Here is a 69,055-nt window from a genome sequence, read left to right on the forward strand (position 1 = left end):
ACACACACACACACACACACATACACACACACAAACGCACACACAAACAAACAAAACATAACATGTACACACACCGAAAAAATAAACATTTTATTATAACTGTACTCTGGAGAGTATAGACACAGTTTTGCAGATTATAAAATTCACGTAATTAACAAATCATCTCTACTTTCCCATCAACAGCAATACATGTAGGAAGGAGCATGAACAAAGGAGCAGCTTTCCTATTTCAAGTATGTTCTGTTTGGGTTCTTCTGGCGATATTCGTCTCGAGCTTTCTCCTGATCCGCCCATTCAAACTCGATCGGTTTATGCCGCGGCAGAATCCCTCAAGACCTCGTAGCCTGATCGCCAAACACAAGACTCATTTTAACAACAGAACGAACAACGAACCTGTCGGAAGATCGAGCACTAGCAACAATCTATCGCCTCAAGAACTGGAACAAATAATCACTCGGGCATTAATTTCCCAGAACGATGCAGGCAGTTCCGACTTCAGTGCAGTCTCACCACCAGCAGATTCCGTCTCCGTCATCAACAACGGAAATGAGGTTAATGAGAAGCATCACGTGGTTTTTTCCAAAGTGCACAAGGCGGCAAGCACAACTGTCCAAAACGTTTTCCTTCGGTTCGCAATATCCCACGACCTGAACGTGATGTTGGACCGTAGTGGGGAGCACATTAATGAGGGTGGATCTCTCATTACCGAGAGCAACTTGTACCCTCTTCCTCTAGGCCACACCCACGATATCTTATGTAACCACCTCATATTCAACAGCACGGAAATATCGCGTTTCTTCCCAAATGATACGGTTTATATTGGGATTTTGAGAAAACCTTTCGAGCAATTCCTGTCTACTTTCGTTTACTACGCTGGTGTTTTTAAGAAGCCACCCCTCTCAAAACTTATTAAAAAGTTCCCCGAAAATCCAGTTGAATCTTTTCTGATAGATTCTGAGAGCTATGTTAATAAGGTAAATCCAGCCAAAGACTTTTTAAACAATCGAATGAGTATGGACTTAGGTTTCCCGCTCAACAACTTTGAACTTGCCAAAGTGAACCAGTCTCTGATCCAACAATTTCTCGGTGACGTTCAGTCGACATTTGACTTGATCCTCATAGCCGAACAGTTTGAGGAGTCGATGGTCTTGCTACGCCGCTTCCTTGGCTGGAGCACAAAGGACATCCTATATGTAAAAAGAAATGTGTTCACCTCGGAAGACGAAAGTCTCTCCCGAATTAAAAAAAGAAATTATTCCTCAGAGGTGATGCAACTCTTCTCATCATGGGCCGCAATTGACATCGCTCTTTATGATCACTTTGTGGAATTTTTTAACGAGCGGATAAAAAAACAGCCGGGAAATTTTCATGAAGAAGTGATTCAATTCAAAGAGGTAAGGGAGCAAGTGGATACGTTTTGTTCGTTCGTCCGGTCAAGCCATCTTGTCTCTTCCTCTAAGTCTAAGTACTTCCCCTCCACAAACTTCACCACTGCCTTCACCGTCACCTCTTACGACTGTATTTTGATGACTCTGGAAGAGATGGATTTTATGGCTGTAGCAAAATTTCTTCGCCAGATAAAACTCAACAAAGCAAGACGCCGTCAACATGGGGGAAAAAGAAAGATCCCACAATCCAACAAAGCAAAGACTTGATGATCCCGACGTTCCATTCTCTAGGTACTTTGGTGTTTCGGGCCAGCAGTATTAGATCTACTGGTGCTCCGTTTTAATCTTATGCTGTGGTATGTCGGGTCAAATTGCAGACGACAGCTTATGACGAATGTAAGAAAGCGACAGGCAAATTTCATTGGACACACAATGCGGAAAGAAGCATTGCAGAATATTGTAACTACGGGCAAGTTTGAGTTTGATGGAAAGAGAGGCAGAGACAGACAGAGGGAAAAGATACTGGACAAATTGACAACATGACTGGGAGCAGCAAGAACAACAGACACCATTGCCGCAACGCAAGACAGATCAGCTGGAAGTGGAGATCCATGATCGCCCACGCCAGTCGGCAAGGCACCGGATGGTGATGATGAAGTCTGGTCAGCAATATTAGTGGTGCACCGTTTTGACTTTTATGCATTGATTTTTTCCAGCCTGCAGTATTACTGGGGCACCGTTTTGTAATTTTGTATTAATTCTTCCATCAATTCATATGACCTTGGAGCATGCATCAGAATAACATTGAATATGTACATGTATCTAGCTTACGATTATTATTATTGTTTATATGGCTGCTAATGTATATAAATGCATGCGATTGTAAGCCTACGTGTGTGCATGTTTGTGTGTGTGCGTGAGTGTGTGTGTGTGTGTGTGTGAGAGTGTGTGTGTGTGTGTGTGTGTGTGTGTGTGTGTGTGTGTGTGTGTGTGTGTGTGTGTGTGTGTGTGTATCTGTGCGGATCAATCCGACAGATGTGCAACTAGATTATGATTGAGACTGTAAGCAGACAGACTCTGGGATGAATCCTAAAAAAGGGGAGGGTGGGAGAGCTGAGATGGACATGTTCCGACTGAAGTGACCCCAACACTGTGGACAATGTGTGACAATGTGTGACAAGGTGTGACAAGGTGTGACAAGGTGTGACAAGGTGTGACAAGGTTTGACAAGGTGTGACAAGGTGAGACACGAGGTGAAACACCAAAACAATGTGCAAGGATCTGGACTGAATTAAGATGTATCTTATCTTATCTCTTATCTTATTTCTGGAGATCAATACAATGCATTACTAGTGCACCGTTCTAATTCTATGCAAGTGTCTCCTTGATGAGTTTGTCTTCTTCGTCAAAATAAACCAGGCAAATAAGTACAATGGATTCCTGTTATAACGAGAGGGAGGGGACCGGAGCAAAATGTCCGTTATAGCAGGATTCTCGCTATAAGGGATCCAGTAATAAATTCAAGAGAAACTGGAAAGTAGGCCTAATCTATGAGTTTAGTGTCCTGTTTATTTCCTTTTGCTATCTCCCCTGATGATGATTTTGTTTCAACATGACCTCTAGGTCTTACTTTGTCAAAAAATCGAATCAGGTTTCTTTCTCTAACGCTAGATCTAGCTATGTGGACTGACAGCTCGTGTTGGCGATCAGAAAGAAAGGGTCCTGGGCTAACTCGCCTGTTGTGTTGTCCCCCACCCCACCACACCCTTTGGTGCATTCTGTCTGCTTGCGCACGTCACACATTCGCTCCATCCACCCCATTGCTGTGACCTCCCCATCCCCACATTGGAGAAGTGAGAAGCATGGTAGGCCTTGATAATCTAAACTTGGCTTACGCTATCATCACGCGAATCCCGCGATGCGTTCTGTTTGTCTGCGCATGCCTCACCCTCCCTACTCAGTCGCTCCGGCCTTCATTGTTGACACACACAGGCTCTCATATTCCTTGTTTCGCAAGGTCACCAACAACTTTCTCAACTGGCGAGGTTTTACATTATGTATAATTGGCCTCCTATGCACTGGGCACAACAACAGCAATTTTCCTCTATAACCAACTCGCATGTTTGTCTGATAGTGCTATAGCAGTATTTTATTTACAAAGGTAAAGAGGAGAACAAAATGGGGGTTTTGAATAGTGCCTTTATAACAGACTTTTCGTTTTTTCCGGACTCGTTATAAGTGGACTCCACTGTATTGTAACAGAAACAAAGTTGTTTGTAACTTATGGGAGCAGGTTTGTACAAGAAGAGTCACAGAAATTGATGTACAGAAAAGTGGGAAAAAATGGAATAACATCAAGTCAAAGAGGCTGGCCAAGCACAGGGAAAAGTGGAAAGTGTTTGTTCGTGGCCTATACCCTGAACGAGGGTGAGAAAGGCAATGACGATGATGAGGTTTGTACTAGGGATTGTGAAATGAGCATTTTTATTGATTATTGTTATGAAATCATGTCTTCAAATTATAGGTATTCAATTTGGTTTGCTTACAGTTACAGGGCTCTCCTCCAATGATAATGATCATCACCCTTGCCTTTCTCACCATGACTCAGGGTACAGGCCACGAACAAACACCTTTCACCTTTTACTTTTGTGGGCTTGCCTCTTGATGTTATTCCATGTCTTTCTTCCCACTTTCCTGTTCATTAATTTCTGTGAATCTTAACCAGGTTCCACATGGTCATCCCCCAAAGATAGATCTAAGTCATTTGTAATACAATACTACAAATAAACATAATTATTTAATCATACTAATATACTAATAATAACGGCATCTATAAAGAGCATTTCAATGCTCTACTTTACATTTACAGAGAATGCTCTTTGTGCTTTACAACACTTTACAGCTATTTTTACCGCCCTATCCGTACGTCGTGTTTTACTATTGTATTTGTATCCATTCGACGAGGGGAACTCTGTGCCACCACTTTCAAATAGGAAAATTGTTTGTTAATCCGATCCGTACACTTTGCACAGCAGTATGTCAAAATGATTTTTTGGGAAAAACTGAAAGTTTTAGGGAGATCTTTGTTCTAGAAGTATTCTAAAATGAGAAGAATACAACCCCGGGGGTACAAAATGACCCCAGGGCGTACGGATAGGGACTCGGAAGGATTCTCTGCAACCCGAGAAGCATATGGCACAAGCAGCCAATTTTACACTCAACCACTAACAACCTGACAAAATCCTTTGCTGTCTATGGCCAGAAACCAATTCAAACATGGGTGTACTGAAGAAAATTAGTGTAAAATACCTTTCCCATGGACACAATGTCAGGACTCTGATAGGTTTCGAACCAACAACCTTTGTTGCGAGCCCAACAGACAACCACTCGACCAAAGAGGCCATATCATAATACTGCACAGGATGAAGGCCTTCAGAGTGCAAAGACAAAGAATTTAACCATTATACGGGGGTGCCCATTGGGGAATCGGGGCAGGTCAGTTCGCTAGCCAGATTGAGCGCGCAAAGCGGCTATCATGGCACAAGCCGATCGCGTCCAATTTGTCGCCTCAAAAAACAAACACATTTGTTTTCGGGCGACGAGTCAGCGATCAATCCGACCTGACCCGGCCCAATCCCATCCGCAATGGGCATCCGGTATTACTATTACACAACGGACGCCATCTCCATTTCTCATCATCTTTCTTATAGGGTTAAGGGACACATAAAGTATTATTATTATTACATATCATGTACAAGTTAAACCAAAAGATCTAAAATATTTTCTCTAAGTTTTAAGTTCTTGAATTTTTAACTCGTAATTAATCAAACGTTTTAAAACACACACAAAAAAAGAGTGGAATAATAAGGAATCGCATCTTTATTGGCACCTGAAAAACCAACTGACAAGCCTTTATGATCACACAACACACAATATAGCAGACAGTCAGATGCAAAAACTATGTTTTCCACTTCACTTACTTCTGTCGGTGTCAATTGTCCAGAACTTATGGGCTTAAATACAGGTGAAATTGTCCAAGATGGTCACCCGTTATCGACGAGAAATGTAGTTATCTTAGACAGGTGGATGTCTTGAACAGTGACATTATAATATACAGTATAAAAAACGTGTTTTTTTAGAATGGACATAGAAGGTGTTGAGCCGAATAATAAAAATTTGATAAAAGTAGCCAAAACAGCTGAAAAATGTTAGTTTCTTCGATTTCTTTATTTTGACAAGCACCTGATTTCACCATGATGCCTCACATGTATCAACAGTATTTTTTTTTAATCCTCACTGTTGTACAAACTCTGAAATGAGACAGCCAGTTAAAAAAGAAAAATTCTTAATAGGTCTTGAAGAAGAATGGCAGGAACAACAGGGCAACCGAGATGACAGGAGGAGCTGTATAGGCCTATATCGCATGTATCAAACTCAAGGCTGGCGGGCCTCATCCCGCCCAGAAAACAATTACGTCCGACCCATGAGAGAATTTTAGGTAGTCTAAGGTAGCCATCCCTGAGAGTCTTCATACATAACACAGAACATTGCCCCAAACATAAACGAACTTGCCATGCTGCCAAGAAACAACACCAACCATCCACCTCTGACAAACTGGCATAAGAATAGCAACATTGAGCATGCCTTAATTATTATCATTTTAACTCTTGTCTGTTGTAATTCATTTCACGGTTTTAAAGTACTTTAAGTTTTCCACTGCTCAATGTGTGATAATCCCGTTCAGCCTGCAACCTGAAGTATTTGGCTCCGCAAGTGACTCCACTGGCTTGTACAAATCAACAAGACAAGATTAACTCCATGGACAACAACAGGGGGGGGAACTGTAACCCTATAAGATAGTATAAGTCAAGTTCAGCATTTTATCAAAATACAAGTAACCCCCCCAACACGAAGCCTCCTTCCCACTGAGAAACTTTCATCAAATCGTCTGAGTAAATCACTTGAGGTGAAGCACTGGAGTAGAAATTAATGAAAACGAAGAATCTTCACGATCACCTTTTGAATAAGTCGAGTCAGCTTGCTGTCGAGACGAGCTAGGACGATAATGGTCACCTGACACCTGTCTTCTCCACCTGTCTTGCTCACCTCCACCATAAACAGTTGGATAGGGATAACTGTTCATAGCAACAGACCCAGCAGCTTTATTCTGGGATCTACGCTTTCGTACATAAGGCTTTACACCTACAAAGTCCATGAAGCTTTCCTCCGAAGAAGCCAAATTTCCAGTTGGTTCAGCTGGACTGGCGTGAAAATCCGACATAGACCGACCACTCCCGACACAGCCACCTTGCTTTCTCACATACGGTCTCACATTTACAGATCGTGCACCATCCCCTCCTGAATCTGAAACAAAACTTGACGGTACGGCTCCATTCACCCGAGACTCAGTTTGTGAGCCGGAAGAGGGGGCAGTGGGTAAACAGTTCGGAATGAGCCATGGATTTCCCGTAGGAGTGCTGTTCGACGACTTTGACAAGCCAGATCGGACAACCAGACTGCCAGATGAGGCTGAAGGTCTGCTGGGGTCTTTCAGGTCTTGTCTCTTCTGAAAATGTTTCCTGCACAAAACAAAGAGAAGAGGGGAAACAGAGAGGATAAATCATTTATGAAATGTGCTGACAAAAAAAGTTACTTCTCTCAGTCCACAAATGGAGCAATCAGCCAAAAATTAACACTAGGATAGATTTTCAATTGATGTCATTTTCTTCAAGATTCACATGTCTTTTATTTTTTCATACTTATAAATTGAACAAACTCCATGTGTAAATTTGATGTATCTGTTTCCATAAGGTAAAAATCCGAGAAATAACTCATGTTGTCAGCAAGCGCAACATTCCTCATTGCAAGGTTAGTACAGCATTGCTTAGTAAGATAGAAAATGCCATGATGGCAGCCTTTAAATAGAAGAATCCATTGTAATATCTCCCAGAAAGACAACTTTGTTAAATTTTTTTTTCATCTATTAGCCTCTACTTGAAAGCACGACAAGTCAGAAAGCAGGTACCGGAACTTTCTCAGTACCGACTTGAGGTCTGGTGCAATTACTGTTGTGGAGCGTGGACATAATATTTATTAATATGCATTTATTATTATCACTATAATTATTGTTATTATTATAATTAATAATTATAAGTGGTAGTACAGTGAGTTTCGGTACCAGTACCTGCCCTGCCCTGGTGTGTGTAGGAAAGAATGTGTGAGAGAGAGTGTGTTTATGGGTGTGCATGTGTGTATTTGTATGTGGGTCTGCGAGTCTGTATGTATGTGTATACTTGGTGAAACACCAAATCAATGTGCCAGAATCTAGACTATAAAGATTTATCTAATCTACTGCATACTAAATAGAGCAGACCAGGTCACAATCTTTAGACTCCGTTGTGGCCACAACAGACTTAAACACCATATGCACACCAAATTAAAAGTGGGAGAGTCAGCGATCTGTGAATGTCAACACGACCAAGAGGATGCCAACCATATCCTTCAGCACTGCCTGCGCTACACCACCCTTCGAACACAGACGTGGCAGAATGTGGCTGCCCTTGAGAGAAAGCTCATGGTTGTCTCTCAGAGTTGAAGCAAACTGCACAGTTTGTGCGCGACATTGGACTGACTGTCTAGCTGCTGTCATCGAGAACGAGGAAGAAGGAAGAAGAAAAAATCTAATCTTTTATACATAGCATGTAAAAGCAGCTGGTATGACAGGAACCATGGAAGTAGAAACAATTTCTTATACCATTCAAAAGTTAATTTCAAGGCTGAATTGGTCCTTTACAAAAAAGCATATTTCAAACAGACATGGCAAAAATCCACAGGATTGTTGAGTTGTCATAGTTTTGAATAAGTCAATTCCACAGGGATCACATTCCAGTAGAAACAGAAACAGATAGTAATTGTCGATCTTTTTATAACCAACACTCACTTTTGCCACATTTAGGCGACTAAAATTCTCAAACTGCCCACTTACATGTATTTTCAAGCAGGGCATTTATATAACACAGGTTACCATCCGGGTGATCACCTCTGCTGCCCATCAAAATCACCTAATGGTCCACTAGTGGGTGATATTATCCAGCTTGGCAAGTTTTAACTTAAGATTGAGTTTTAGGCACTTGCAACACAACAAGGTCATATAAGAGCCGGAGAATAGAGGTGTTTCAAGAGAGTATCAAACACAACATAGAATGAGGAGAGTTATGGATGATAGATGTTTGATATGAAAGAAGGAGCAAACCGCATCAGAGCACCCGCCAACCCTTCACTCACCACTAGGGTGATAGCAATTGCCCATCAAAATTACCAAATCGCCCACAAGTGACCAATACCACCCAGCTCATCAAGCACTGGACTAAGATAACAAAGGTGACAATGCAAAGAAGCAGACGGAGCAGACCACACCAAGGCGTCCACCAGCCACCAATCTTACACTGAGTGTGTACGTGCGCTGTGCCTCCAGACTCCGCCAAAGGAGGGTAGCCAGTTGTCAGACTGTTCCTTCTGCCGATCAAATTTGGCACCAGTTCTATCCGCTCGGAGAAGAGATTTTTTCTTTAGCTTTTCTGAAAAAAACCCAAACAAACAGAGATAAGAGTTACTTCAGCTGTGTAGAATTTTGTCCCAGCTCAAAATATAAGAACACACACGTCCTTCTGAACCTTTCACACAGACACACCCAGACAGACATACACACACAAACATACACACACACACACACAAGTTGTAATAGTTGTAAAGAGCATAGAACATGCTATAGAGCAGTACAAATACCATTAAAAGAGTGCTGAAAGAATTTTTTTTAAAGACGTTAGCAACTGGTTGAAGGCAATCAGTTTCCTTTTTTTTTTTGTACTTTCAGCTTCAAGACATACGACCTGTCCCTGCAGTTTTATGCCAAAAAAATTCTGAAATTATGCGAACTGAGCCCAAAAATGAAATTATGCGATTCTGTTAATTTTAACATAGAACGATTAAGAAAAATAATCCGAAATTATCCCAAAAATGACAAAATTTTGCTAAATTATGCGGGGTGCATAAGACCACGCGGACAGTATGACAGGAAAAACAGAACAACTCTCAAGACGTCACAAGAAAGTTTCCAAAAACTGACTATGCTTGTCCCAGTCTCCGATGTCGGGTCCTATTTTCCGGCTGGCTGTGGCTGCTCCATCGGCGTCAGGGTCAGCCCTCAGCCAAGGTGGGAGAGCGTTGGTGTAGATATTCCCAACGCTGTCGTCTTCCTGTGGGGCATGGAACAAGTTGGTGTTACTCCACGATTGACAACTCAGTTCTTTTTTAAGGGGGTTAGAGGGTGATTGGGGGGGAGATGTGGATTAACACCTATCAGCAAAGAAGCTTTAACTTGTGCTCAATTTTGCCTGTACTATATATATTTGTTGCATAATTACCAGCTAAATGTTGGTCAAGCTCATAACATTACAACAAAGGAAACGGGTGGAGCAGTGTGGTGTGAGTTTGGAAAAAGCTGGAAACTTGGATCTCAGAAATTTGAGGTGTTGTCAGGGTGGTGGGGGAGGTGAAACGATTTTCTTTGCACTGAATTTCATCGATACACTTCGAAAGAAAAAAAAAACCTTCAAGATATTCTTTTAACGCAATCTCTATCAGAATTAGACACTTTGAGTCCTAAACTTTCCAAAATAAATTGCTGATCATGATTTTAAAGTTACAAGCAACGCAAACTGTTCCATTTGCCCAATTTTTTTTTTAACAAACATTCTAATTATCTTTAAAACTTGCCATTCAGAATATATATAATATATATTTCACCAAAATTTTTCCTGCTAAAACAAAAATCTTCTCACCTGAGTTCTGTCAAGGGCTGTCAGTCCCTCTCCAAAAGCTCTTTCCGTTTTCTTTCTTTGAGCCTCAGGATCAAACCAGGTAGCTTCATCTCTGGTCTGCTGCTGCGGCCCAGGCTGCACAAAGCTTCCTTGAGTGGACTGCCGGCCATCGTTCTATGTGACAGAGTCTTACACTTTCAGGAAAACTTAAACAGAGCTTTCATTTGCAGAGAACAAACAATAGTCTTGAGTGTTCTCTAGAAACGTCAGTAAACAGACTTAAAAAATGTATATTAAATTATCAATATGAAACGTGCATTTAAAAGATGACCAAAATAAAATTTTATAAACCAATTGTAAGACCATGGGAAAACATGATCACAAACTGCAGCTCCGAGTCTCTGCCAAATGCATCTCCCATTTCCAGCAAATCGGCAGGCAAATTCCAGTAAGAACATTTAATAAGACATTAGGTTCTTAAAAAAGAAGCATGAACGGGCCTTATAATTATAACCTACCACATTCAAAAGACAATTCTTTTTTCGGACCCATTGCTATATCACTGAAAACCTTTTCAAACTGCAGACAAAATCCTCCTGCATACTCATAATATACAAGTAGGTACCAAAAAAGCAACAGAGGATTGACTTTTAAACAGAAAACCTTTATCACTGTCCATAGCAGATCATGACACATTTCTTGGGTGTTAATTCCTTCTTGTCGGAATAAGGCAGGCAGTATGAAAATTGAAATTTCTTAAACATGGCAAAAGAGGGAACTGCCAATAAAAAGGCTGACAAGCACTGCTTTACTTCATTAAAAGCAAGCATGACTCTGATTTCAAACACATTTCCTTCCTCCATAAGACATTTGTAAACCACTCACTCTAAAATAGTCAGAAATGCACGTAAAAACAGTACGAAGCAAATTTAAACACAGATTAATGCTAACTGTTAACGATAACTTTTCTCTTTGTGCATTTATTTTGGATACTCCGGAGGTTCAAGTGGCAAAAACAAGGAACATTCTCTGACATACAGAACGCAAACTATGCCTAGAAGAAAGGTTCATCTTGCAGTTGTCACAAGAATCAAACTGATGATACCAGTACTTCTTAAATCAAGGTACACTCTATCCAGTTACCCGTACCCTGATGAGTTGGAATCATCCTTGTTCCACATGAGCACTTTGAAGTACAGGTCTTCCTTTGGATCACATTTCATCATAGAGTAAACAGGTGGGAGATAACAGGTATGTCCAGCAGTAGGGGCCAAGTTGTGCCTCTTGAAATTTGTCTAAGAACCTAGTTCTGATAGAAACCCATTTTTCTGTCTCCCAACGACCAGACTATTAGGCAGAGACCACTGTATGAACACCACGTCGCTGGATTGACTCTATAGAGGACATCCTCAGAACCCACCACCTGACTCTCCTTCAAGCCACTCAACAAGCACCTGGCGGACAATTCGCTACCTTAGTTACAAAGTTTTATCTGACATTTTTGGCCATTTTGAGTTACTAAGACCATGAGGTCAGAAATCATATGTTCTATCTACTCCATCAAAATCGCAAGATTATTCTGCGTCGTTATCAAGATGTTGAAAGAATTGTATTTGAAAAAGCTTGACACGTTTTGAAACTCAAAATTTTTAAAGTCAAATTTTTCAAAACAAGGAACTGAGCAGACGGAACTTTGTATTTCTGAGGAGGCGAATTGTGTCTTATCACGACACCCACCGGTACCAGCAGAAGGTAAAATTAAGAAAGTATAGAACCCCAATAAGTTACTGTCTACTTTATCAACATTCCTATCCTGTGACCTGGACACAGCAGATGGGACAGGCAGATACAAACACAACAGTTCCTCCTGTCGCATCCCTGACTTTTCTTGACAGTCATTAATCCTTTGAACCCTGAGGGCCCGACCCTGACTGTAGAAATTCTGGGTTCCCCTTTGATGGGCTTGAGTGTACAGTCGGGATCAAGACAGTATTGGAATAGTGAAAAATTGAGTGTGGCAATTTCGGGCACAGCAACCTTCGGCCCAAACCAAAATATCGGCCATTCGGGTTCAAAGGGTTAAGTAAGCATTATCAACTCATCATTAGAACTGACAACCAAACACTCAAGAAGCAATAGGATACGCTGAGAATGGATGATATCCATCGGACCAACCTTGTCCAACGTTGCTGACATCAAAGTGTACTGGCTGTGTAAATTCTGTCCAGAAATGTCAGCGGTAATCTGCAGAAAATAAAAAAAGATTCACTCTAAGCCCACGTGCCTAGTCCATCATACCAGCTTTGTATATAAATGGTTTAACCAAATGTGAGATGGGCTGACAAAATGAGTTAATTCACGGATTTTAACCCTATGGATACAGATAAATTTATCATTTATTGATTGGATTTGTACAATTTATTATATGAAATGAAAAAAGACATGTTAAATTTGAAGAAAATGACATCAGTTATTAAGATATACAAATTTGACGTGTCTATTTTCGGCCGCATCTCCATTCATGGATTGCGAGAAGTAACTCATATTGTCAGTCAAAATATTGTTGGTGGTTTTAGAACTTAAAAATATGACGTACGTTGCATGGGCGGAAAGTGTTAAACCGAACCCTGGTCATAGAATTAAGTCTTATCCACTCAAAATATTCCATTGAAATTTCTTTAAATTCCACAGTCTCTCAATGATATAAGTTAGAACCAATATGTAACACGCCACACAGACAATGTTAACTACCAGAATTCTCGAGTCAGAACAACCAAATGTCCTCCTCACCTGCTGTAAAGCCTTGACCTTCTCACTGACAAATGATTCACAAGCATAGCTGGCAGCTTCCCAAAACCTGTAAAATGTATTTTAACAGACTGTATTAGTTTTAGTAAGTGTTTAGTGGCACTTGCAACACAAATAGATCATATAAGTGCCAAAGATTAGAGGTGTTACAAGACAGTAACAAACACAATAAAAGAAGGAGGAGGGATAAGGACAATAGATGTTTGATAGAAAAGAAGAAACAAACCACATAAGAGCACCCGCAAACCACCCGCACAAACTCTATACCAAGTGAAATATTACAATAGTTTCTATACACACCACTCCTGCACGATAACATCATTATACTTATTTGATTGAATAAAATATATGGATGACAGAATCAAATCAACACTTCCAATTTTACAAGTCCCACTAAGGCAACCAACTGACTGGGATATCAAGAAAAGAAGATGGCGGTGGATTGGGCACATGCTAACAAAGCCAGTTCACATTGTGACAAGGCAAGTCTGAAGATGGATGAGGGAGAAAGAAAGGCTGAAATCCGCCTGGGAATGAGATCTGTAGGCAGATCTGTACACCAGGCTGGAGGTAGAGAAGATCGCCACCCACAACAGAGACAGCTGGAGAGCTTTTTTTGGCGGCCTATACCCAAGACCAGGATGAAAGAGACAGTTAATGATGAGTACCTACTGCTTGCAACTATATATTTCCCGGCCACTTGTAAAGCAAGACTTTTGACCTATAGAAATGTAGCATCTAATATTTCTTTTTAAGATAATAAAATATACAAGTAATATAAATATATATTATATATACTCTGACGTAGTTGTTAACTGCATTAGAAGGAAAAGAAGTATCTAATTTCAAATATACCCTTCAAAACAGAACTATGTACAAGCTAATAACTAAAGTCTGACAACGTCACACAGACATCACATACTGAAAAATATGACAAAATGTGGTGATGTCACTACAATTATGCCATCAAAGGCACCTAGTGAGACGAACAAACAAAGGCAGAATAAAATTCAAACTCAGAGGTACATTTCAATCAAGGCTGAAACTTTGTCTCTTTATGAGAAAAATCAGAAACTCAACATCGAACTTTTTTTTTTCAAAAGTAGTTTGGCTATCTTAAACCAAGGCACAAAAAAAAATACCCGCTCTATCTAAGGGCTTACTTCATATATCCCTGAGAGGACATCACAAATTCTTGCTTTCTTTCAAGCTCCACTTTATTCTCTTTTAAAAACCTGTCTGCACACACTCCATGGTCTGATCTAAACCAGGAAGACATGAAAAAATACATGTAAAGTAAACAATCCAATATAATGGGAACACAAACATTAACATGAATGGAAATATTTGAATCATCAACCAATGAAAAGTTTTTTTGTACATTTCTAAATAAAGAGTACACATACTTGTATTACCATGCCCATACTACATCAGAGATGGGGCACAACAAATTTCTGTTAAAACAATAAGTCCCAACATTAAATTAGAAAAAATATTTCTTGTTCATTTATTCTAGGACACCCCAAGAAAGAGAGGAGGTGGCAGGAGACATCTAAAAAAAAAAAACCAATGATCGAAATCATTTTTGAGACAAAACAGAGTTCATGGTCAGAAATGCCAAAACAAAGTGAACAGAAAAAACATGATTAACATTATGGTGACAGGATTGGGGGGGGGTGGAAGGGGGGGGAGGAGGGAGAGAGACAAGGCTGTGTCTGTGAGCTAGCCAAGAGACAAGACTAGCTCCATCAGCTTGGAAAATCTCTCGTCTTTAGATTACTCTTTGTCATCATTGTAACTGCTGTCTGCAGAAAGTGTCACAACGCGGTAGAATCAGGCACTCGTCAATTTTTGAGCATATGGAGCTATTGGTATCATCTTAAAGCCTTTTCATTTGCCTAGCATTTGATGAAATAAATATCCATTTATCTTGAATAGAAGTCAAGATATTTGCGATTGAAGGAGGTGGGGTCTCCTGGTTACAGTGATGAAATTAGCGAGAAAATGGCTGCTAAAGTCTGGTAACTTTCATAGCCTGAGTGTCCCTGAAAACTGAAAATTTACAATATTGGGGCCTTTAATCAACATTTTTCAGTTAATTCCACACAGAAATGTGTTCTTTAATGAACATGAAAGGTGTTGAGCCAAAAAACGAGAAAATTCGATAAAAATCCATAAACCTGTGGAAAAATGCCAGTTTCACTTTGAATATTTTGACGAGTGCCTGATTTCACCACGCTGCCTCACAATATTGAAGAAATTTATACTGACTGCTCAGTGACAAACTCCGTCATGTCAGTTTTCATAATGGTGTATGGCTGAGTCTTACACTAAACAGTCAATATGTTCCCGATCAACAAAAAAAACAGGGCGTGAATTTATTGACATTGTTGCTCACTACTTTTAATTTACCTTTTGTTGAACATGAAATGGTCGCTTTTAAGCACAAGGGGGTTATCCCGATAAATGTTGTTTTGAGAAATCGAAGATAAAGTTTTCGGACCCATAAAATCTATCTGTAAAAGACAAGGAGAGTTTTTTCTATAACCAAACAAATATACACACCAATGAAACCAAACTTCTCGTACAGGTAGGGCAGTGCCCATTTTTGGTGCAGGTCAAGACTTCTGAAAACCCCTGAAATCTGGGTCAGCCCGCTTGTCCTTAAAAGCGGCCAGATACTACTGCAGTCTACAAGTCAGTCACCAGTTCTGAACATTTGAACAGACTTGTTAGCATACTAACCCACTGATGTGTTCTAGGATTCCTCCACTTTCAATAACGCAGTCACCCCTCTGGCTTTGCTTGAACGAATGCACCAGCACATCCTTTTGACAAAAATAGCACCAGAAGAAGATTTCTCTGTCCTCCGCTGTCAGCATCCTGATCTTGGGTTGGGTGACACTGGCCTTGGCATTCTGAATCTAGAAAGACAGAATAAAAAGAACACAATTCCAGATCATCCTGAAGCTACCTGTGAGATTACATAGTAACTGTGTCTCTGTAAAGTCACAGTATTCAAATTTTTTTTTAAATCTTAAATCTGCACTTCTTTTCCTTGAAAGGAGAGTAGGGTTGTATCAAACTGAAGATGTTAAATGAAATGTATCCCAAAAATGTTACCCATGCCAAAAAAAATAGGCCCTAGTTTTAAATCTTACAATTCCATTTTATTGATGCTAGGAGTACAATCTTGCTTCTGCTTTCAGGCATAGCAACAGCCTGTTGTAACACTAACTTTATGAACACACTTTACTACATTTTGAGTCCTCTCTCACAACTGTAACAGGCTGACCATCACGGAATCAAACAGAGTCAGGAGAGAACTAGACTTACCTTAGTACTGAATTTCTTCAAAATATTCAACACAATCTCTTGATGCCTCTTAGAGTACATGTGTTTCCGTGACTTTTTGTAGCTGATCCTACACAGGGGACAGTACAAGAACTGTGTAAATGAGCCAACACTTGACATTCTGTTACACAGGTACCAGTCCCTGAAAAAGACAGATAGGCATTATCGTACAAAATTCATTAAAAGACCCAAGCTAAAATGTTATAAATAATGAGTACTTCCCTTACTTGACAGTTCCTTTAATAAGGAGAACCATGGGGGGGGCTCTCGTGGCATAGAGGTTAAGGTGTTCATCTCTCATTCAATTTAGGTCCCGGGTTCAAATCCGGATAGCGACGGAAAATTTTCTTCTCTAAAATTTTCTCCTTTCACATCCTTTCCTGCTCTCTAACAATGTTCTATTGTCTGCTTTCGTCTCTACTTTCTGCCCCGACCCCCACACCTCCTTTGCCCCCTCCTCTGGGCTCCTTTCAGCAGCCTTTCTACTGCTTCTCCTTGGCACTTTCTTACTGCTGTCTTTCAGCCACACCCCTGATGGTAGAATATCTACACCTTGCCTTCTCGGATGAGGGTGAAAAATCTCAGAGGTACCGTGTCCAAGTAGCGCACGTTAAAGATCCCTTGGTGGTCCAAAATCGATTAGAGTAGGCTTCGGCCATCACCCGTGCAATGCAATTCAAATTTTCCTATCAACTGAAAATGTTTGGTGTGCCTCGCGCGCTCTATATGACCTTATGGTGCAATTGCGAGCGCTGTAAAACATTTACCAAAAAAAAAAGGAGCATCATTAACTCTATAAGCCTATCATCTAGCTGTATGCAGTGGAGTCAACTTAAGCTGAAATCTTCGGGATCACTGGATTTTCATCCATTTAAATATCTAGCAGTTTCCGATCTAGATCTAGATTTATCTAGAGAGGTTTCTCAAATTGAAGTGTATCATCATCATCCAGTGCCAGATCTGGAACAGACATCGGCGATCATGGTTTTCCATTCATTCCTTTGCTCGGATGCTCTCAAAAAAGCTACGTTTCCCTGATCTTTCCCTGTTACCCATTTGTTTAGGTTCCCTAAGTATGTGTACCCCTGCCTCACTTGCCCTCAATTTTGCCAGTGAGAGCTAGATGTTCAAGACCATTATGTCTATTCAGGTGTCCCAAAAACTGCATTTGTCTTTTCCTGATTGTTTTTAAAATTGAGTGTCCCACGTGGGCTTCATCAAGCACTACCTCATTTGATTTCTTTTCCTTCCACGATACTCTTAGCAGTCTCCTAAGGAACCACATTTCTGCTGCTTCTATTTTATTTTCACTGTCTTTAGTGATTGTCCAGCATTCACACCCATATATAGAAGGGTTGACCAAACATAGAATTTCCTGACTTTCATTTTGTATACAGACACGGCAGACTTGCCACTCTATGAAATCTAAAAATCAGGATTTTAGAGTTAAAAAATCAGGATCTGGTGAAAAAAATCGGAATCAACTGCAAATCAGTCATAAGGGGCACTGGGGAAAAGGGGGGGGGTTGACTTCCATCGTATAATATACACTCAAGGCCCCTCAGAAAAAAAGATCGCGCCAAGGTTGTTCATTTATTTCTTTTTTCTTATTCCTTTATCCTCAATTAGTACATGTATCACGGCACGCACAGCCCAAATGTCAAAACAATACCCCCACCCCCTCCCCCCGGTCGTCCCACACTGGTTAAGTCCCGAAAAACACATGTCTGTGTAACTAGACCTAGGCCATAGATCTAGAAGAACCTAAATTTAGGTCTACCAAGAGGGCGCTGAAACTTTCCGAAATCACAAAAGAGTTCCCCTACCGGGTCTGTATACTTTGTGACTTTGTTCCCGGTTACCGGGTCTTATACACTCCCTTCTCAAATAGAAAAAAGCCTGTGTCTACATACACGGTAACCGGGCACCTAGTCTCAGTATGAGTATCTACGTACACGGTAACCGGAATGAAAATAAATCAATATTTGTCCTGTGCTGTCACTTGTCGAAAAAAAAAAAAAAAAAGAAAGTCATACATGTACAAGCGTCTTGTCGGGCTCGCCATCCTGACCGGTCAGTGTACCTGTGCTTTAGCATCACATTGTGAGTACCGGTTGGGGTCACTAAAGTTCATTCAGTATGTGTGCTGCGAAGTGAAGGGCTCCGGAATGGGGGGATTATTGATTTTTTTAAAAGGTACAGTCGGGGGAAGGCTGGGGTTGAAGGCAACACCGGATAACAAAAACTGAACGTGGTGTTCTGAACTGCCTGGTTACCGTGTACGTAGACGCTGAGGCTAGATGCCCGGTTACCGTGTACGTAGACACTCCCTAGAAAAAATAGAAAAATAGCGCAATCCTGTGGATTTCAGTTTACAAAAAAATCAGTCTCCATTATACTGGTAGCATGTGAAGACCATGTCCCCACATAATAATTATCGAAATTGTTAGGGTGTTCGCTCCTTGCCCTTGCGAAAGTCCTTCCCATGGTAGACCAAGTTTCAAGTGATAGGGGGTGGGTGGTGAGTGGTGGTAGTTTTAAAGTAGTTTAGTAGAGGGGAAGTGGCTATTCTCATCCGGGGTGAGAATAGAAAAAAACGATCTACCTCTCACCCCAGGTGAGACTTGCCAGCGTAGGCTATTCTCACCCGGTGCGAAACAAGACCTGCTTTTCCTCATTTTGGAATACTGTCTATCGGTGTGGATGATCAAATTGATAAAAGCCAAGAAAAAATTACGTTATAGATCTAGCACAAAAGTAAGCTAATTTGATCGTCTTCAAAGATGCTATGGCTATTTCACTGTTCGAATCGAGCCGAACTACGCGGGTCGCCATTTTGTTTTGCCCGGAAGTTCTCGCAAGATCTACTCCTCCCCTCTCTCTCTCTCTGTCTCTTTCTGAATACTGTCTATCGGTGTGGACGATCAAATTGACCAAAACAAAGTTTAAAAATGATGTTAAAACAGAAAAGTAAATTAATTTGGTTGTCTACAAAAGATGCTACGGCCATTTAACTTTTCGAATCGAGCCGAACTACGCGGGTCGCCATTTTGTTTTGACCGAAAGTTCTCGCCCTACTCCTCTCTCTCTCTCTTTCTCTCTCTCTCTCCACTGCCCACAGACAAAATTGTACGCTTTTAGTAGACAGTTGTAATGGAACGTTTGTTCACGGCACAGAATTCTACAATGTTTCTGTTATCACAGTGTAGAATTCTGTGGTTTAGGGTGAACGCAAAATTTGTTGGCCTAGATCTAGGCTATAACGGTGAACGCGCACCGGGTGAGAATAGCCAAAAGACTAGCCTGCACTATTCTCACCCCGGGTGAGAATAGAGGTTGCCTAGTAGAGGGGCCGCTGGGGCCAAAACTAAAACTGGATATCTCAAACAATCTTGTTAAATAAGGCTGCCCTCAAGAGTTGTCAAGAATTTGATTCTCACGTAGATCTAGATCTAGATCTAGATCTAGATGTAGTAAGGTTATCATACTAAATCACTGACACTGACATGCCACTGACAAGGGGGTGATCTCATTCGAATCATTGCGTAAATTATGAATTTGTTTGCCTTTGTTGTTGGCAGTTGTTCCCTAATTTGGATATAACATATCTTACAAGGACCTTAATTACCTTATACAACAAAGGTTTTCATTGTATCGCTACTGTGTGTGTGAAACCGAAAAATTAAGAGAAACAATCTGATACAAAGTTTGAAAATAACAAAGTCTCTTGCTGCTGTTGGTTTGCCTCAGTGATCCTCCTGATGCTGGCTAAATCTTGAAGTTGAAGTCTTGAAAGAACTCAGTCAATGACAGTTTGACAGTTTAGCAGTTCAAAACCGATAAAGTCGTTTTTCCCAACAGTTTCCGAAAGTACCGAATATAACGAAATAGGCCTTCCTTGTGATTGACAGTGGAAAACAGGCGGGGGTGCCTAGTATAATTATTAACTAGGCTACCATTAATACTGGTAATAATATAATAGACTAGAATGGCTTGCTTTTTGTCGTAAAGATTCGACACAGGACCTATAAAATAAATCACCACCCCACCAATTCAAAATATTTTGTGAGGATAGTCATAAAATCATAAATAAACAATCGATCAGTTTTTTTTCCTTCCTTTTCTTTAGATATCTATAATATTTTACTTTCCATCCCTGTAACATGTAAACAATGTACTTCATTTATTTTATTTATTAAGAAAGCTTTATTCTGGAACTCCTAGAACCAGAGAAAGCTTTATTCTGGAACTCCTAGAACCAGTATAAAAGATTATATTTTTATACTAGAATTTTTAGAGGCACGTGCTCTACGTGCCCTCCTGTGGATTCAAAACGTACAGTTTTAACCGTGTCGTTTGTAATGTTCAGTGGTGGTCAATAAAGGTTAAAACCTTACACACAGAACACTTTTCATTACGAAATATCTTCTAGATGTAATAAAGGGGTTGGTGGGGTGCCCATGAGACAGCATTTGAGCATTTTTGGAGTTAACATTTCCTAAAAAGTGAAGATAAGCTTTGCCACTGATCCAAATTAATGTCATCGAGGAAATGTTAACATTTTTCAAGACAATCGAGGAAACACGAATGCTTTGCAATCTTCTTATCCACGTCGCCTCGCGAACATGAAAATTGTAGGCCCCTACTGACAATGTCGTCATAGGTGACGATCTGCCTTTAGAATGCGGGCCGTTGATGTGTAGGTATTAAAGTCCTTGCTGCTGACATCGTTTACGGAAAGACATCTCCAATCTCCATCCTCATGGGACCCGACAATTTAATTCCTAGTGACGTTAAAAGGGGTATAAATGGTGCATGTTCGACTTAAAGTCGTCTTTTTGTGGAGGATTTTTTAGTTCTGATTCTCAATAGATTCAAACTGACGGAATATGACATCAAATATAAGGTCTTAGGGGCACTTTAGTTTTCTTTCCGTTCCTTGTGTGAAACTTATGAAATGTCAGGAATGGTGAATTGGAAGCGAGGTAATGTTCAATAAAAAAAATAATTAAAAAAACGTTCTGCCCATTACTATAAACTTAACCATTTCTCAACAGGTAAAGAAAACTTGAGAAAAACAATATCTGCAAACGTCTGTTGGCTTGTTAGACTGCTGTCGCTTGATTTATGGAGTGATGGTTGCGACTTTTAGTTGTAGAGCATCACGTTACACAAATGAGGACAAGGCTAAAAATTGGTTGTTTTATTATGCGCTATCTAGAGGTAAACTGTTCTATAGAGTCATCTGAAATGAAAATCCAACAAATTCTTGTTGGCTGCCAAAAAATAGTGTGTCAGATTTGAAACGCAAAGCTTCAGTGTGGAGGGAAACATGTACAACAAAATATTGTGAAGTTGTTTGTTTTGTTGTTGTTGTTGTTTTTGTGGGGGGGGTGGGGGGGTATACTGTATACATCAATTGTACTTGGAAATTCTCCCAACATAGGAATCTAACTCGGGTTTCCTGTGAGTGACGGTGTAGCATGTAACCGCTACACTACAGACACCGGCAAAAGCTGGTGTCAAGAGCTCTCCATGATACATTCTATTTCTGTCCTGGGCTCTTGTCTTCACCTCTGTCCAAGTGTATCCCATCTCGTTTAGGTCGGAATCATAGCGTACTCTACTAAGTAAAGAACGCCATGGTCGGAATCCAATTCCCTCCAAGTATTTTAGGCCTTCTTTTCTGTTTCGTTCGTTGTACAGACCTCGGCGGTGAGAAGAATCTCAATAATAAGGCTAACGTTTGGTCCGCGTACGCGTGTCGTCGGCCAACGGGACGATTTAGTACGGGGTGCCCACTACGGCTGGATCGGGTCGATCGCCAGCCTCGGTCGCCTCAAACCGAAAACAAATAGGTTCGTTTTTGAGGCGACCAAGTCGTGCGATCAGCCCGATCAGCCGATCCCACTCGTAATGGGCACCCCGTATAAGACTCCAAGGTGTGGCTCCAGGCATGAACCACCCGGTCCTGCAGGTTGGGGGTTGAGCTTGGGGTAGCACCTATCCCCCAAGGAACTTAGAACAACTATATATAGGCCTACCATAACCTCATTGGTAGCACCCACGTCTTGTAAAAAGAACATCCGTGCTACAGAAACCGTAACAAGAGAAATCGATAAATAAATGTGTGTATAGGCCTACAAAATGAAGTCTCGTGATAAAAGTTATTCGAAAGATCAGTGTCCTGATTATTGATCACAAAAGAGGAGGAAAATCAATCAATTCCATAGCCTCATCTATTCATGGCTTAATAAAGAGTCTTTGTTAAGGTGATGTATCCCTTTCAGCCCAGGCTGACCCTGGTTCGCAGGATCGAACATAGTGCGTCTCCAAAAACTGTTAATTACAATCAATAAATCATGAGCACGAGGGGTTATAGTTTACAAAAGGTATAAAAATGTGGGAATATTTCCTGAGACATGATACTATCTTCCGGGCAAGGTAGCGTGACGTCACACAAATCTGTATTGATAAAACGTTGCATGTGAATTGTCTTTTTCTGCTTTAAATAGAAATAAAAGTCGTCTCCGAGGTACAATGATGCAAAAACGTTCTGATGCGTTCATGCTGATATTTGTGGAAAAAAGGATTCTGGCTAAACTTGGCAATATATTATAATTGATGCCTTCGTTGCCAAAAGCTGAGAACTTCGCAGGCATCTATATATTATTTAACTTACTTTAAGGTAGGTTAAGTAAGTCATGTTGCTACAAAATTATCTTTCTCAAACAAAGCAAACACGGGTGGTTTGGTGGGTGCCCTGGTGTGGTTTGCTCTTTCTTTCCTGTCAAATAAAAGCGTCCTTATCTTTCCCCCTTCTTTTATATGATTATTACTCTCTTGTAACACAATGTAATCGTGGGGCCCTTATATGAAAGAGAGGCATAACGACACAATAATGGCCATTTAGTGTTGGGAAAAGTAACACAGACAGACAGAAACAACAGATGGAAAGTGAAGAAGTAGGACCTAACAGTCACGACCTTCTACCACCAGCTACCGAAGTTAGGTGTTACAAGAGAGTAACAAACACAAAAAAAGAAGGGAAGATAAGAATGAAAGATGTCAGATGATTGATAGAAAATAATAAGGAGCAAACCACACCAGAGCATCCGCCATCTACCCACACAAACAGTTTAATCAATAAAATGCAACTAAACATATTATATAAAAGGAAGACAAAAATAATCTAAGAACAACGTACACGAAAGAACGGGGGAAAAGCTATCGGTCGGGATCAGATGAAGGTAGGCCTATATATCCTAGTACAAATATTACGTTCATGTTCCGCTTTAAAAGCCAGTCTTTCGTCCCAATAAGCCTCTTTTCTTTTCTTTAGTTAAAAATAACAGCGCACAGAGTACAAGCAAATGGATGTCGGTGCAAAGATTTTAGTTTTACAGCACTTGCAACACAATTAGATAATAATATAAGTGCCAAAGATTAGAAGTGTTACAAGAAAGTAACAAACACAATAAAGGAGGAGAGGTTTGGAAGATAGATGTTTGATAGGAAAGAAGGAGCGAACCACACCAGAACACCCACCAACAACCTGCAGGTGCAAAGAGACAAGGGCAGCTCTCTATTGCAAGGAGAATGACTCTCACCAATCGTAAGAGAACTTTTTTTTTTGCTTTTGTAAAGTGTTTTACGGCGCTCGCAACTGCATAGGTCATATGAGCGCGCGGGACACTCCTAATATTTTCAGTTGGTAGGAAATTTTGAATTTTGCCCGAGTGGCGGCCGAAGCCTACTCTTATCGATTTTAGACCACCAAGGGGTCTTTAACGTGCGCAACTTGCACACGGGCCCTCCGAGATTTTTCGCCCTTGTCCGAGAAGGCTAGGTGTAGATCTTTCCTACCAGAAGATCAGGGGTGTGGCAGAAAGACAGCAGTAAGGAGGAGCCAAGGAGAAGCAGTAGAAAGGCTGCAGAAAGAGTCAGGAGCCCACAGGAGGGGTCAAAGGAGGTGAGAGGGAGGGGGCAGAAAGTGGAAATGAAAGCAGACAACAGAACATTGCTAGAGAGCAGGAAAGGAGGTGAAAGGAGACAATTTTAGAGAAGTAAATTTTTCGGTCGCTACCCGGATTCGAACCCGGGACCTTTGAATGAGAGGCCAACACCTTAACCTCTAGGCCACGAGAGCCCCCGTAAGAGAACTGGATGAGAGATTGGAACATATTATTAACAGACATTAAATAATTTCAATAAAAAGGACAGTTCTCGTGTAGGACGAATCTGATACAAATTTATTATCGTTGCTGAAGACGTCATAATAACCCCCAAAAATCTCATAACAGCAGTGAACAATGTGAGTGACTATATTTCACTTTAAAAGCCAGTCATTATTCAAATAAGCCTCTTTTTCTTTCTTTTCTTTTTAGTTTTAGTAAGTGTTTTACGGCACTTGCAACACAATAAGGTCATATAAGTGCCGTAGATTAGAGGTGTTACAAGAGAGTAACAAACACACAAAAAAAGGAGGGGAGATAAAGACGATAGATGTTTGATAGGAAAGAAGAAGCAAACCACACCAGAGCCCCCGCAACCACCCAGTCTTTTTTCTTTTCCCTTCTTTCCTTTGTTAATTATCAGCACACAGAGTGCAAGCGGGTTCAAAGAAAGCTCAGTTGATATCATGATGGACTACGAAGTGAATGGCCCTGGTTCAAATCCCAGACTGTGTGTTCTTGGGCTGCGGTTGTTTTGTGCAGTTGTCACAGTGCTCAGCCCAGGTTCCACCTCTTAAATAATCAAATGATAGTGTTGGATACCAGTGTTAAACCTATACACTTACTTAAGTCCAAGCAAATCGCTGTAATCACAAAGAGTCAATAACACTACAAGGAGGAGGAATCTCCCCGATCAAAAGAGAATTGGACGATAACTTGAAGTTTTTAATTCTAGTATTCTAGATCTAGTAAGAGTAGCTGTAAAACAATCAGGTCATGTAAAAGCTGAAGATAAGAGGTGTTACAAGCGATAGATGTTAGATAGGTAAGGAGTAAACCACAAGAGAGCACCCATCATAAATTGGAAAAATGTAAACAGAATAATGACTAAGCAATTCGATAAAATCGACATTTCTCGTACACACCAAATCTGATACAATTTACCACTGCTTGTAACCAGAGCTTAACATCCTCAGGTAACAGTAATTGAGTACCGTACATGCAACATCATTGAAGACATTGTTTTAAAGCTGTTTAACCCAGGTAAGGACATGGGTACCTCATATTTTTTAAGATGGAAAGTAATTATTGAGTTGAGTAAAAAAACAAAACAAACTCAAACAAAACCAAGCAAAAAAAAGAAAACTAGAATGGCTTTTCTGTTTTGTATTACATGAATTTATTGCATGCATTAATTCAAATAAAAGTAATGGTGGTACAAAACAATTGGTAGTACAGTATGGATATCAGTAATTGAGGCAATGTAGACATTACAAACATGGATTCAAAGATGAACACAGACAAGAGAAAGATAAAGACAGAAATGTAAATGGACCAAAAATTGGAACACACTATCTATTTACGGAAAAACGAACACTCAGATATGATGATGGCATGACTTGCAATGTATTGCTGCCTTGTCAATTCACAAACCAGATCAAAAGCAATACAAGTGTTTTCCCTTGCTGTAGAGACAAAGCCCCAATAAGCCATTTCTCTTAACCAAATTTTGTTAAAAACGAAAACACCATAAATGACAGGCATACAGTGATGTCACCATATTCTCAAACATTTTTTTTTTCAAAATGAAATACAGTATGGAAGATATTTTATTCACTGGGAGTTCAATACGAGTAATAATACGCAGATCTGCAGCCCAAAAAAAAAAAAAAGATTCACTACATGTTTCATATTTCATCTACCATTGTCGTTGTAACTACTAACATTAGCCTTTGAAATAACCATATGATTCTAACAAGGTAGTAAACTCACACAAAAACAAACTACAGTGAGTCTGACCTGGTGTCAAACCTCCAACATATAGAGTACTGTTTCTTACAAGATCTGATTAAACCATACTAATAATAATTACAGTTTGCCCATCAATGTCTGACAATGACAAATACATCTGCAGAGGAGAATGTTTCTTTGCAAAATAGAAGAAATAATGATTATTAAGATGACTTGTGGTATCTGGCTTGGCCCATAAGACCAAATCTGGCAGAGAACAGTCTGCCACATTTTGAGCATTCAAAATCAAAAGCTTCATTTCCACTTCTGGACGTGTGCAGCTTACCATGCAGGCTTCTCTCTTGGCTTCAGCACTTAAAATTTGTAAAGCATCATGTGGTCTGCTACCTTTTGCTGCTCTCCAACTTGGTCTGTCAGGAGCTAGGCTTTCCCACATCAAGGCATTTATGTTGTAGTCCTTTGGAGAAATTTTCAGGGTGTCTTTGTGACAATAGTTTAACTACACTTCCCTCAGGACAGGTCAGAATAAAACAAAGCTTTCAAATTTTGAAAGCAGGCATTCTTACTTCATGGCCAGTCCGGCGAAGCTGAGCCTATACTACTAACGAAATAACACAATCATGACAACTGAGTTGGTCCCAAAGTGCGTCCTTCAAACCACATGCTGGATATAAACGACTGTTACAATTATAGGAGATTACGACTTGGCCCCCAAAGGCAATAACAGTAAACCAGAGGAGAGTAGTGATCATATTTTTTAGTTCTATGAACTGAATCGGTCATTATACCTGACAAAACGTTTTTAAAAAAAGCTCATTTAAATCTTTGTTTATCATAGCACTACAACAAAAAAGTTTTGAAAATCAAGCAGCTAAGACTTTAAAACTTAACATACTGGCTGTCAATTTTGAATCAATATATTCAACAAGATGGAGCACAGATGCTAAGTTGACAAGATCACAAAACATGCAAGAAACTTGACACTATGGAGGGAATTCAGGCCGGAACCATCGATGTTGCCTAAAACTTAATATACTATGTGGCTGTGAAAGTTTTGAGGCCAAATTAACACCATCTGTTATAAGAAAAGTACTATAAATGACAGGATAATAAATTAAATATAATACTACAAGACGGGTGTGTGAACTGAACAGCTTACTTAGCACAAACAAAAATACCAAGCAGCAATAACAATAACTTATAAGATAGGAACAACATGTTGTAGTAACAGATATAGATAAGCCACGAAGACAGTTGAAAACAACGTAAACAGAAGATAGCGTAGATACCAACTACATTAGAACAAAGTGGATATAAATACACTACTAACATCATGCAACAGAAAACTATAGACATTTCTGGACAGTCTTTTCATCAAAATGATAGAACTCTTTGAGTGACTGCTTCTTTCATTCAATAGTTGTTTTTTTGGTATAGACTAGAAAGTGACAATATAAAATGAAAAAAGATGACTGATAATTACTGACAAATCGCAACTGCATTGAAAAAAATTAATTCTTTCTTAGTCTAATTCATGTATTTATCAAACTTCAAATCTCTGGAAACATAATAAAAAATTCAATTTTTTTTCATTTTCATGTACACTACACAGTTGATGAAAGAATCTTAAAATACTAGTTGAAAAATAAATTAATGAAAATGAATGCAATTGATGTACCAAACTAAAAGCATTCCTTCACACTCTACAGTAAGAAAAAAATTCTGTCAAACATTGACATTTCCAAGGAGGAAGCGCGATACTTCTTTCATACAGAAAAACAAAACCAACCCACCCACCCCCTCCCCTTACTGTTTTAAATGACACTCCCTAAGCAGCATTGTTTTGGAAAGTGGAAAAAACATAAAACATTCTGAGAGAAACTTCTACGCTTTAACACACATAGAAACAGCCTCTAGTTTTTCAGGTTAAAAAGTTATGAGATTATGTTGTAAATGATTGTCAACCCATTATGAAATAGAATGAAGGCTGTTAGTTTCACATTCCAATACTATTTTATAGCAATTAATTGCAACACATACAAAATAGCTATCAGCCTGATCTCTGGAAGCCAAAAAGCTAGATTCATTCGCATCTTTTCAATACAAATTTAAGAGGTTTTTACACTGGTGTGTTACTTTCAAATCACAAATGAAATAGTATACAATGTACAGTACAAAGCTATAATCCCTATTAAATGCAAGGTTCATTGAGTATCCTTAGATCAATTATCTTTACAAACTTACTACAACTAGACTTAAAACTAAAATCAGGCGAACTGAAAACATTTGTTAAAACTGAAATTGAACACAGGATTTTCACAGAGCAATACAGGGAGCAAAAAATAAGCACAATAACTGAAAAGTTTCCCCCTTTTCTTGCATAGTCTTACTACACGAGATACGAGTACTTTCAGCTTTAGCTCGCAATGACACAGAAAATTGCACTACCGCACAGACCGAAACAAAAGTAAGGCAAGAACTTAGTTGCAGCTCCTTTAGCTCCAATGCAATCTTCACACTTGAACGACAAATTGAACAATCTAAAATATCATTATCATTTCCCCCTAACTACAGCAGGACTAGAACAATTATTTCTTCTTCTTGCCCATGGTGGAGGTGTGAGCTTGTACTTGGGCTTTTGTCTGGCTGAACAGGTTCATCTCGTCCTCCAGACGCTTGCGGCTCTCTTCCAGCTTGCGTTTCTCCTCTGTGTGCTGCTTCTTCAGCGCATCAAACCTATTGTGGAGCTGGGGAAAGTATTGAGAATATAATTTAGTTCAGCACATTTGAGTTGTTTAAGTAACAGTTTTACAGCACTTGCAGGTGCCAAAGATTTGAGGCGTTACAAGAGAGTAATAAACACAAAAAGGAGAGATTAGGGTGAAGAAAAATCATAAAAAAGCAACAGTATTGCATTATTTCCTTTAAGTGTGGTTTCGAGATAAAATAGACATAAGAGTGTTCATGTTGGCTTATGATTATTTTAGTTATTTTAATACAAGAGTTACAGCACTTGCAATGCAATGAGGACATATAAGTGCCGAAGATTTGAGGTGTAACAAGAGAGAAAACAAACTCACAAAAAAGGAGAGGAGATAAGGATGATAGATGCTTGATATGAAAAAAGGAGCAAACCACACGAGAGCACCCGCCAACCACCTTTCGCAAGAACAAGATGAGAACAGAGATACTAAAACAAGGTAGAGTCCAAACTGTCCAAAATGGACACCCAAAGTCAAGGGAAACATTGGTTGTCTGGCAAGACATCTAGGACAGCTTCATTAAAATAAAGAAAAAAATGAAAAGGAAAAGGTGGGAAGTGGTCATTTGCACAGGTGATTGTCTTGGACAAGTGGCCATTACAGCAGGTTTTAGTTTTAGTAAGAGTTTTACGGCACTTGCAACACAATAAGGTCATACATTTGCCGAAGATTAGAGGTATTACAAAAGTAACATGAACCAAAAAGGAAGAGAGATACAGATGAAAGAAGTTTGATAGGAAAAAACGAGCAAACCAGACCAGAACATCCGCCATCCATCCAATTACACTACAGCAGGTTTGACAGTACATGGCGGAGTCCAGAAGAAAATACCTATCAACCACTGACCACTGTTCAGAAACACAAGCAATCTTTATTACCTCTTTCTCTGCTTCCTTGAGCTCAGCCTCCTTTTCTTTCACCCTGATGACAAACATCTGTCTCATCTCATCCTCCTTCTTCTGCAGGGTTGTGATATGCTCCTGACGTTTCTGTTCATATGTCTCTGAAAGGCTGGAGTGGGAAGAAAAAAAAGGAAAACTCCAGTTAATGAATCTCAGCAGAGTAAAAAAAACCCAGAAAAGATGCAGATGTATAACAAATTTTTGTTAAAACTATGTAACTAATAGCATTCCTTATCACTTTGTTGAAAATGCTTATTTTTTCATGAATCCAAGTTTTAACTTCACTTAAAATAAAAGTTTGAGCTAGTAACTTTCATAACTTTTTAAAAAAATTAAACACATCGATACGTTGTGAAATAAATAGAAAAAAAATGGAAGGAACCAGGTTAAACATGAAGGCAAAGTCTAGAAATGACTCCTCAAATAAAGGCTTGGGATTTCTGTGCCAAAAAATGCTCGAGGATTAGAGACTTAAATCGTTGAAACTACAATTGACAGCAAAAGCATTAATAAATTTCTTAAATCTCTCATAACAAACAAACAAATCTGTATCAATGCACAAAAACTACCCACCCCACCAACAAAATTTCAAATCAAAGCAATGTTATTCTTTGAATAGTTCCAAGAGTCACCAACAAAAATCAATATACTGCGAACCTTCTGGACTCTGAGTCTGAGAATCCCATCTCCTCTAGCTTGTGATGGCGGTACAGCTCAAAGTGTTTTGAATGGGTGACCTCCCTCAAGTCCTCCATGTTTGTACGGATCAACATTTCTCTCAACTTGACAAAGTCACAGTGGTTTTCGTTTTCAACTGCGAAAAGATTTTTTAAAAAGGTAAAGTAAGTTCATCACACCTAAATATACACCTCCGTGCGCCAGTGTAAACATTTTACTTTCAGAGTTCTTCTCACTCATGGGTGCTTGCAGCTCTGATCAAAATCGATATCCATTTCAAACAGACACATTCAGTGAAGAACATTGGTACAATTAATCTGTCTGCTTCATTCTCATTATTATTCCCAAATGCAGTCCAGCAAATTTATTATTTTTCTAGTGTCGGCAAAGTCCGTGAAGGGTAATACTAGAAAACAGAGAGTATGTGTTTACCGATATGAAAAAAAAAGACTTTAGTACTCCCCTTGAAACGAATTTAATCTTTTTATTTTATGTACTGATTGGTAGCTATGGACCTGTATTTCAACTTTTCAAAGTCAATGGTGGAAAAAAAAAATTTCACAGAAGATATGTGCTACCAACAAAGCACACATTATGGCACTTGATTATCCTGGAAAGCTTATGGAAGCTGGGGGGGGGGACAATTTTGTCAAAAACTAACCAAGCTTGGGCCACACTAATACTAAAGTTATATGTCAAGTAAGGGCCATAAAACATCATCCTGTAAGCCTAAATTGCCCTGTAGGCTGTAAGTTTAAGAACCCTGGTCTAGTAGAAAATAAACCAGATAGAGGCACTTCATTAGCTCAGTTGGTAACATGCTGGACTACGGAGCAGATGGCCCTGCCTGGTTCAAATCACAGCTGGGCTTTCTTGAACTCAAGTCATTCTGTGGAGTTTTCAGCGCCCTCAACCCAAGTGGCTTGGTCCTGTCGGAGACGGATGTTAAATTCGGAGGTCCCACCTCTAGAATAACCATATAGTATTAAACCAATACACTTACTTAGTAACTGCGCCTGATAAATACAAATCATTAGCACTAGGAGCAGTTAAAACCTACAGTTGCCAACTCCTGACATCTATTGAGGGAATGTAAAAGAAGAAAAAGAAGATGGAGGAGTAGAAAAAGTCTGTATCTGTGACCCTCACCTTGCACTGTTCCCCATGGGTACTGTCTGGCCTTCACCATTTTGTTCCCAATCTTGACCTCATCATTGCTACCGACCACAGCAAAAGGTAGATGTTGCTGAAGGAAGAAACACAATGAATAATAAAGTTCCTTTACTTGCTCATTGTGGCAATCGATAACGATAATTTATAATTTTTATTTGAACTTTATTTTAACCTGAAATGAAATACTTTCCATCGGCAAATAGCTATCTAAATCAAGAGATACAGAAAAACCTGAATATACTGGTACAAACTGTATTATCATAGGTGTCAACAGTAAGAACAAATAGTTTTCAAAAATCAGAATAAGAGAATTTCCAATCAAACGGAGAAGAGTGCAGCATGGACCTAGGTCATAATAGTCTGCACTTTTTTGGCACTAGGTTTTTACAGTAGGTTGATCTGGCTTCAACATGTCTGGTATCTAGTTCTCACTTTAGGGAGGTATTACTGGTAAGAATTTCAAGAGGAGAAATGAGACTATAAACAATATTTTCAGTTCTCTTCTCTCCCCCATTGCAGTTCTTTTTTTTTCTCTCTTTACTAAATATAACACGACGTTAGCATCGGAACCAGATTTGTCATCATAGTAGATTTCCACAGAAAAAAAAATAATACAGCACAATGGAAGTGACAAAGCTCTCTCTGTATATGACACCAAACACAGTATTGAATATTTCCCGTAGAACTTACGTTCATTGAAGAATTTGTGTCTGCCACTGTTTCATCATCAGTAGGAAACTGGTAGATATGGACTCCATTTGATACAAGTTCAGACATCAGCTGTGGACATTTCAATTCGTGAACTTCAGTTTATGATCACTGACCTCAACAAAATATGATCAGAAAGCATTCCTTATTTTGAATTATTTCAAAATTAAACAGCTATGTTCCTGAGTATGTGGATAAGATAAGATAAGATAGGATAAAACGAGATAAGAGATGAGATGGATGAGATAAGATATGATGAGATGAGATGAGACAAGATAAATCTTTATTGTCAAGATCCTGGCACATTGGTTTGGTGTTTCACCATGTACACACACACACACACACAGAGAAATACACACACACACACACACGGACGCACGTGTGTAAACATGCATTGGAGAGTAGATGTGTGTCAATAAAAGAAAGAGTATGCACAAATTTTAATATGCATGTGCGAGAGAGATAATATGTAACTTGATTTTTTTAAGTATCCCGAAACGGCCAAGCCAGGGTGGTTGAGAGACTAAAAAAGCTGGGAATCCAAGAGACAACATCTAAGCTTGCCTTTCATATAGGCCTACCTTGGTCTTGAATTTAGTGAGCTCTGTCTTGGTGATTGTGTCTGCTTTAGCAATGACCGGGATGATGTTCACTTTGGTGTCCAGTTTCTTCATAGTGACCAGATCCAAGGCCTTCAAGCTGAGGAAATTGTCAAACAGTTATTGCTAGAGTTTTTGTTTTAGTTTTAGTGAGAGTTTTATGGCACTTGCAACACAATAAAGTCATATAAGTGAGGAAGCTTAGAGGCGTTACAGTTACAGGAGAGTAACCAATACAAAAAAGAAGGAGGAAAGGACGATGTTTGACATGAAAGAAGAAGCAAACCACACCAGAACAGCAAGCACCCACCCACTGCTAGAGTTTATTAGGGTAGCAAGGAAGATGGCAAAAGAGCAAACGATAACCTTTATAAACAACTCGAACGCGAAGGAGAAAAAATGGACAGCTTCGACTAAGAAGAGAAGAGGCTTGCAAAGAGAATATAAACTCTAAAGAGACCGTTTTTTAGAACCTGGAAACATACAAAAAAGGGCAGTTTTGAATTTTTTGTTTAATATAAATATTGACAACAACAAAATTTTTTTTGCTATAAAATGTCTATGGAATATCAAAGATAAACACACAAAATAAGCAGAAACAGCTCTCATAAAACAATCATGACAGGTTCGGGATGCACCTCCAACTTCATTGATGTCATCTATCGGTATTCAAAGTGTAAATGTTAAAGGTCAAGACAGCAATTTATTAAAACGGAAAACTGATTCAATATTTTTTCACACAATAGATAGTCTTTTCTTCAGACACCCCCCCCCCTTTCCGAGACAAAACAGAAACAGTTCTCATAAAACAGCCACATCAAGTTGGAAATGCACCTTCATTGATGTCATGGCTACGAATGCTCAAAGAGAGGATTTTAAAGGTTAGGACAGCAATTACTTTAAACTAAAAGCTTATTCAATAATTGATTTTCAAACAACAGAATGCCTTTTCCTTTCTTTCTTTACTAAATTGATTTGAGAAAAATAATACACTAACCCGCCCCCCCCCCCCTTAAAAATTAGAAAACAAAACTAATTAAAACAACAACAAAACTCTATGGAAGCCATGAAGCATTCACACTAGAGACTGGGATGTTCACTTGAAGATGAACGAGAAGAAAGAAAAAAACTCATCCAACACTCTTCTATCAGTGACCTATTAAATTCACAGAAATTTTTTTCTTTGCCACAATGTTAAAAATGAAAGTAGAAATATACCACTCACGAATGGCCGGTGGGTGCAATGAAGTAAAGACAGGCATGAACACGCGTATCGTGGTAGGTGTGCAACATGCGTTTGATCTTCAGCTCCTCATGAAGATATGCGTCAAACTGAGCATCGATGTAGTCTACTATGGGCTTCCAGCTGAAACGAAATAAATGCAGTGTGTGAATGATTCACAGTACAGTGAAATTCGATTGATAAAGAACAATTATAATGAGGTAAAAGGTAAAACAATTTTCATAATATGTTTTCTTATAAACCTTTTAAGACAATATTGACCAGATGGGGGAATCCCCATATTATTGTTGTCTTTTAATTTTGAATTTGTGTTCTTTTTTAACATCACCTTTTCCTCACTATAAGCAAAGAATTTGGAATTTTCATGAAATTTACACTGCAAAGCATAAAGACAGGAAATAGAAATATAGGGCCTACTGTACAGAAAACTGGAGACAAAATTTCTTCCCTGGAATAAATGTTTCTATTTTGAGAACTAAAAAAAAATAAATAAGTAAATTAGATTGTTTTTTTCTTTTCTTTAGACAATAAGAATGCTGCCAATGACTCGTTCAAAAATATCTTAGCGTGTGAAATGATGAATATGTAATGATAATGAGCAATAGTAAAATAGATTTTTATAAGAATTTCATAAACCTGATACATGTATATTCAAAGTGAAACATATTGAACATCAAAATAGGAACAAGTAGTCTAATTCCCGTACGCCACTAACATCATTAGAGTTTAAAAAATAAACAGGAAGCGAAATGTATGGATGAAGAAGCTACAAACTAACAACACTCTTGACATAATGCTGGATACATGTAATATTTCAGGCATGCAATGTATTTTTAGGCTCAAAGTATATGCAAAACCCAAAACACCACATAAAGATCTACTGAACATCACAGAGGTAATCGTATTTCACAATATAAGGCCTAATCTATGGAGCATGCATCAAATTACCATAGCAAACACATTTGACACAACTCAAACCCACTATTAAAGCCTCTAAAATAAAAGAAACTTTAAAAGACGGCTGTCTGCTCCAACACAAACTCTCAGCACCCACTAAAAATATGACAGAGACCCAGCCTCATGTCTTCACTACTAGTATATCCCCATGCATACACCGTCAACAAGCAGGCATTCCCATATACACCTTCAAAAAGCAGTTTCATTTTGATAAAAGTCTATTCAAAGAAATAAAATTGACCAGTATGGATGGAACATAAGCCTCAACTTAGGCAGGTATTCCCCAGTTCATGTTCCAAAATTGGTGAAGAGCTCACAGCATAAAATATTACCTACAACAATAAGTGAGGAAAATAGGGAGCATGCAAAAGTGGTACATTTATATCTTTTCTATTCTGGACGGGGGGAGGGCAGTGGATGAGGTTATGTGTAAAGTTTTTGACAGTATGCAATCTGCAAAAGGATAAGTGTTTTCAAGAGCAAGTAGTCAGTTAAGCGAGTCAAAAGCTGCCGAGAAAAAGCAAAAAATTTGAAGAACAACCGTGAAAATCAGAAGCCAAGTGAAAACAATCAGAGTTAAGTGACACGCGCTGCACTTTTCTCTCCCCCCCCCCCCCTCCATTCTTACACACCCTCACTATGATTCTGACCTTTTCTAACAAAATACTATTCATGCATTATGTTCAACAGGGAAAAAAAAAGTAAAATAAATCAGTCCAAGATTGAACATTACTAATTGAGATGACGCCCCTTATACGTTCAAAACAAGGTGACTTTCCTAAAACTGACTGCAAAGCGGCCTTGTCAATTTCATAGAGTCACACACGCGAAGACATGGCGTTATGGTGAGTTTGCCACATCTGCAGTAAGCCAGGAAGCCAAGAGGTGCGAATGAAGCTAAAAGGATCTGGCTTGGAGCTTCATCCATTAGTTGTTTAATTTTAGATGCTATGACGAAAATCACAAACCTTGAAAGTCCAGTTGGACTGGTTTTACTGGAACAATAATAATAATTAAGCGATATGCTTTAAAGAGGCCTTATTTCTTCCCTTATTGACACTAGGGACTTGAAATGGCATGCAATTTCCAACAATTAGATAATCATTTATTTGACCTAAACATTTCCAGACCAACAAGTCCCATTCTTTTCAAATTGCCACTTTGAACAGAGAAATCCTAAGCCTAATAACTCTCAAGACAGAAATATAATAGTCCATATTTTCGGGTCTTCGCTTATTTGTACCCAAAGGATTTGCAGGCAAATGGATTTTTTTTCAAAAGAGAACTAATATTTTGAGAGCTCGGAGTCCCAGGCTGTGCTTCAGTAAGAAGAAACGTCAAGTACAATAACGCAGAGAAAGTGCCCAGAATAAACGTGCATACATTTCACAAATATAAACTATATAGATGGAGTCATTTGTTACAGATATCATACAACTATTATGACACGGTTATTACACCGCTTGCAAGAGCACAGTTACTACACTATTATAGTACAGTTACTAGTATTGCTATGGTCCAGTGACTACACAGCTATATAGTACAGTTACTAGTATTGCTATGGTACAGTGACTCGAATGTTATAGTACAGTAGTTAGTTACCAGACTGTTATAGCACAGTTTCTACACTGCTATGATACAGTCACTAGTATAGCTATGGTACAGTTACTACACTATTATATGGCAGTTATCAGACTGTTATAGCACACTTTCTACACTGCTATGGTACAGTCACAAGTATTACTATAGTACAGTATATATACACACTTATTACTAGGCTATTACAGTACAGTTACTACACGGTTATAATATAATAATGGTACAATTACTACACTCTTAAACGGTACAGTTATGAGGCAAGTCTTGCTGAGATACAGAACAGTTACTAGTATTGTTATGGTACAGTGACTACAGAGTTATAGTACAGTTCTACACTTTCATAGAATATTACTGCAACTATAATAATACAGTTATTATGTTGTTATGGTACAGTTTCTACATCGGTATGGTTCAGTGGAAAGTTTACAACTTTCTAACTTCAGTGATACAGTGACTGCCCATGCAGTTGAATAAAAAGAGACAAGCCGTAGCAATAGAGCAGAACAGAAAAGGCTTTCCTTGTACATATATAGAAAATTATCAGTAATATTGTCAGTGGCATCAGAATGAAAAAGAATGTGCAATTCTCGTATATCATATATATATATTTAAAAATAAGAACCCTTGCCAAAACACGTGTATACACCACACCCTATCAACTTCTAAACTACATAAACACAACGACTGATAAAGAAAAGACAACAGAAAAAATTTACAGTTCGAGATATATAAGATAAATAAAATCAGCCAACCATACATAAACAAATAAAAATACTGAAAATAGAAGAAAAAGAAAAAAACAACAACCTCCATACAAAAGTACAACCCTGCAAGATACTGTCAGGCACTAAGGACTAGACATTTTCAAGCACCTCACTAAACTCTGAGGACTAACTTGAAGGGCTGCACGCAAAACACAAAAGGAATGCACTACATCCAAAAACTACCTTGACCTCACCTATCATCTTTGTTAATCTGATCCCCAAACCCTACAGAGTCCACCAGAGTCAGTTTTAAAAGCACATTCTTTTCACGAAGTTCTGAAAATGGGAAGAAGGCCAATGAGAAAGAAGTATGACGAGTCATTAAAAAGTGGGTGATACCAGAACGTTTTGTGGGGAAAAAAAAGAATAAATCAGAGAAGTAAATGCAAGATCATAGTCTCCATCTTCATGGACTCATACCTTTGAGGGTGTAATAATAAAAATGAGAAATTCTTTGCTTAAAGAATGAATACTACAATAATCAGGTCATGACACTAAGAGACCGCAATTATAACCTTTACAGATTACCAACCCATATTAATTTCCTGGAAACTTCCTGCACTTATGTGCTAATCCATTACCCCTTCAGATTGGTTACAAGTTTTGACTGTGGGGGGTGGGGTTCTGTTCCTTTTTACGAAGCTAAGGGGTAATGGAGAACACGCACAAAAATATGCTCAAATTCTCAGAATACTTTCTCCCATCTCATAGTGCAAGGAGGTAAATTGTCCATGAAGACAGATCCTCTGATCTGACAGAGCCAGGTATTTCTCTGAAAGAAACTCCAAAGCAAAGTAAATTTCCTTACCTATGGTCCTTATTGATCTGATCACCAAAACCAGTGCTGTCTACTATAGTTAATTTCAAGCGAACATTACTCTCATTCAGATCTGAAAATGGGCGTAGAACCACTCGATAAAGACGGGAAGATGGGAGGGGGAAGGTACAGCTGATGCAAAAAGATGTCACATACTAGAGATATTGATTTATTCTTGACAAATAGTATTCCACCCAATCGGTAGTCTTCCATCCTAAAATCTACGACATAATATATAAAACAAAAATGTACGTGTGCCTAAAGAAAGGTACAAAAAGTCGGATTTGACCGTTTTGAATTAAGGGTTGCACCTTTTATAGATAATTCAATGCTGAACACAGTGGGTTTTTTTAATTTTTGAGATATCTCAAGTAATTTTTTAGATGCTGTACATTTACGTACTGTAAAAAGATCTAATTTTGATAAAATTAGCTTTTAAGTTTAAGACACTTACTAACTTTAAAAAACCAATGATTCAAGTTTCCAATGGGGTTTTTTTCTTGGAAAATTCATTTCCAATTTGGCATTCAACAGACATCAATATCATGATCAGAATTTAATGATAAAACATGGCGAGGAAGAGAAAACCTGCTTCAAGAACAGATTTGAACACTTTCTAAAACTAAAAGCAGTGTTCGTTGAATATCTTTAAAAAATACCTTAGTCTCAAAATTATTCAAAATAAAATATTTGGGAGTCAAACCAATGAAAACCCTTTTAACACATTGTTAACAAATGGTGGAACTATCATTTTTTTATGAAAACACATTTTGGTCAAAAAAGTGATTTTTTGTCATCAGCCTGTAGCTCAAAATGGTCTGTGGCGACTTTTTGTACCTTTCTTTAGGCACACACACAAATATTGGAAAACAATGTTAACTTCATCACTAATAAATCAACTCTGGACCAAACTGCAAAAGGAAGTACAGTAGAGTCCGCGTCTACCGAGCACGTTTAAAAAACAAAAACGCAGCACTCTAAACCTAAAAAAATCTGGTAGTCCTGCAGATTTTGGTTTCAGCAGACTCCACTTATTTAACGTTACACAAAAGCAAAAATAACCGAGTAAGTTCTCATTGAGAATGTTCTACATCAGCTAAAAACATCATCTACAACAAAATCAGAAAGCCATACATTCAAAGTGAAATATATTCCTATTGACCAGGTCAGAACATATAATGCCAGATTCAAAAGTTCAAAGTCAGAGTGGTAGACTTAAGACAGTAAATTAAAAAAACCCTGACAAGAAGTCGTTTGGGAGCACCTGTCAGAAACGTTTTACTTGATTTAAACTATTCAAGAGCAAGTAATTTTTAAATTTAAAAGAAGAGAAGCACTTTTAAAGTGATATTAGAAATATGGCACACTAAACAAGAGAAATGATTAGTAATGAATAAAATACAATTACATCTATGTTAGTTCCTCGTGGAATATCTTGATTCCTCAACAACCTCATGGATGCAATTCACTAATGAGTCATGAAGTTCACAGAAAAAAACATGATTTTTATGCAGCTCATTATTCTTTTGTAAGCAGTTGTCCAAATCTTCATAAATGAATCGAAAAAGTATCTGGGCCCCAAAAAGGTTGAAAAAAAAAAGTTCCCCACATCATATCATTTATACAAACAAAACAAGCATGGAATCATAATGTTCACCGTAAGTGTGGGCCTTGAGCTTCACTCCTGGCAGATCATGAGAACTCGGGGTGGAGTCGAAGTTTGTGTTGAATAGTGTGTCCATCATGGTTGACTTGCCAATGCCAGTCTCACCTTGAAAAGAAAGATTCTAGCTTTACAATATTCATTTGATTATGGATGCTGCAACACAATCAATCTTTCATGAGGTAGTTACGCATGTGCCAGCCACTCCAGTGTATACAATTTTTGTCTTGTGAAAGTAATGATTAAGATGTGATGTACTATGAGCCAATAATTAATGCGCTTTTAAAACAGATCCAATAAGACCCTTAAATAAGATAAAATCAAAAGAGTACATTATTATTCTAATCATGGACTTCAATTCTCAGAAGTTTTGCAGATAATTTCTTTAAACATTAATTTATATCTCTATGCTTAATTTTTCTTTCTCTTTTCAGATGTTTTCTTTTTGTTGCAATGCTTGACAAAAGTTAAACTATCATTAGAACTTTCCTAGAAATACAAAATACTTTTTTTTTTGTAAAATGATTTTTGTTCTGTAATGTTTTTAAGAAATTATAATTGTTCGACAATCTGTTGTTTTTCTTTCTTGGAGAGATGTTTTGGAATTTGGAAGAAAACAATAGATATAACATGAAACATGATGCTTTCCCACTCTGTTTTCCTGTTAAGTTTCATGGCCACATCATACTAGATAAACTTTACTTCAGTTTTCAAAGAAACCAAACAAGCTCTTGTTGTTTTAGCTCTACGGGTATCACAACTAGACAGATGATGTCAAAAATGAACTGAGCGCATTTGACAACTACAACAAGTTGTGACTCACCGACACACAGTATGTTGAAACAGAATCCTTGGGCTACCGACTTATTCACTAACTGGTCAGGGAGGCTATCAAACCCCACATGACCGGTCAGGTTGAGGGCACGCATGGCGTCTTTGAGAAGTTGGGGAGGCTGGCAAATGATAAAAAAAACATGAGTTTAAAATGGTATTTCCAGAGCAAAAATACTTGAAAATCATTTTTCATTTTATTTAGTCATGAAAATATAATAAATGTTGATTTATGTTTTTATTTTTAAAAACCATAAGAGTAAAAAAAAATATGCCCAGTTTGTCATCATGCTCTTTCCACTCCTTTGTATAAAAGTGTCAAACACAGCAATGATCATCAGATTCACAAAGACCATGGATTAGAACTTGACACCAGTAAGAAGAACAACCTGTATCGGTCCATATGATTTTGACAGCGATTTTCAGACAATGTTGTAAAATAGTAAAAAATGTAATTCAAGTTTCATTTTTCAAGAAAGATTCAATCATAAATTTATATTTCCCTGAGATTAAAAATTATATATATCCATGTTCTAGATGAATACCAACAATTTGCCCATCCAAACAAATTCAGGTCCATAGACAGATGAAAGTCACAAAACACGATCAACATGCAACCCTTTACAGGAGTTAGTCAAAGTCATGCTGTAATGGATATTAATATTATTAGAGAGTAAGATTGAAATTATAAAAGAGAAGAGGCGTGGAACTAAAATTGATAAAAAGGATGCCTGCATAGAGAAGTTGGTCAGATTTGAAAAATATAAGCAAAACAGAGCAGAGAAGTCTAAACAGATATAGTGTGTGCATTACCAAGCCTGACCAAATTTGATCAGGGGATTCACTTGACCAATGGGCATCCCTTCTAAGAAAAGTGTTCAATCTGACCAAACTCTGAACCTTTTTTACCTCACATGGAGAAAAACTATAAACAGTCTATTCAGCAGTCTCATTGTTGCTGGTACCTCTAACCATCAAAAGACCTCACTATGATGATACCAACAAAGATAAATAGTGTAATATATGATATTACATAAACAATCATTAATCAAATTAATAATTTATCATAAAAGCTAAATATCAACCTTACTTTATACAGTGTAAAGTCAACAGTTTGACAAAACCACAACAAAGGCCACTTTTTAAATTTGGCCCAAATTAATGCCGTCATAACTAGAAAGGTGAGTTACATTCCAGTCTCAACTTCTTTTTCAAGAAAACTTGCTGAACTTCCTGTATTTTTTTACTTTCCCTCCCGTCTCACACTCAGCTACCAGTTGTCTATTTTCTACTAAATATTGATGCGCTGAACACGAATATCAACTTCATTTCCGTCGCAAATTAATAATTTTTGAAAAATTTGATTGTTTTTTAACCGAGATCGACATGCTTTGGACCAATCGGGGCGTTTCAGGGGGGCCTGCCCCGCTGGGGAAAAGAAAATCTGGGGAGTTACAGGGGGGCATGCCCCCCTATTTTTACCCAAAAAATTTGATATTTTACAGTAGATTTGAAATTGTCTTGAAAATAATTGATTTGCGACAGTTTTAGTGGCTTTATGTGTGATCTGCAGCAAACAGTACTGCGGTTTGTTGACCCCTGAAACAGTGCATCTGTGTGCGGAAGTGAAAGTAAAAATTTACCTAACTTCCTCTTCAAAGAACTGCAGAGAAAGTGACACTATATATTTTTATAAAACATGACAAAAGTCCAAAAGTCAAAGTGGTAAGACCTCTATAAAAAGCATGGAGATCTTTGAATTTGAATGGAGCAGCATAAAAATCAACTTTAAATCAAATCAGAGCTGAAATTGAGAGGATGCCTGAGTGCTTGGGATCAGTCTGGGAGTTTCATTCAGAAGTCCATTTACTTTAAAAATAAATATACTCTAATAAAAAGAAGAGGACAGATCAGATACATGAAATTTTACTTTCACCCCCATAAACAGATGCACTGCTTCGGGGGTCAAACTGCAGTAATTTTTGCTGCGGCCACTAAAGCTGTCGTCGCAAATCAATTATACTAGAAAAATTTCAAACCTAGATCTCATTGAAAAACAACAAATTATTGAGGGGAAAAACAGGTGGCAGGCCACAATGTAAACCTCCAACATTTTCTTTTACCTCAGGGGGGAATGCAAAACCCTGTGCCGGTCCTTTCCCGGCACTGGGTGTTGGGAACCGCCAGTACCGGTACCAGAAAGGGCTATACAAAACCTAAGACTAAGAGTTGTAAAAGTAAAATAGAATACCCAGAAAATCAAATTAAGTCAAATAAGGGATGCCCATTAGCGCGATCGGGTCGGGCCCGGTCGGGCCGTTTTCTGGTGGTTTCAGTGCACACTACAGCCCCAACGCAATTGTACCCGATGACCTGGAAGTTAAAGTAAAGAAACCTTTAACCTCAATGGCTTCCAGGGCTTCTTAACTCCTTTCCACAGTACCCTGTCGCAGTGCTGCGGCAGCTTCGAATCCCATAAACATAGGTACATCCATAAATTTCTATTATAAGATCGTTCATAACAAGATAGTCCACTCAGGCCAAAAAAGCATCTCTGCAGAAGACTGCGCATTGGTTCAGATGGCACTGCAGTCTTTGTTTTGAAGCTCCCTTTCGTTTTTCCAGAAGAAGAATAGGAAAAGCACAGTTTGTTAGTTTCGCTTTTATTGTTTTTCACACAAGTAGGGTTTACAATTCTGTTCACAAAGTCTGCACTTTTTCAAAGAGGGCACCACTGGATTTTGAGTGTCAACATAGACATGTGACTCAGCCTCGTTGTGATTGGCTGCAAACTACCCGATCGCGCGACTCGCAGGCCTGAAACCAAAAACGCGTTTGTTTTTTAAGGTCACCGACCGAGTCGATCGTTTTGTGCCACGATGGCCGCTTTGCGCCCTCAATTTGGCTAGTTCCGACCACCAAATCGACCCGACCCGATCGCGCTAGTGGGCACCCCATAGTACTCCAGTCCAGACTTCTGGTTGTGGCTCTTGGCCCTCAGTTAGAATGCAAAAAGTAGAGTCTAAATCATGCAGAGAACTAGATCTAGATTTATGTGTAGTAGAAGTAGCAGTGAAGACACACATTTCAAAGAGATGTTTTATCAATTTTATCAGTAGGCATTGAAACTGGACACTTAAATCTTATTCAAATTAGTTATTTTCATTTAGATTTAGAGTCTAGATCTAGATCTAGATCTAGATCTGATCTAGATATTTATTTAGATCTAATCTAGATCTATATCTAGATTTATAGATTCTAGAGATCTTAGTTTAGAATTAAAAGTAAAAAGTAAAAAAGTAGTATAGCTAGATCATCTACTAGATCTAGATCTAGAATCTAGATCTAGAATCTAGATCTAGATTTCTAGATCTAAATCTAGATATATAGAAGATTCTACTAATTCTAGATCTAGATCTAGATAATCTAGAATCTAGATCTGCAATATATACAAGTACAAGTTCCAAATCTCCAAAAGCCAAAACCCAGCAATTAACTTGAAGCTGACCATTTTCTAAGCTAATCAAATTCTGTAAGGAATGTTTTGTCTAAGAGAATATCTAGATCTCTATCTAGAATCTAGATCTAGAATCGAGATATAATGGGTGATTCACTTCTTAGCTATGGTGTAGGCTGTAGGACCGGCTCATCAAACCAGGACCAAGACCAAGATGAGGCCGTTCCTCAAGAACCAGGTCAACACACATCCGAGTCGGTTAGATCTTCAGAGGGGAAAACAAAAGTGGCATTGGGTTAGATTTAGTAATATTTCAAAGAAATCAGATTCCCCATGCATCGTGTTAGGGCGTGCACTCACTAATTCTACTTCAGTGGCCATACTCTTTGCGATATTCCAGAGGTTCCAGTGAAGAACTCAGGAAGTCTGACAGATCACAGTCTCACAGAGGGATGGATGGATGGATGGAGAGCACACAAAGATTCAACTTCCTTGTGTTCCCAGATTATGTTAAGTTTCCGAACTGCAAAAGAAAAATTAATGTTCGGCCGAGACTCGAAAAAAATGAGCAACAAGAGAATAGACTAGATCTACTTTCTATCTGCCGTCCCCAGAGGTTGTGTTCATTGTTCGCCACAGTTCACACATCCCCAGAGGTGTAAACAAAACAATAAAAACATTTTTTTTTTAAATACCATAGTTATGAACATGTCATTTTTGCTAACACGTAAGCAACCAATGTTCAACAAAGACATTTTTCATATGCTAAATCTGGATAACTATACGGAATTCGAAGAATTTCGCTCTGTTGATACTTGATACTGGAATACAAACGCTTCTTTTGTGAGTAATTCACAGATGATTAAACATCCTGTCTAGCCTACATTGAGTTACTCTCTGTGTTGCAGAAGACAAATTACTCAAATAACAGCAACACTCTGCACCACTCACAAACAATCGAAGATGGCATCGAAGATGGCACCAGAGCGTGAATGTAACCCATGAAAGCCGGAAAAAAAACATCTTTTCATTTAATTATTATTGTACTGAAACAATGCAAGTTTGTGCGGGTATCAAGACTCATGAATTAAAACTGCTCATTTTATGTATGCCTTTTTACGCCTCCATCGACACAATTAGATCATTAGGGAGGCGGGCTTCCGACCCTGCCTCTATAAAAGGCAGGCCAACGTGGGTTGAGAGGTGGCCTAGCCTATACAACCCAGCAGAAAGACCAAGATACTCGATAGGCTAGTCTACAGATTTCTCCTAAGTCGGGAATCGAACTTGGGTCTCCTGCATGCGACAGTGAAGCACCCAGACGCTACATCAAATTCAACTGGCGTCGATATCGAAAGACGGCGTATTTCAAGCAATGTATTTTTTTTTAAACTATCAGAATACTTTGAAATATAAGTATATATACCATCACCACCCCCCCTCTCTCTCTCTCTCTCTCTTTCTCTCTCTCTCTCTCTCTCTCTCTGTCTCTCGAGCGTGCGCGCGCGCGCGTGTGTGTGTGTTTGTTGAGTGTATGTGTCTCTCTCTATCTCTCTTTCTCTCTCGCTCCGTCTGCCTGTGTCTGTCTCTCTCTCTCTTTCTTATTTTCTCTCTATTTCTGCCTCCCCCCCCCCCTTCTCTGTCTGTCTGTCTGTCTGTCTGTCTGTCTGTCTGTCTGTCTGTCTGTCTGTCTGTCTGTCTGTCTGTCTCTCTCTCTCTCTCTCTCTCTCTCTCTCTCTCTCTCTCTCTCTCTCTCTCTCTATTTGTGTGTGTGCGGGTTTCGCTCTCTGTCTCTCTTTAACTCTCTGTCCGCCTCTCTCCCTCTCTCCTTCGATTCTTTTCTCTCTTTCTCTCTCTCTCCCACTCTCTCTCTCTCTCTCTCTCTCTCTTTCTCGCTCTTCTTCTCTCTCCCGCTCTCTCTCTGTGTTTGTGTGTGTATGTGTGAGTGTCTGTGTGTGTGTGTGTGTGTGTGTGTGTGTGTGCGCGCGTGTGTGTGTGTGTATGTGTTTCGCCCCCCCTCTCTCTCTCTCACTCTCTCTCGCCCCCCCCCCTCCTCCCCCCCCCTCTCTCTCTCTTTCTCTCACTCTCTCTCTCACTCTCTCTCCCTCTCTCTCTCTTTGCGGCGCCCTACAACCATCCGCTCAGGTAGATGTACGAAGATATCGTTTTCATCTTCGTAAAGGTGAAAGCTTTATAATTTTCGCCGGATGACCTCATGCAGAGAGGGTACAAACAATCAGGCGCAGTAGTGTCGATGAAGCTTCTATTCGGTATGGGCCTATTTAAGAAGATAGAAACCAACAGTAGATATTTTCCTCTTCTTTTTTTTTTTTACTGTTGATTTATTTATTTTTTGTTTAGAAAAAGTTTTACCGCACTTGGAACACATTAAGGTCATATTATAAGTGTCCAAGATCATAGTTAGAAGGGCTATGAGAGAGTAACAAACAAACAAAATGGAGGAAATATAAGGATGATCGATGTTTGATAGGAAAGAAGTAGCAAACCACAACACAGCATCAGCCCACCGCTCACAAGTACATCCTGAAGGAAGGCCTGTGGCAAAATTGTATTTACATGTAATGCGTTTCACTGTCGCACGCAGGAAACACAAGGTTGATTCCCTAATGGGGAGAAATTTGTATTGAATATCTTGGTCTTTATACTGGCATGCTGTATACATCTCTGCCCGGGTTGATCCCGAGAGACAAGGTCGGAAGGCCACCTCCTGAATAATCTAAATTTGAATTGTGTCGATAGGTGTGTAAAAACACCCACATTAAATTAGAAAATCATGAGGTCCTGCTTACATTTCATTCTCTTGGGTCTCACTTTCCAGTCAGGGAACATGTTTTACTTTGAAGAGAAATCTGATGTTGGATATAAAGAAATGTGATATGGCAGGACTGTCGACTAACGTACCGGGTATTCAAGATTTTTGTATGCGCTCTTTGTGTTTAGCATTTCGATGGACAACAACCTTGTCTTTGAAGTAGTTCTAGATAAATCTCCACCAATAGGTTTTTAAAAACATTTATTGCACAAAAATACACCTTAATAATTAACAATTTTTTAAAAAATACACACACACACACACACGCGCACACGCGCACACACACACACACACACACACACACACACACACACACACACACACACACACACACACACACACACACACACATATATATATATATAATATGTATCACCCGTTAGGTTATTACCTTCTCGACCATTAGGAAGAATGAAAACACGGGTCTCTCTCTCTCTCTCTCTCTCTCTCTCTCTCTCTCTCTCTCTCTCTCTCTCTCTCTCTCTCTCTCTCTCTCTCTCTCTCTCGAAATTAAAAGCCGCATTTGCCAAGCAAAAGCAACCTTCCACAAAATGAAACAGATACTTACAAACATCAATATGTCACTGTAAACAAGAAGAAGAGCACTGAAAAGTTACATCGAGCCAATCCTATAATACGGGTGCGAAGCATGGACAATCAATTAAATACCTGGAAAGAACAATTGTGGCGACAGAGTTATGGTTCATAAGACGCATACTACGTATCCCGTGGACAACTAGAAAAACAAATGAAGAAGTCTTGGTTGAAGCAAATTTTAGAAGACAGTTTATGACGAAATATACGAAAGCATCAGGCAAATTTCTTCGAACACACAATGCGGAAAGAAGCATTGGAGAATGGAACAACAGGCAAGTTTGATGGAAAGAGAGGCAGAGGCAGACAGAGGGAAAAGACACCGGAAAAGATAACAACATGGCTAGGAGCAGAAAGAACAACAGACACCATTGCTGCAACGCAAGACAGAGTGCTGGGGAGGTCATGATCGCCCACCCGAGTCGGCAAGGCACCGGATGATGATGATGCGCTAGGAATATTTACAACTGTTGAACAATACGAGGGCGTACTAATTGTCGACGAAGATTTGGAGCCTTGGGTATACCATTATCACTATGCACATACCGTATTGGATAGAGATTCACAGCAGGGAGCTCAGTGTTTCAACTGTATGTGACAGTCTGGCCAAATAGCCTACTTCAGTGTACTCCAAATGAGTTGCGCATAAGGAGACATAGACTAAGGGTGCGTCTCCTTATGTGCGACGCGACGTCGTGTCGCCTCTTGCCGCTCCAAAATCAATCAAGTAAGACAATAAAGAACCCGTCTCCTTATACAGGGTGCCCATAGCGGCGGCCCCACCCGCTATAATGGGCACCCCGTATTACGCGCGCCGCAACGTCTAGTCGCGCACTACCGTTGACAGCGATCGGTTCATGTACAGATCGAGACTTTGGCGTGCGCAATAGACTTGGGAGGTTGACAAGTTTTTAAAAAACATCACTATTCATTAACATACGTAGCAAAGGCATGCCGGTCGGCACACTGTTTGATTTGTCGCTCACGACGACTCATCTCTAGCGACCTTGCATAAGGAGACATAAGGAGTCCTTGCTGGTTCAAAATCAACTAAGTAAATTTTTATAAAGAATTGGCCGTCTCCTTACTAGAGTTGGGGCGAGAGGACGGACGGGTTCGTTACTCGTGGACTCAGTCAGAGCGAGTGGGTAACGGACGGCCATGCGAGCGGACAGCGAACCTCAAGTCAGTTCGTTTTGTGGGTCCGCTCCAGAATCTTATTCACTGAGCGGGCGGGCGAACGGACGAACTCTAGCAGACAGCATAGCCCACTTGACGAGATGTTAGGCCCATCGTCTATTGTTTGTTAATTAGGCCTAATGTCTCAAACCACTAGCGGTGCCACAGGGAGTGAGAGAGGCTAGTAACGTAGTACCAGAGAGTTTACAGTAATACTATTACTGTAAACCCTCTCGGGTAAGGGGGGGAGAGAAATTTCCGCCATGAACGCCTAGCTACAAAGCTACAAGGTGGGGCAGGAGGGTGATTTTGGGGGGGGGGGGGTTGAAATAGTGGGCAATGGAAGGAGTCACCCGTCCGTCCGCCCGCTCGCTAAACGAACTTTCTGTCCGATGTGTAGCGAGTAGCGAACGAATTTTCAAAAGCGGACGGCTCGTTACCCGTCCGCTCGTTTGCGATGGTGCCAGCGATGTAGTTCGTTACTCGCGGACGCTAATTTTGCGAGCCCAACCCAACTCTACTCCTCTGCCCACTACGGACGGGATCGGCCGATCGAGGCGATCGGCCGATCGAGGCGATCGCCCGACTCGACCGCCTGAAACTGAAAACAAACAGGTTTGTTTTTGAGGCGCCCGTCGCCTCGATCGGCCGATCCCGTCCGTAGTGGGCACCCCGTATTACGTGCGTCGAGACGTTTCGTCGCGCGCGACCGTCGCCAGCGATCAGTCCATGCAGCGATCGAGACCTCGTCGCGCACAACAGACTGGGGGTGTGACAGGTTTAAAGGAGACATAATCTGACATTCAACGTGCGTTGATACCCCCCCCCCCCAAAAAAAAGAAGAAAACCCACCCCAAAACAATAACAAACAAACATAAAAATTGCAGTTTGGTTTTCCCGTTCTTGGGTTGGTTTTTTTTCCAAACATTTTAGGTCTACACCAAAGGTCTAATAGTATATCGCATCAACTTGTAACGCGCTATCCTTTATGAAGTTCAACAGTGCTGAATGCTGTGTTAGCTTGGTCCCTTTTTGTTCAAATTCAACCTAAATTTAACAGTAAATTTTGAGATTATTAATGTTGTTGTTGTTGTTGTTGTTGTTGAGGTTGTTATTGTTGCTTCTTCTTCTAACCTGAAAACCGAAAACTAACCGCTGAACAATCTGCCTGCTAAATCTGGACATACTATAACAGTCAAGCAGCTACGGTTAAAATCACAAAAAATATTATTTCATTTTGAGGCCTGAGAAAACACAATGCTTGATTTCAATCATTACTGAAAACTAATTAGGATTGTATTTTTATAAATGGATAGTTACAGTCTCGTGCCTGTTATTTTCATCCACTTATATTGTAAGAATGTCATTACATCTTCATGAATACGGAAGTAAACTAATCTGCAGTAAATATTGCACTCGATATTCCCAGAAGAGAACCAACGATACTCGTTTATTGTAATCGATTCTAAGCTCTAATTCATGAAAACTTTAGAATCAGGCGCGGTGTCACGATGCCACGTCCGGCTGCTATGTTGCCTTCTGAAGAACTTTTTATAAAAGGAAGAAAAATCTAATTACCATTCCTAGTTACACATGTTTTTGGGTCTCTTTCTTTATAATGTTGATAAGATTCAAGAGTTTTTACAGCTCCTCTTACAAAGCTTTTATAATATCTTGTTATGGCTTTATAAAAAATAACAGTAAAGTAAGATTAAAGTCAGTCGCGGTATGGGTAGCCTGCCGGTATTTCACCTCGATGATTTTAAACTTACCATTTTTCTTTTGCTGTGACAGGCTTAAGGTGACCCATACTGTGACCACCCCCCCCAAAAAAAAGAGAGCTATGACTGCCTAAGAGTGCAACAATTCAAATGAAAAAAACAACACAATTAAAAAACAACAACAACCTTACGACTCCCCCCCCCCCAAAAAAAAAGGACTGGCTATTTCTATAGCATACTTAGCTTCGACATCAGTCAAAACTGTACGAAAAGCTGAGAACAAGAATCAAACTCATGTCAGATCAAACTTCAACTTACCAGATAAGGCACGCTTGAAACACGATTTTGAAGGTAGGCTACATAAACAGTCTGGTGTAAAGCTTTATACTCGAACAGGCTAAAACAGCACCTGGACACTAGATGGATGGCTGGTGTCTCGATGAATAAATTACTTTACTCACAATCAAATTGCAGGGGTTTGGATTTCCACCTCACTCAACATGATGCACACTAATTGTGATTGTACTTCCTTCTTTGGGTCAAGCGATTACCCCCCCCCCCCTTGTGCTCTCTCTCTCTTCTCTCTCAAGCAAGCAAGCAAACAAACAAACGAACAAACAAACAAGCGAAAAAACAAACACATGCAGGCACACATATACATGCACAGGCACACACACTCAGTCCACATTGATTTTAAAGAAGTATATTTTTGCGCCACCAAACTGCCATTGGTCAGTGAATTTAAACATATGTAACTGCTATCGCCGAGTACACCCGTTCCTCTCTGATCAGCCCCCCCCCCCCCCCCCCAACCTCCCCCCCCCCCACACACACACGCACTTACTAAGCACTCGGCTACACTCATCGAAAAAAAAAGAAAATCATATAATATCTATGACTTTGTATTTTATTCCATTATATCTGAAAAAGTGATCATGGGTTTGGTTTTCATTGTTTCCATTTCCTAAATCGACTCTTAAAATGCTACATTGATAGGCTGTAGCAACAGGCTGGCTTTATTCTGTGATTGTAAAGTGGGCCTACCTGATGTAGGTACAATGTAGGTTAACCTGCACTTGTATTGGTCATAATAATTACATTTCATCTCTGTCTTGCCAGGGAATGGACAACACGGATTATTTACAATTTATAGTTTGCAATTTAGCACAAACTAACGTAGCTTAATCATGTCATCACACTGAGAACACACAGGAATTAGAAGAAGAAATCATAATTATTAAGAAGAAGAAGTTAACCTCGGATTTCAGATATATGGGACTGGAGGGAAAAAAATGACAATGTCACTGTTTCATTTCAACGTTGCAGCTTCATTAAATTTATTCTTTGTAGATTGTTCGACAATCAAAATACTCTCTCTCTCTCTCTCTCTCTCTTTTTTTTTAAAAATAGAAGGAATCGTAATCAATATGTCGAAAACCGGTATTCAGGTCAAAGAATTAACGCAATCGATCCTGTACACCTGGAGCAAAGCGACTGCAATGTCTGCTATCCAAAGAAGCCGACAGTGAATGCTCTATGCTTTCTGTTGTTGCAACTAGATCTAGGAAATATTAAATTGTGACGATGTCGACTGAAACAGAGGAAGAAGGAAAGGATGTAAAAACGGTTGGAGGGATATTGAATCTGACTGGCAACGATGAATTGAAATTTGGATTGTTGATCGGTTTGATTGAACTGAAGCAAGTTACAAACAAGGATGTCGTTGACACAGTCCTCCATTTGGTATGTATGACTGTGACAATGATGATGACATTTCAAATTCAATCTATTCCAATTGTGCGAAAAGATGCATAATGAGTTTGAATTTGAGCCCTATTGTGTGTACTGGCCCATGTCTATTGTGCACACATCACAGTTGTGTTGGCAAGTCTGATACGACTCCATACTAATGTTAGCATTGGTTGGAGGTGTGTCCATCTCCTCAGTCCTGGCACTTGTTGTTGCAGACAGTTGACAAGTTGCAGTAAAAGAGTTTATTGTCTGTCCCTAGATTTAGTACTTGTAGAGATCATGAATGGTAAAAAATAATCAACGGTCAGTTGCCTTTTTTCAAGATGATGATGACTTTTTGAATATATAATACTGTTACTGTTGTTGAGGCTGACTGTGCTAATTATTGTTTCATTATAATTTATTGTAGTGAAGCAGTAGCAGTCAGTTCAGTCAGAGAGGACTTAGGATTAGAAGGTAGTAGTTGGGCAACTGCCTGGCATCAACAATTATATAAAGCCAATTAATGTGTACTAATAAAATTAGTGATTTTAATTTTGGTAGGCCTATACTATAGTAGTTTGGAAGGCTGCAAAGAACACCTTTGTTAATAAAGCAAGGGCATAGATCTAGATTCTATATTATATTATGAGTTAATGAATTTCAAGGAAAAAATAATTTTTTAACTCTCGTCCTGCGGGGGACGGGTTTATGTCGCCCGATAAGCCTATTTCGTCACCTCGACGTTGTGGTCCCGAATCAGTGTAGCCCCTGGCTCAGCACACGCGCACCGTGCATCATCTAACAAGAAATTCGGGTCCCGAGTCGGATCCCCATTCACGCAGGTCAAGTGTGTGTGCGTCAGTCTTGTTAAGTTTGTGTGCGTTTGTGGCCTTCTTCTAGAAGCGCCTGCGTTGGTTCGTAATCGAAGCATACGTCTCATTCAAAACGCGCCAAGTTGGTAGCACTAGATGTTCGTTCAATGATATTATAGAAGAAATTGACCCACTTAGGCATGAGGAGCTCAAAAGATAGTCAGGAAACTACACTTCCATTTTTCTATACAAAATCTTTCAAATGAGCTTGATTTTGTATGAAATGATACTACCTGATAAAAAATAAGCTTGTTTGATAGTTTTGAATACCATTGTGCTGGCACAAAGAACAATTTGAGTGCAAAACATTAGGAAATTGACCTATATTATCCCCTTTCAAACCTCAGGTCATTCATAACAACAAGAGCGTCCAGAAAGGTTATTCGAATGGGCGTAACTTCTCATAATGTCTTGTCAGCTTGTGAGAGGGGGTTATTCATTCATGTGTTTGTAAAACTTAATAGAAAGCTATGAAAGATAGAGCGTTATTTTCATCATCCATTAACACACTCCCACGGTATTCACGGCGAAAACACACGTTTCCCGGTGCGCGCGCTGTACACCAACAGTACACACTGAGTGACCCTGGCGGCCTGCCCGGCACGTAATCGGTTGCTGATAAGATTCGCATCTCAGCACAGACGCAGGACAAGAGTTAAAGTGAAGATTGCGTTTTTCCTTATAGTTATAGTAACTATCTAAAAACATTATTTTGATTAAAAGCTTTCTGTGGTATTATTGGCAGTCAAACATCAGATGCATGCACTCAAAAATTAATCGGCTAGGCCTAGCCTAATTGTTTTTAAAACGAAAGGAAAGACTGCATGCATTGCGCCATTGAGAATAAAGTACTCATAATTTTTTGTTTGTTCTGGATTGTACAATGCATGCAAGGGATTTTGTGTTAAATTCCCATTAATGATTGTTATTAATTATTATAGGCCTATTAATTACTTTAATATCGCTTTGAGGATTTGTGTCTCTACTGTTACATAATTTTGTGAAAATAGCCTTGGGTTGAAGTATATTCTTGAAACCTTCTTTGCAAGCTGATACTATTTAAATAAAAACAAATGGAAGAACTCCGGAAAGAGAATTATGAAATGGGTAAGGCAAGCTGTTTTTTTGGCCACCTCTAACGTCTCTTACCTGTCTGTATCTAAAAGTATTACATTGACATCACTAGTTATTATAAATGAGACATGGGAAAATGAGTGCCGCTAACAGTCTCTTGTGTAAGTCATATCAGTGTATCTTCACCTGGCAGTGTTTTTGCTTTACATTGTATCCTAATAGGAGACTTTATTGTAACATAACTATTATTCCGTAGAGATTTACTCAGGTTAATCATGTTTTGCTTTTATAGCTTTTTTGGGGGTGAAACTATATTTTATAGTTTTAAGTCTCTGGGCTGTTGGAAGGTGTTTACAGAGAAGCAGTCCAGCTATCATGCTGCAATTGGGAGGAATGTAATTTCCAGCTGCAACTTTTTCGGGAGAGAAAAGATGCTACCACTTAATGAAGGAAAATGCGCCAAACGCTTTCGTCTACTAATGCTACTTTGTTGAATTATAAAATAAATGATTATCATATTTAACGCAGTGGGGCAGCATGAAGATCTCCTGACCACAGTGAAGAGACGAAAACTAAATTGGTATGGGCATGTTACAAGATCCACAGGATTTGCCAAAACAATCCTACAAGGAACCCTACAAGGAAAGAGAAAGAGAGGAAGGCAGAGAAGGAGATGGGAGGACAACATCACAGAGTGGACAGGGTAGACAATGGGTGACTATCTGAGAAAAGCAGAGGACAAAGAGAAATGGCGAGAGCTGGTTTTCAGATGCAGTGGTGCCCCCACGGTTGCCCCAACCACGGGATAGAAGAAGAAGAAGCAAAAGATGATTATAACCAGCATAATATATTAACTTTAAGATGGAAGGAAAGCCCCCTGCCTGTGACTTGTCATTTATATATATCGAATGACTCACAGACTGTTACCTGATATGATCTATGAAATCAGGTTGCCAGTCCATCAATAAGAGCACACCCAGTCTCATTTTAACCCTTTGAAAGGGTACATTGTAGAACTACCATTTTTCCATTTTCACACCTTGCAGTAAAGTGTAAGTCCTTGCAAGTTGTTATAAAAGCCCCTGTAATGTGCCACAGTTAAAACACTTGAATATTAGATATAACAAAAAAAGTGTTGTGAATGTTTGCAGGGTTAAGAGTGGAGACTGATACTTGGGTTGTCAACCCTGAACTGTGGGCTTTTCTTCAGGCGATGTAAAATTGAATAAAAGACATCAATAAACCCTCTGAAATGACCAAGCATGCCTGTCTGTCTGATATGGTTTTTAAAAAAATCTGCAGTTATGTGGAAATGAGATTTTTAGAAAAATTGATTTAGTCTGCCTTGTGTATTCAGCAGCTACACTGCCATTTGGAAAGTTCAGATACAGTGGTCTCTGTGTAAGATCTCACTGCTTACGATCCTGGTCAGCCTGATGATTTCCCTCTTGTTTTAAGAAAGAAGATTGTATACGGCACAAAAGTCACCCTTAAAGACCGTGGTCTGAAGGATTGCATTCGGTTAACATCCTGCATTTCAGATCATAATTTGCAAAACAAAACTCGGGTGACACAGCTGATCAACAAAGCAGTGAGAATATTATATTAACAATGAACTGCCCATTGTGTTACAGATCAGCTACTCTTGTATAATTTGATTATATCTTAGTTGTAAATCTTGATGAAACCAAGGTGTGAACTGGTCGTTGCCTTTGTTTTCTTTTAACAAGGCCCTCCAATCTGAGAGCTCTCCACCTGAACTTACATCACAAGCTGGGTGGGTAGGGCCTTAGAAGGGATCACATTGAACTGTAAAGGCTTCCCTGACTGTTGCAGTAGTTGTCTTACATCTGAATTCACTCAACAGACCGAATTTTAATTTGTGCAGTCTCAACACAGTGATGGTTATGACAGAGCCTGGGGAACTTGGTCAGAGATGGAAAGCTATAAATTATGGACAGGTAAAGGGGAAGAGCAAAATGAAAGCATAGATCTTGAGGCTCATAATTGGAAATAAACGCGGTGTGCCTCATGCCATTGTGATTGGTCATGAAGGTTGACCACTTTTTGCTGTCCATAAGTCATAAACCCGCCTCATGAGTCTCATCAGTTCATTTCAGAGTAAGTACTGATCGTGGGCCTGAACATGAGTCACTGTGGATTCTTCACTTTTGTGTCGGCTTAGATCATGTTTGCCTAAGATCTCACATTTCCCCTACTCCAAAGCACCGGGATCTTAGGCAGAGACAACTGTATTCCTATTTCAGAAACTGAAGCAGTCTGCCCTTCTGACTTTTTGCACTTATTCATTATTCCATCATTGCTCACAAGAAGTGACTTTGTTAATTTTTGTTCTTTTATTGTTCACTTACTTTGAAAGAGTGTTAGTAAGTTGTATTGAACTGGTAATCATTGTTTTCATAATTAAAGCATTCTAGGCACTTGAATTTATTCCATTTAGTTTTAGTTTAAAGAGTTTTATGGCACTTGCAATACAATAAGGGCATATAAGTGCCGAAGATTAGAGGTGTTACAAGAGAGTAACAAACACAAGAAAGAAGGAGGAGAGATAAGGATGATAGATGTTTGATAGGAAAGAAGACCCAATGAAGTGATACAGAAAGTGAAATGCTCTCAAATGAATGATGAACGTTGTGAAATCTGATTTGGAAAAGTAGTCTACAGATCCGAAAGGGATTGACCGTCCACAGAGGTCAACAGCTGTTTCCCCTCCTTTGTTGAAGAGTCCACTTCAATGTCAATGTTACGCTGCTGATAGGTTCGGTTATCATTAGTTGGTTTAAGATGTGGTATACCTGTCCTTGTAGTTTCAGTTTCAACTCAGCAACATGCACTGCTTGTCTCTCCTATAAGATATGTGGAGAGGATAGGATGATGGGTCTTGTGTGGAGGCTCTCTCTTCATATTTTCTTTGAAAGCGCCTTTGTCTTCAGGATCATATGTTTATGCAGTCAAAACCCCATGTTTTCCCACTGACAAACTAGCTATTTATCCACTGAATGTCCATTTTGACTTGAATCCTCTAACCACTGAGTTGTCGGTATTAATTTCTCGCCTGGCATTCTCATCCAGAATGTCACTGTAAATTGTTGGGAGCAGTCTTTCCCTGCATTCTTTCCTGAGTGTGTTGATTACCTCTGTGAAGTTGCTCATGTTTTTGTCTGGCATTGCCCATGAGGTTCTTCTGATGTTTTCAACTTTGGAGCATTCATTAGATAATTAAGTGGCCACTCCCTGAGTAATTCACAATGCCCCCTCTGTCTTCACTCAACATTGCATCAACATTTACTTTCTCATACAATTGGTCCTTGCATCTGCCATCACATGTTGATAAACTTTGACTTGGTGAACAAGCTAGCTTGTGAGGCTCTGTCTGTGTTGGAGAGATTCAAAAGAAGCTGCACAGCAATGTCTCATTTTGAATCACCTCAAAGTATTAGTAGAGCTATGTTTGAGACACTAGAAGTCCAAACGTATAATCATTGTAAAGGAAAAACAGTGTTTTGAAGAGCAGGATTAGACTTATCTGACACATATATATAGCTGCATAAGCGTAGGTTTAACAGGTGGGGTCTGTGGTGAAATGGGTAGGCTCTACACAATTAAACACAGAAGGAGTTTGTTTCATTATTGTTTTAGGAAGCTATTTTATCAAGAGTTACTGCCTGTCTGCTGGGAGGCTGTGTCTTTCTCATCCTGGATTGGCTCTGCGGTCTAACCGGCCTTTTTTCCTAAATGATCTAAATTATAATTTTAGTTTTAATAATTTTCTGGCCCTTCCTGGCCTTTTCTATGATGCTTGTTTAGTGACATGATCTTTTACTTGGTGAGATCCAAAGAATGAAGACATTCACAATAATGTGTAGCTTTCTATTGTTTTCAGTAGACCAGTCTCTGATCCTGTTGAGCTCTTTATGTATGGATAAGTGAACTTGTCTTTAGTGCTTTTATTTTGGTGTGTACTAGACCAATATTTTTTCAGCAAAACTCAAAGTACATCCCGACCTTCTAGCTGATTCCGTTTTCCCCGGACACCAATGGTTAGTCACTAGTAATTTGTCAAAAGGCAGTTCATGATTGAACAGAAAAAATGTCATTATTATATCAGGTGACAAGGAAAATGGCTGTGAGCAAGGGAGGTTGTGGTGTTTGTAGTCTGTTACTTTGGCTACCAGATCCATATTTGTTAGATTGCGGTTTCTGAGGTATGAGCCTCAGCTCGATCTGACGTTGTGTCCTTAGGAAAGAAACTTTACACGAATTTCCCATTTGGCTCGGTCCTTATATAGATGGACGTCGAACTTGTAAGTCCTGCCTTTTAAACCACCTAATATTGTTGATAAGGACGTTAAACCTGTCCAATACCATTTCACTATGTTTCAAGGGAGATTAGTATTTCTCTTCCCAGACGTAATACCTGAAAATACCGAAGTGCTAGATCAACGTTTTTTCTCTGGCATTGGTGTACATATATATTTATACATATGTGAGGCAGCGTGGTGGAATCAGGCTCTGGTCAATTTTGGGGCATGTAGAGTTATTGGTATCATCTCAAAGCTTGTTCACTCGTCTTTATTTGGATGAAAAAAATATCCACTTATCTTGAATTCAAGTCGGGATATTTGCGAATGAAGGAGGTGGGGGTCACCTGCTTTCAGAGGTAAAATTAGTGAGAAAAGATTAGTTATTTCCTTAGCTTAAGAGTCCGTGGTAACTGAAAATTTACATTTTTTGTGCCTTTAATTAATGTTTTTCACAAAAATCCACACTGAAATGAGTTCTTTAATGGGCATGAAAGGTGTTGAGCCAAAAAACAAAAAATTGATAAAAATTCACAAAACAGCAGAAAAATACAAGTTTCTTCTCTTTGATTATTTTGACGAGAGCCTGATTCCACCACACTGCCTCACATATTATATATATATATATATATATATATATATGTGTGGTTGTGTTTTTGACACGACACGGTAGAATCAGGGGCTGGTCAATTTTGGGCATGTGGAGTTATTGGTGTCACCTTAAAGTAAAGCGTGTTCATTTTTCTTGCTTTTGCTGAAAGAATTACACATTTATCTTGAATTCACATAGAGATATTTGCGATGGAATGAAGGGGGGTCACATGGTTACAGAGGTAAAATTAGTGAGAAAATGGCTGCCACAGTTTGGTTATTTACAAAGCCTCAGAGTCCGTGGAAATTGACAATTTACATTTTGTGCCTTTAATTAACATTTTTCAATAGGGCCTATAATTCACACTCAAATGGGATCTTAAATGGACATATAGAAGGTGTTGAGCCAAAAAACAAAAAAATTCCGATAAATATTGTATTGTGAAACCAGCGAAAAAGTGTCAGTTTCTCTACTTTCATTATTTTGACGAGCACCTGATTTCACCTTGCTGCCTCATGTATGAATAATATATATATGTGTATATATATATATATATATATATATATATATATATATATATATATATATATATATATATATATATATAAATTCTTCATTTTTAAACACGTGCATAGAGGAATCTGTAAAACAAAGTGATTGCCATGTCTCTCTAATGTTATTGTGTTCGTGCTAGACTAGTATGCTGTGTACTGTATATTTTTTTCTTCCGAAGGTCACATGTTCAGAGTATGTGAAATAAACAGGTCCAGAATGTCACTGTTCTGTTGAATGTGAGTATTCATAAATGTTATGTTTATTCTGGTATTGATAATGTTTCCTTGCCTTTGTTTGTTTTTCAGCTTGTGGGCGATGACTTTGACATTGAAAACAACTTTGTCATTCAAGACCCCCAGAACATCGTGCATATGCTCAAACTACTGGCATCATGTCCCCACACTTTGCAGGTAAATGTTTATTAAATAAGATAGTGTATGATGGGATGCTGGTGGTTTCAGAACTATATCAGCAATTTCAGGATCAAAAGGACCCCCCTCCCCCCAGACCATCACCCAGTTTCCTGAGCAAAGTGATATTAGCATTACTCATTTGTAATCTGATTAGACCAGTGTGGTTCTTTCCATGGTCTTTTCAGTTTTAAGCTGTACATCTTGCATGTGCAGTGCTTATTGAATGATTGTGGCATTTGCTGTTAATGTGTCTTTTGGTTTCTTTACTGAATGTTTGGAAAAATTGAGTCTTTAGGAATCTTTCTGATGGGTTAAGGAAAAATTGAGTTGTTACGAATCTCACTGATGGGTTAATTATTATAAGACTTTAGGATAATTCAATTTTCCTCTCTATACATATTGAAAATATGCAAACTACATTATTATAGAGGTTGAAAAAAGGAAAAGAAAATGAAGATATTTGTTCTCTTAACTTTCTACATTTGACAAGTGACCACACCTGCTCTCACGTTTTCTACAGCATGGATATCTTTTATTTTTTTCAAATTGCAAAATGCACTTGAAGACAATTCATGTGTTCACACACATGTATTAAGGAAAATGTGAATATTTTGAAATTTTTTGTTTTTATAGCATTATATCGGAGATCCCGTGTGCAAGTTGTGCTCGTTAAAGATTCCTTTGTTGTCCTAAAATCAATGAGAGTAGGTTTTGGTTGCCACCCGTGCAAAATTCAAAATTAATTCCTATCAAAACTGAAAATATTCAAGTCGGTACAAAAAAAATATAGTTTACCTTTGAAATCGGAATGTGACTGCCTGAAAGCAAGGGGCCTTACTAAGTGGCAACAGCTTAATAAAATAGTTTTAAACAAAGCGAGCCCAATCCTGAGGGAAAAAAAATCTCAGTGATTATCGAAATAAAAGTTCTTTAAGGTGTCGTCAGCCCTACTATACAGTTGTGAATGCCGGGTATTTACCAAAGACAGTGAAAATAAAATAGAAGCAACAGAAATGTGGTTTCTTAAGAGACTGTCGAGAATTTTTGTTCTGGAAGGAAAAGAAATCAAATGAGGTAGTACTTGAAGAAGCCCACGTCGGCCACTTGCTGATAAGAACAGCTAGGAAGAGACAAATGGAGTTTCTGGAACACTTGAACAGACATAAAAGCCTCGAACATTGAGCTCTCACTGGTAAAACTGAAGGGAAACAGGGCTGAGCAACCTACTTTGAATGCCTAATTAGATGGGTGACGGGATAAGACCAGGATAATGATATATATATATATAGCTTTATATAAATGAGAGCATCCGAGCAAAGGAATGAATGGCTAACCATGATCGCCAATGTCTGCCGCAGGTCAGGCACTTGATTATATCTTTCTTCTAATTTCTGCAAACAAATTTCAAGTCAGGTCTATTATCATTTGGCATTTGGCGCCTTTTATTGTTGGTTCTAATCATAAAGATGGTAATGATGCTGATAATTATGCTGATAATTTCTGTTGTTGCACTCAGTTTTTTCTGCACAATTCAGCTCAAGGTACTTTACAAAACCATTATCTTCACACAGAATACATGTACACAACATGAACTTGCATATGTTCCGCACAATTTACTGATCGGCGTAATATTGCGCTGCGCGTTTCAAGGATCCCATAATTGCGTGACCATCTTAAGATTACGCTGCAATCTTAAGATTGTGTTCAGCGTTTTAAAGATAGTATAATTGTATTGTATCATTCTTGTGAGCCCTTCAGTTTCATATCTTAATTTTAATTTTAATTTTCATATTTTTACACTTTTGAAAATATACGTGGATGTTCTTTGATGTGAGTAAAAGAAAAAATATGGAAATGAATTTTAAAAAATAACTTCAAAAGGTATAAAATAATTAAATGTACTTTGTGAAGTTTGAGTTTGATACCTGACTTTAAATTATTCTTGTGGGCTCTTCAGTTTCATACTTCAATTTTAATTTTCATATTTTTACACTTTTGAAAATATATGAATGTTCCTTGATGTGAGTGAAAGATAAAAATGGAAGTGATTAAAAAAAAAAAAATGAAATAAATTAAATGTACTTTGTGAACTTTGAGTTTGATAGCTGGCATTGTATCCTTCTTGTGAGCTCTTAAAAAGTATAAAATATTGACGCAATATTCAGATTTCCGCGTGACTATTCGATCTTTAAAATATGCAGCGCAATCTTAAGATTGCCGGGCAATTATTCGATTGTTAAAACGCGCTGCGCCGATCGCTCAATTGCTCAGAACACATACAACATACGCTATTTGAATTAATGCCAACGCAAAAGCAGACATCCATACTATCACAACTAAGTCGTTCATTATAATATGCACATCACATTGTGAACATAAGAGTTCATGCACTGTGTATAAGAAGTATTCATTATTTAGTTGGCATTTCATGAATTAAGTATGATATTATTCTAGTGATCTATTGCGGCGAGACGGGAGGTTGGAGGGTGCCACTGGTCCTGTTCTACTTCTTTACCTTCCCTTTTTTTGTTTCTGTCTGTCTGAATCACCTTTTTTTCTGCACTAAATAATCATTGTTGTGTCGACGTGCTTATCTTTGCTCAAACGAACAAACGAACGAACGGACGGACGGACAGACGGACGGACGGACGGACGGAGGGACGAACGAACGAACGAACGAACGAACGAACGAACGAACGAACGAACAAACAAACAAATACCACAGGAAGAAAAAAAATTGAATACTATCCACCAGGTCTGGCTTGCTTCAAAGAACTTCTGTTGCATTTGTAGGAGGGTTTTTTTGTTTTGTTTTTTGTTTTGTTTTTATGTACGCAATTGATTGTGACTGAAACGCTCTCAAATTAAAGCCAAACAAAATCCAAATCAAACAAAAGTACAGAATTATGGCGTTCCATTGATGTTGTTCTCGCTTATTAGCGGCCCGTACCGCGTTGCGATTTGGAGAGTCAAGTGTTTATGCATGTATGCATGTGTGCATCTGTTCGTCGGTCGTTGGGAGAGTTTCCTGAAAAAGTCGTAGGAATCGCATCCTTGCGTGACTTACTTGAGGGTCTTCTAAAATACTTCTCCTCAGATTTTTTACACGGCGGACTACTGATGTCTGTCTGTCTGTCTCACACATGCAAACGCACATAAATATTGTCATTTTCCTCCTGTCTGTCTCACACATTTATACGCTCAGGCATGTATATACTCTGTCTGTCTGTCTGTCTGTCTGTCTGTCTGTCTGTCTGTCTGTCTGTCTGTCTGTCTGTCTGTCTGTCTGTCTGTCTGTCTGTCTGTCTCTCTCTCTCTCTCTCTCTCTCTCTCTCTCTCTCTCTCTTTGTCTCTCTCTGTCTACGCACAGACATATACATGTATATAGAGTCTGTCTGTCTGTCTGTCTGTCTGTCTGTCTGTCTGTCTGTCTGTCTGTCTGTCTGTCTGTCTGTCTGTGACCCCCCCCCCCCCACACACACATAAACACACACAAACACACACACACACAGACACTCACAAACACACACACACACACACACACACACACACACACACACACACACACACACACACACAATTTACATTTACACACATTCACACTCACACAAGTCAGACCCACAAGCGGACAAAACAAACAATGAATGGCTCGCTCAGCCTTTGTCCATGTCGCCGTGCGTGGCCATGATATGGCCGGCAGAGAGGGACGTCACGTTAGTATGTACACACAGCTTTTGCTTTCTTTCGCCTTAAAGCCGGGTTCGTGACGTCTTTGCATTTAAAGGATGAGGAGGAGGAGAAAATATAAGATTTAGGAAGGAAGGGAGGAGAAGGAGGTGGAGGAGGAGAAAATGATAGGAGTTTGGAAGGAAGAAGTTTGGAAAGAATAAAGGGAGGGAGGAGAAGGAGGAGGCGGAGAGAAAGGGAGTTTGGAAGAAAGAGGGATGGAAGGGAGGAGGAGGAGGATTAGGAGAAAAATATGACTTTGGGATGAATGAAGGAGGAAGATGAGGAGGCGGAGGAGAAAAATAGGAGTTTTGAGGAAGGAAGGTGGAAGAGGAGGAGGCGGAGGGAGAAGAGAAAAAAAAGGAGTTACAAAGGAAGGAAAGAAGGAAAAGAGAAAGACAGGAAGAAGAAAAAGTGTTTCGAACCAGACGCACTTAAAAAAAAACAACAACCCAACTCCCTCAGTTCTTTAGTCAAATTAAGCTTGTCTCCTGACTGTTGATCTGGAAACCCAAAAAAGTGGCGACGCTCAAGCTCGTACATATGATTGCTCGCCGTATCACGTTCCCTGTGTTTTCGCGCCCTTTGAGGTAAACACGGGAACACTGTCCCCTGGACTCATCGCCGCTGTAATTATCACTTAATTACCACAGTGACGTGGCGTGGGCGATACGCTTCCACGGCCCGCTTGTTTATAATATTATAGCCTGTTCTGTTCCGTCTCAAAGTTGAGCTGGACAAGTACCCTATTCACGAGGATCCGGTTTCAAAGGGATTCTAATCGTAATGAACCGGTTTATATCGAGTCTTGATTTCGTTTTCGGGAATACAGTTATTTTAATGGGTATAATAATACAAAAACTGAGTCTTCTTTAAGTGTAGTATTAAGAGTCATTATGTGGAATCGGGTTTGAATCCGTCTTCTTGTCAGCGATGCCAACATTCAGTAATGAGCCATGGCGTAAGAACCATGCATTGAAACGGCCCGGGAACCATCATATTGTGGTAAAAGTAATGTATAATGTACAACCCCCATCCTTCCCTCCTGTGTCTTCACGCATCGTTATACCGGGTGCCCATTGCGTTTGTTTGTGGGTTGTTAGCGGGTGCTCTGGTGTGGTTTGCTTCTTCTTTCCTATCAAACATCTATCGTCTTTATCGACCCTCCTTCTTTTTCGTGTTTGTTCTCTCTTGTAACACCTCTAATCTTTGGCACTTATATGAAGTCTAAATCTGTTTGCCAAACTGTGCGGTATCGCCCACCAGTGGGTTATTGTGTTGCAAGTGCCGTAAATCTCTTACTCAAACTAAAACTGCGTTTGTTTTTGAGGCGGTGAGTCGGGCACGATAGCAGCTTTGCGCCCTCAATCTAGATAGCAAACGCCCCGACCCGACTTGATGTCCCAATGGGCACCCGTATTAGAATCACAGTCCTCTGTTTTCTGATTTATGTAAGTAAGACGTTGCGCAAACCTCACTGACCACAGATATTCTGTGCACGAGATTAAGCAGTTCAAAATGGAGATGTAGTGTTAAAAAAAGATGGGGGTGGGTGGGTGTTCAAGTTGACTTTTACTTATTTTGTAATACCCAGTAAGTAAACCAGATTATTAGTTCATGAATCAGTTATCCCTTTTGTGAAGTAAACTGGCTGTTCGGATTAAAAAAAAAAATCAGACTTAGCCTACGACTCTCACCACAGTCACCGCGTAACTGTTTACAGATCTTTGCTCCTGACATGTCTCAGGTTTCTCCGTGGATTTTGTTGTTAGCGTCAAGGCGATTGTCTTTTGTTATTGTTTGTTCTTCTTTTTGTTTTTTTTACTCTGCATTGTAAAAAAAAATTAGTATATAAATGGTTTTTATTTTTTTTAGGAAAGTGCATGCAAAGTGCAGCGTGAGTGAGGTTGAAGATCAACTCGTATTTATCATTCTTTCATGACATGTCTTTGGACAAAGTCTAATCACTCAGTGTGAGTGATTGGTGGGTGCTCTGGTGTGTTTCGCTACATCTTTCTTATCAAACATCTATAATCGTCCTCTTCTTTCCTTCTTTAAGTTTGTTACTCTATAAATTGTAACACTTCTAATCTTGGGCGGGGGCTCTCGTGGCCTAGAGGTTAAGGTGTTGGCCTCTCATTCAAAGGTCCCGGGTTCGATTTCGGGTAGCGACCAAAAAATTTTCTTCTCTAAAATTGTCTCCTTTCACCTCCTTTCCTGATCTCTAACAATGTTCTGTTGTCTGCTTTCATTTCCACTTTGTGCCCCCTCCCCCTCACCTCCTTTGCCCCCTCCTCTGGGCTCCTGACTCTTTCTGCAGCCTTTCTACTGCTACTCCTTGGCTCCTCCTAACTGCTGTCTTTCTGCCACACCCCTGATCTTCTGGTAGGAAAGATCTACACCTAGCCTTCTCGGAAAAGGGCGAAAAATCTCGGAGGGCCCGTGTGCAAGTTGCGCACGTTAAAGATCCCTTGGTGGTCTAAAATCGATAAGAGTAGGCTTCGGCCGCCACCCGGGCAAAATTCAAAATTTCCTACCAACGAAAAAGTATTAGGTGTGTCCCGCGCGCTCATATGACCTTATGCAGTTGCGAGCGCATTAAAACCCTATACTAAACAAACAAACAATCTTGGGCACTTATATGACCTTACTGTGTTGCAAGCGCCGTGAGACTCTTACTAAAACAAATACTATCCGTCTAAAACTGCTTGCCAAACTATGCGGTATCGCCCACCAGTGGGTTATTTGGTAATTTTGGTGGGCGATAGGAATCATCTTTGGTAATAGGAGGTATCATAGTTGAACCTGCTCTAACGACCACCTGTATAAGATAGTCACCTGTACAAACAGCCACTTCCAAAGTCACCCCTTTCGTATTTTCTTTACATTATAAGGACACGGTGTAAGATGGCCATTTGTTTCAGATGGCTACTTGTCTCCTCGACAATGGGTATCCGTCAAAGACAGTTTTCACTGTACTAAATGCCCTGTTTGGAAATATTATGTAGGTGGGCGGTATGAGACTTACAGCCTCTTAAATGTGGCAGAAGTAGGTACTGGTTGTACGAAGGGTGGTGCTAGCTGGTTTGGCGGATGCTCTTGTGTGGTTTGCTCCTTCTTTCCTATCAAATAATTATCGTCCTTAACTGTTCTTCTTTTTTGTGTGTTTTGTTACTTTCTTGTAATACCGCTAATCTTGGGCACTCCTATTCATATGACCTAATAGTGTTTCAAGTGCCGTAAAACGTTTACACATTGACAAGCGCTGGTCTAAAATATGGAGCTATGTGTTTTATCTCGTCTTCTCGTATTGGGTTGCTCTTAAATTTTTATAATTTTTATTTTATTTCATTATTTTTTTTAGCAGGTCTTTATTTCATAACTCGTTACATCGAGGTGCCCGCATAACGTCTCAAACTAAGTTGTAAGTGTTGCGGGTGAAGTACAGCGTAGTGGTTGGTTGGAGGGCGCCACAGTTGTTAGGTCTTACTTCTTTACTTTCCCTCTGTTGTCTATGTCTGTATGTCTGTCTTACTTTTTTCTCAACACTAAATGGCCATTGTTGTGCCGATGTAATTCTCTTGATTCATACAACTGTACATGTATTATTATTATTATTGTTGCTATCAGTACTAGTATTAATATTATAACATCTAACGGGTGGTGGTGGCTTATTTTGCCCCGGTCTCATCTGGCGTCGGCGGCCTAGTGGTTAGGCTACGGGACTCGAAATCGTGAGAGGTTGATCCGACGACTTGTCCTTGGGAAAGGCACGTTACAGGAATTTCCCACTTGGCCTGGACCTTTCGGAGACGGACGTCAAACTCGGGAGTTCCCGCCTCTTAAATAACCTAACAGTGTTGATAGGGGCGTTAAAAAACCCATTACATTTCACTATTTTCCACCTGGCTTCAGTGAAACCGCCACCAATGGTCATGCTCTTCGCTGCTGCACACAAAAGACACACGAGTCCGATTCCTGCGGTTTTCGTTTACCACTCCCCAAGTCTTCGGTACTTATATGAATTATTTGTGTCGCAAGTGTTGTAAAACTCTTACTAAAACTAAACAAGAACCCGTTTCTTCTCTCCGTTTGTTCGCCTCTTGAATAACCTAATTGTATTGATAGGGGCGTTGAACCTAAACCGTGGGCGGTTGATGGGTGCTCCGATGTGGTTTGCTTCTTCTTTCCTATTAAACGTATATCGTCCTTATTCCCCCTTCTTTTTGTATTTGTTACTCTCTTGTTACACCTCTGATCTTCGGTACTTATTTTGCCTTATTGTGTTGCAAGTGCCGTAAAACTCTTACGAAAGCTAAATTAAATATATACCACCTTTTGTTAATTTATTCAGTCTTTTATTTAACAACTGACGAATTGTCACATTGTCATGATCTTCTCTGTAACATTCGCGATGCTGGTGGTAGGTCCTACCTCTTTTCTTTCCCTCTGTTCATGCCTGTCCCTGCTTATTCTCTGCCCTTGATAACCACTATTGTGGTTTCCATGTGCTTTTCTTCACTCACACCCAAACCTTTCGCGCTATCCCTGCTGACCAGCAGCAATTCAATTCGCTTCCCTAGAATCACAAAATTCTGACACTTCTGGCCGCTTTGAGTTACCAAGACCTAGAGTTCAGAAACCACATAATTCTATTTTCTCTATCAAAATCATAAGATTATTCGAAGTCATTATCAAGATATTCAAAGAATTGCATTTGAAAAAGCTTGACATGTTGTGAAACTCCTTAAAAGGACCATGTTATTCTGACGTCAAATTTCTCAAAACTGGGTACTGTGTGGATAAAACGTTGCAAATTTAAGGTAGCGAACTGCCTAGCTTCTAGCGTGGCCAAGCTTTTCCGTTCTATTGAAATACGCACACATATTTATTACACTTTCCGGAGCGTGCTCAGACAGGTGCGCGTGCACTCGCACATAAACACACCCGCCTACGCACACGGACGCGCACTCACACACTTTCTTAACCGCA

At 39.3% G+C, this 69,055-nt stretch overlaps 4 protein-coding genes across 6 annotated transcripts in view; 2 read left to right on the forward strand and 2 right to left on the reverse strand.

The window, feature by feature from the left end:
* Nucleotides 1-246: 246 nt before the first annotated feature.
* LOC101845862 (galactose-3-O-sulfotransferase 2) lies at nucleotides 247-1,655 on the forward strand. The gene has a single exon (XM_005103252.3). The coding sequence runs from the start codon at nucleotides 312-314 to the stop codon at nucleotides 1,653-1,655; it is 1,344 nt and encodes a 447-aa protein (XP_005103309.3). The 5' UTR covers nucleotides 247-311.
* Nucleotides 1,656-5,607: 3,952 nt separating this feature from the next.
* On the reverse strand, nucleotides 5,608-20,127 carry LOC101861967 (coiled-coil domain-containing protein 84). The gene is made up of 10 exons (XM_013085310.2): nucleotides 20,089-20,127; nucleotides 16,352-16,511; nucleotides 15,761-15,939; nucleotides 14,179-14,277; nucleotides 12,998-13,064; nucleotides 12,383-12,451; nucleotides 10,229-10,381; nucleotides 9,514-9,643; nucleotides 8,833-8,965; nucleotides 5,608-6,967 (listed from the first exon to the last, which is right to left on the reverse strand). The coding sequence occupies exons 2-10, from the start codon at nucleotides 16,487-16,489 to the stop codon at nucleotides 6,346-6,348; spliced, it is 1,590 nt and encodes a 529-aa protein (XP_012940764.1). The 5' UTR covers nucleotides 16,490-16,511; nucleotides 20,089-20,127; the 3' UTR covers nucleotides 5,608-6,345.
* Nucleotides 20,128-27,718: 7,591 nt separating this feature from the next.
* LOC101862197 (septin-11) lies at nucleotides 27,719-51,238 on the reverse strand. 3 transcript variants are annotated; one of them, XM_035971039.1, is made up of 12 exons: nucleotides 51,094-51,238; nucleotides 44,809-44,971; nucleotides 40,984-41,113; nucleotides 40,155-40,268; nucleotides 38,489-38,570; nucleotides 34,343-34,483; nucleotides 33,100-33,217; nucleotides 32,501-32,590; nucleotides 31,787-31,883; nucleotides 30,617-30,773; nucleotides 29,936-30,068; nucleotides 27,719-29,042 (listed from the first exon to the last, which is right to left on the reverse strand). In XM_035971039.1, exons 2-12 carry the CDS (start codon nucleotides 44,827-44,829, stop codon nucleotides 28,884-28,886), a joined length of 1,242 nt encoding a protein of 413 aa, XP_035826932.1. In that variant the 5' UTR covers nucleotides 44,830-44,971; nucleotides 51,094-51,238; the 3' UTR covers nucleotides 27,719-28,883. The 3 variants fall into 3 exon arrangements, with proteins under 3 accessions (XP_035826932.1, XP_035826933.1, XP_005103295.1); XM_035971040.1 differs by lacking the exon at nucleotides 38,489-38,570 and adding an exon at nucleotides 37,875-37,956 and having other exon boundaries at nucleotides 44,832-44,971; nucleotides 51,094-51,236; XM_005103238.3 differs by lacking the exon at nucleotides 38,489-38,570 and adding an exon at nucleotides 37,875-37,956 and having other exon boundaries at nucleotides 51,094-51,235.
* A 1,017-nt stretch (nucleotides 51,239-52,255) lies between these two features.
* LOC101863040 (neurobeachin) overlaps nucleotides 52,256-69,055 on the forward strand; it is a gene marked incomplete at its 3' end in the record, with an annotated part of 33,217 nt that continues 16,417 nt past the window's right edge. The window contains 2 exon segments of the mRNA XM_005103241.3: nucleotides 52,256-52,518; nucleotides 60,230-60,334. Of these exon segments, the coding sequence (XP_005103298.2) occupies nucleotides 52,360-52,518; nucleotides 60,230-60,334 (264 nt within the window).

The sequence above is a fragment of the Aplysia californica genome, unplaced genomic scaffold (genome assembly GCF_000002075.1).
Source record: "Aplysia californica isolate F4 #8 unplaced genomic scaffold, AplCal3.0 scaffold00364, whole genome shotgun sequence".
Classification (NCBI taxonomy): Eukaryota; Metazoa; Mollusca; class Gastropoda; order Aplysiida; family Aplysiidae; genus Aplysia; species Aplysia californica.

Bases quoted from the DNA above. Each gene is read 5' to 3' on its own strand.
- LOC101862197 (XM_035971039.1), bottom strand. From the start codon at position 44,829: ATGGCCACTGAAGTAGAATTA. The intron at 38,571-40,154 runs GTGAACATTATG...GCCCATTTTCAG, and splicing joins GCTCAAGGCCCACACTTACG to ATCTGAATGAGAGTAATGTT. The intron at 30,069-30,616 runs GTTCGCAGTATA...TTCCCACTCCAG, and splicing joins TCAGACTCAGAGTCCAGAAG to CCTTTCAGAGACATATGAAC.
- LOC101861967 (XM_013085310.2), bottom strand. From the start codon at position 16,489: ATGTCAAGTGTTGGCTCATTTACACAGTTCTTGTACTGTCCCCTGTGT. The intron at 10,382-12,382 runs GTTGGTCCGATG...TCTGTCACATAG, and splicing joins TGTCAGCAACGTTGGACAAG to AACGATGGCCGGCAGTCCAC. The intron at 8,966-9,513 runs GTCAGTTTTTGG...GGTTTTTTTCAG, and splicing joins CGGAGACTGGGACAAGCATA to AAAAGCTAAAGAAAAAATCT.
- LOC101845862 (XM_005103252.3), top strand. From the start codon at position 312: ATGCCGCGGCAGAATCCCTCAAGACCTCGTAGCCTGATCGCCAAACAC.